We start from the raw sequence: 72,089 nt of genomic DNA on the forward strand, positions 1-72,089 counted from the left end.
CAACCATAGCTTTACCTTCTGAATGGAACATAACCTTTTTTTTCTTTTTGATCACTTGGGCTAAGATAGAGACGCAAATAAATGTAAGTGCTTATTTCTGGCTTTTAGCCAAAGTTTCTGTTTAAGGTGGTTTAGAGTAGGTCATCACTGGCAGACATTTTTGGCTGAGATTGTTTCTAGAAGAATAAAGTAAAATTAATAATGGTCTAAAATTTATTTCTGAGCTCTTGTAATGGTTTAATTCTCATTTCTATGTATTATTAGGTAGTTAATCATTAATAATTATAAGTAATACATTATGATTTTGCCCATCTGTAAATATAGTTGGAAATACCAAATTAATATTTGGAAGCAATATAATAATAGCTATTGATAAAGTATAAAAGTCTACCTTGGTGAACAGTCTGACAGTCAAAACTGAGTTCTAAAATACAATTTGAATATTATTTTTTTGAACAAAAACAATGAAACTAAGGTATTCTTAGAATGACAGATTTTCAGGATTATATTTTAAATTCTTCCAATAACCAAACCACACTGTTTATACACAAGAAATAATAAACACATTATTTTCTTCAACTTAAATAGAATAGAACTAAATCTGGAAATCTAGCTCATCAAATTTTACCCATAGGTAGCTCTAGAGTAATTTCAGTTAGGTTATTTAGATATTGTTTAAAATTTATTTTGTTCTTCTTCTCATTTATTTATGTCATGGGACCTGTAGGGTGTTGCTTCACCAGCCAGATACCTCTGTGGTGGGTGGCACCTTTGCCTGGGTTTTGCTCAGGCTTGCTGTACTTGTTCCACCCACTTGGCCTGACAGGCTGCACTCAGCTGTCATTACCAGCCCAGATCCCATGACTGCCAAGGGGAAGCAAGGCACAGAACAGCAAGGGGGTACATGAGTGAGTGAACACAGTGTCAGGTCACTGTGCACAGCCAGGCACACTGCCTATGGTGGGGCAGTCAGCTCCAAGCACTGGCACAAGTGCCAGTTCCCTGCTGCAGCTGGATCAGGCCTACCACAAGCAGCTTCCACTGTAGGCACTGGGGAACATGGTGACTGCCGGAAGCTTGTAGAAACCAGGAACCACACCAGCCCCAAAGAGGGTGCCATAGTCCTGGCTCAGGGGGCTCCTAGGTCTGGACTCCACAAAAGGCCACAGCTATTCTTTCTTTCTCATTCCCCGCAACATGGTGAGGAGGGGACATGTTTCAGCCCTGTTGTGTTGTAGATTTGTCAGTCTCACCATTTGGCAGGTCCCAACTTCTTGTCCCACAACCAGGAAGAATGAGGTATGTAAACAACTAGAGGGTGAGCAAGGTGAAGAGGTACTTTATTGAGCAATGGTACATCTCTCAGGAGACCTGGACTGGCTACTTCCTAACCACAGTCAGGTCATCACAATAAATGTATAACTCTCAGTGGAGAGGAGATCCATAGTGGGTAGCTCCTCTCCACAGGAAGGTCATCCCATTGAGTCTGCAGCCTGCAGCCTTCAGCAGAGAGGAGACCCAGAAGGGGTAGCTCCTATCCACAGGCAGGTCATCCTGACATTTCTGCAACCCTCAGCAGAGAAGAGACCTGGAGTGCATAGCACTTATCCACAATCAGGTTGCTGCAATGAGTGTATAGCTCTCAGCAGAGAGGAGACCCACAGTGGGTAGATCCCCTTCATAGGCATGTTGTCCTATTATCTGCCTGAGGCTGAGTGTGGGGTTTTTATGGCCTTCAGAGTGGAGGAAGTGCATGCTGATTGGTCCATGGGCAGCCATAAGAGAGCCCAACAAGGGCACCATAGGTTCTCACTCTTATGCACAAAACTGGCAGCCTGGCACCCAGTCTTCAGACTGTTATTTACTTGAAGGTGGAGTATCACCAGATACCTGCCCCTTTCCTCCTAGAAATCTGTCTGGCTCCTGCTGCCATTCCTAGCACCTAGGCTGTCCATGCCAAGGGGTGCCTGCAGGCCTATGTGAGCCACCACTCAGCCTCTATCTTGTGCTCGTTTGCATTTAGAGTCTGGAGGGGGCTGAGGCAGCAGGGGTCTGGCATGTCACTGCCACCCCAAGCATATGCACACCTGGCCAGGTCATGACAGTGCCTGGGTTTGGCCACAACTGTGCTCCAAAATTGAAGTGGGCACTGGGCAGTGGGAAAAGGTCAGGCAGTGGGAAAGGGCTAGGCAGCAGGAGCAGGCACTTCCAAGCCTGTAGGGGCAGAAGGGTTCCTTGGGCCCTCAAGAGCACAGGGATATCCAAGTCCACAGCCACAGCTGGGCAGCTACAGCTATGCCCAAGAGTGTGGGGCTCCTGTCCTGCCAACTCAGAAAAGGGTAGTACTACCACCTGTTCCCAGATCCTGCTGACTCCATGGAGCAAGCAGTCCCAGCCACACCTCCCTCGCTGCAGCTAGCATCTTTGCAGCAGTCACTCGGGACAGGCCACTGCTGCCATCAATTCCCCCTCTGGTACATCTATCTGATGTTAAGATAGGGACAAATGACTGCTCTTAACAGCTTCATGCTGACAGGGGGTGTTGTTTTGAGGAAAATGGCAATCAGATCTCTCTCAGAGGCCTATCTAAAGGTCTCTGGTAAAAACAGAGCCATCATCCAAGTCTCCAGTGTATCACTGCTTGGAGTTTGATGGCCTCTAGGTTAGAAAAAAAATGACAAGGAGGTTAAATATGTGAAGGAAAAAAAATCTAGTGTCAAACATAACAGAAATATGTAGTAAAATAGACTTATTATTCTGAAAACACTGTTGTGGGTAGAGCTGTTTCACTTTGTTAGAATAAATTATATCCTGTATGGAGGCAATTAAACTTTAAAAGAGAAATAACTCTTTAGGGGAGTAGAAAATCCCTTGAGAGTTCAGGATTAAAAGGTCCTTGACAATTATGTCTTATGGTAAGAAACAGAAAAAAAGTTAGAACACTAAGCATAGGATATCCACGGAGAGTTATTAGCACTTATCCTTTGTGATTTTTAACTTGAGTTCCCTGATTTCTTCATTTTTGTATATTGGGTACTCTCCTAGGTCAACGGAGGTAATTTCATCAGTTTCCCAGGCCTTCACTCAAGTATAATGAATCCCAGAATCTATACCAGTGACCTATACCACTGTAGGAATAGAAAGTACAGTGCAAATTTCCTCCCATTCTGGGCCTAGAGAGAGAGAAAGGGAAGGAAGTGTCTTTACTAGTACTAAGTCTGCTGGGTTGACTAGAGGTGGCCCTCGTTCATGGGATTAGGCCTCTGACAGTTGTTTCAGTTCATGTTGGAAATGGGCCAAATAAGTTATATGTTTAATTAAATCAGAGATTTCTTGGTCTAGCAAGAAATCTTTGGTGAGGAAAGGCCATCCATACATTATTTCAAAGAGACTTAAACTCAGCTTAAAAGGAGAATTTCTAAGACATAGTAGGGTTATGGGGAGAACAGTAATCCAGGGGACATGAGTATCTTGAAACAATGTTCTGAGGTGCCTTTTGATAATATCATTTGTCTTTTCTACCTTTCCCGAGGATTGTGGTCTCCAAGCACAATGAAGCTGGTATTGTATACCTAAAGTCTTTGAAATCCCCCTGGGTGAAAGCTGCCTTGAACAAGGGACCATTATCACTCTGGAGGTAATTAGGAAGCCCAAAGTGAGAAATTATTTCATTAATTAGTGCTTTCATCACCTCAGAAGTTTCTCTCATCTACATGGTAATGATTCTACACAGTTAGTGAAGGTATCTACCCATACTAGGAGGTACTGGATGCCCCTTGTCTTTGGCATATGGGCGAAATCCATCTGCCACTCTTCCCATTGGTGGCCTCCCATACTTTGGGTTCCAGGAGCAGAAGCTGTAAATTGAGGGGATTATTTTTGAAACAAGTCTCACAAGCATTAATGAACTGTTTGACCATTCTTAGCAGGTTTTTATCTGAGACCAAACTTTGGGTCACTTGATAGGCTTTATTGTTCCCTAGGTGGAAGGCTAAGTGGAGGATTTTAAAAACTTCTGATTGACTGGAAGCTGGTAGATGAAGCTTGCTGTCCTCTGACTGATGTCCTCTGATTCCTCCATGGAGGTTTTCTTTCTTTTATGGAACTGTCCCAGATCAGAGGGGCCTCAATTAGATCAGAAATCCTGGGCCTTCTCACTGCTGACTTAGCAGTTACTGATTTAGTGTTACTGCCACTTTCTGTGGAAAGAAGACGAAGGATAATAGTATGGTATTTAATGGGAGGCCCACTGGCTGTGAGGAAGTCCCCCTTTTTATAGGTAGTGGTATGGGCATGGAGCACTAGGAAAGCCTACTTAGAATCAGTATAGATGTTAATTGCTTTCTCCTTGCTTAATTCAAATCCCCTCCTGATGGTAATCAGCTCAGCTAGTTGAGCACTTGCGCCTGATAGGAGAGACAACGTTTTCAGTAACATCATTCAGGGTGACTATTGTATACCCTGCTGTACTGATCCCTTGCTCTACAGAGGAGCATCCATCCATAGTGAGAGTCCAGTCTGGGTTCTCTAAGGGGATTTCTTTGAGGTCCTCTCTGGCCACATAGGTTTGCATTACTATCTGTTTGCAATCATGTTCAAGCTCCCCAGATTCCTCTGGGAGGAAGTTGACTGGGCTTAGGGAGGAACAGGTTCTTAACTGGACTGCAGATCTCTCTAATAGCAGAGCTTCATATTTGAGGAGGCAGTTGTTCATTAGCCAGAGACTCCCCTTAGAAGACAGCAGTCCTGCCACATTATGTGGGGTATAAATGGTTAAGTTATTCCCCATGGTTAACTTTGTGGCTTCTGGTACTAGCAAAGTTACCACTACAACTGCCCAGAGGCAGACCGGCCATTCTTTAGCTACCAAATCAAGCTCTTTGCTTAGGTAGCCTACAGGGTGCTGGGCTGGACCTTGGGCGTGGGTTAGAACACCCAGTGCCATTCCCTTCCCTACTTTCTGAGAAATAAAGATTGAACATCTCCCTAATAGGAAGACTAAGGTCTGCTGCCTCAAGCATGTTGGTTTTAATTGGTCAAAGGCCCCTTTAGCTTCTGTTTAAGTTAGGGAACATGTCTTAGCTGTCTGAGTTTCCTTCATAGGGTGATATAAGGGACAAGATATTTCACCATACACAGATGTCCATAGCCTGCAGAATCCTCTAATGCCAAAGTCTCCTCAGTTGCTTGAGAGTTTTGGGAGGGAAAAGGAGAAGGTGGGCTTACATTTTTATTTGCCTGATGCCCTTATCCCCTCTGACAAGACTAGACCTGGGTACATCACTGAAGTCTGACAGAGCTGAGCCATAGATTTTGAGACCTTATATCCTCTGTTAGCCAGAAAATTAAGAGCTTTATTTCCCTCCTGAAAGATTATCTCAGTTGGGGCAGAGGAGAATGTTATCTACATATTGTAAAACTTTAACCCAAGGATAAAGGAACAAAGAAAGGTCTTTGGACAATGTCTGCCCCAACAGGTGAGGGCTGTCTCAGAATCCCTGAGGTAAAACCATCCAATAGCTCTTTGGTCCAGTAGGAGGGATCCTCAAATGCAAACAAATACTGGGAATCAGGGTATAACAATGATATGGTTTGGATTTGTCCCCACCCAAATTCATCTTGAATTGTAGCTATCATAATTCCCATGGGTTGTGAAAGGGACATAATGAAAGACAATTAAATAATGGGGCAGTTTCCCTCATATTGTTCTTATGGTAGTGAATAAGTCCCATGAGATCTGATGAGTTTATAAGGGGAAACCTCTTTTGCTTGGTTCCATTCTTGAGTAACAGGAAGAGATTGGAAGAGTTTGGAGGGTTCAGAAGAAGACAGGAAAGTGTAGAAAATGTTAGGACTTCCTAGAGACTTGTAGAATGGCTTGACTAAAATGCTAATTAATACTATGCACAATAAATCCACACTGAGGTGGTCTCAGAAGGAGGTGAGACACTTGTTGGTAACTAGAGTAAAGTTAAATCTTGCTATGTTTCAGCAAACAGACTGGTAGCATTTTGCCCCTGCCGTAGAGATTTGTGGAACTCTGAACTTGAAGGAGATAATTTAGGGTATGTAGTGGAAGAAATTTCTCAGTAGCAGTGCATTCAAGAGTTGACTTAGGAACTATTAAAAGCATTCAGTTTTTAAAAGGAAAAAGAGCATAAAATTTCAGAAAATTTGCAGCCTGACGATGCAACAGAAAACAAAACAAATTTTCTGAGGAGAAATTTTTGCCAGTTGCAGAAATTTGCATAAGTAATGAGGAGCTAAATATTAATTTCCAAGACAATAAGGAAAATGTGTCCAGGGCATTTCAGAGACCTTTGTGGCAGCCCCTCCCATCACAGGCCCAGAGGTCTAAGATAAATAAATGGTTTCCTGGGTCAGGCCTAGGGCCCCCTGCTGTGTGCAGCCTAGGGACTTAGTGCCCTTCATCCCAGACACTCTAACTATGGCTAAAAGAGGCCAATATACAGCTGAGGTCATGGCTTCTGAGGGTGCAAGCTCCAAGCCTTGGCAGCTTCCATGTGGTATTGAGCCTGCAGGTGCACAGAAGCCAAGAACTGAGGTTTGGAAACCTCTGCTTAGATTTCAGAGGATGTATGAAAGTTCCTGGATGTCCAAGAAGAAGTCTGTTGCAGGGGCAGGCCCTCATGGAGAACCTCTGCTAGGGCAATGCAGAAGGGAAATGTGGGGTTGAAGCATCCACACAGAGTTCCCAATGGGGCACTCCCTAGTGGAGCTGTGAGAAGAGGGCCACTGTCCTTCAGACTCCAGAATGGTAGATCCAATGACAGCTTGCACCATGCACCCAGAAAAGCTGTAGACACTTAACGTCAGCCTGTGAAAGCAGCCAAGAAGGAGGCTGTGTCCTGCAAAGCCACAGGGGTAGAGCTGCCCAAGATCATGGGAAACAACCTCTTGCATCAGCATTACCTGAATGTGAGATATGGAGTCAAAGGAGATCATGTCAGAGTTATCTAGGAAGTAACTAACTTGCTTTTGATTTTATAGGCTCATAGGTGGAAAGCAGTTTCCTTGTCTCAGATAAGACTTTGGACTGTGAATTTTCAAGTTAATGCTGAAATGAGTTAAGACTTTTGGGGACTTTGGGAAGGTATGATTGGTTTTGAAATGTGAGGTCATGAGATTTGGGACTGGTCAGGGGTGGAATGATATGGTTTGGTTGTGTCCCCACTCAAACCTCATCTTGTATTGTAGTTCCCATAATTCCCATGTGTTTTGGGAGGGAGCTGGTGGGAGATAATAGAATCATGGGGGCAATTTCCCGCATACTGCCATTATGGTAGTGAATTAGTCTCACAAGATCTGCTGGTTTTATAAGAAGAAACCTCTTTCACTTGGTTCTCATTCTTCCTCGTCTGCCTCCATGTATAAAGTGGCTTTCATCTTCGGCCATGATTGTGTGGCCTTACCAGTCATGTGAAACTGTGAGTCCATTAAACTCATTTTTCTTTATAAATTACCCAGTCCCAGGTGTGCCTTTATAAGCAGCATGAAAACAGACTAATACAAATGGTATGCAGTAAAAGGCAGCCTTTATGTCCTGGACTGTGAAGCATTTAGTTCCCTCAGGTATTAGGGTTAGCAGAGTATAGGGATGGGAAACCACTGGGTGAATTGGAACCACAGCTTTATTAATGAGGTGGAAGTCCTGAACCAGTCTCTTTTCCCCATTGGGTTTTTGTACCCCCCAAATCACCCATTGAGCAATAAACTTATCCTTTAGGATTAGCTGTTCTACTGAATCAGGAGATACAGTGGTGTGCTTTAGGGCCTTCTTAGCCTTTTGAGGAAGGCAGTGGGATTCTCATCTAATCCCTATTCTATCATGGATAGCTTGAAGTAATTGAGAGGTTTACTTCTAGTCCTTTTTAAGCCTCTAATATGCACACCTGAAAGTGTTTCCTCTTCCAATTTCCCATTTTATCATTGGGATCCCATTTATAATCCTACAGTGGTACTGCTATTCTTCCAATTGGATAAGGGTCCACCCATTTCCTGGCACTACATGAGAGAAAAAGCTCATTCCCCAAATTCTCTGCCATTTGCAGGGTGGCCTGCTTTTCAGTGGTAGTCAGCGTCTGATTCAAAAGTAACATAATGTGCTTCCAGAAGAGTTCAAATACTTAGGTTAAATTCTTGAAAGCCTCTATATCCTGTCAGCATCATCTGAAAACATGCCAAGATCTCCTTTAATTTGCCTCAAGTCCTGTAGAAAAAAAGGGACTTGGACCTTACTGGCCATATTCATGAAGCATCTGTTGCAGGGGCAGGAGTGAGACTGGGACATGCTTAAACCAGGATTTCTAGGATGGGGAAAGCTTGAGAGAGAACTTGGATATAAAGAATCTGTATAGGGAGAAGCAGAGGGAGTTGACTCCCTGATGGAGGTACCTCTGGGGTTTGCTTCTCTAGTTCCCTGGGATTTTCCCTTGCAGCCTCTCCTGAGATGGCCACCAGAGGGCTGAATCAATCCTACAATGTTGGCAAAGGCCCAGAGTACCTTGCAAGGCAAAGAAAGCCTGCACATATGAGACTTTGGATCATTTGCCCTCATGTTTCCGGAAAAGGTCCAGCTGCACAGTGGTTTTGAAATTAATGCTTTTTTCCTGAGGAGATGCTTCTCCTTCTTGTAGAACATAATTTGGCCACACCATTGTCCAAAGGAATATGAGGTGCATTTTTTCCAGAGTCTGAGGGTCAAAGGAGTCCCAGTGATTCAGGATACACTCTAGAGGAGTATAGGCTGAAAATGTTTGGTTACCCATCTGGAAGAGAGGAGAGGAGGAAAAATGCATCATTTTTTCCTTTCTCCAGTATCTGAGGCTGAAATGGGTCCCAGCAATTCAGGATGCACTTGAGAGGAGTGCAGGTGGAAGTTAGTTGGTCATCCATCTGGAGAAAGGGGAAAAAGGCATCCCTTTGTTCATTTGTCTTTCTAGTGAATACCTGGGGTACATGAGGGAGAGAAAAAAAAAAAAAACATCCCTTTTTTCATTCTGATCTTATATCCCCAAATCAGGTGACCTTTGCAGTCTAACGGGTGCAAGTGCCACCTTGACCCATGAAGCAGGGAGGCATAGCCAGCAGGAATATTTGCACTCACCTACTCAGTGCTTAAACCTCCCACTGTCTGTAACCTTTGAATTCCCTAGACTTTATCTATGGCATGAATGGGAGAATGACCTCCATCTATGAAGTCGGAGGACATAATTGGTAGGAATTAGTCATGCTCACCTGTACTGTGCCCATAGACTTCCATGGTTATCTGCCTCTGGATTCCTCAGATGTAGTTTTCCTTTCTAGGGCCTCAAACCAATGATTGGAATTGCCTCAGGAGGGTGTAGGGACTCAATAAATTAAGTCCCAGGTGGCCCTCATCAAATTGCAGAGCGCAACCAATGGGGCAGCCCCTCTATTGCTTCCCTATGATAAGCAGGTGAAACTATGGGAGCCAGTCCTCGTCAAACAAGGGAGAGAAAGGGAGTTCAGGGAATTGAGGACTTGGCCTAAAAATATGCCTCTCAAAAGGAAAAACAGATCAGTCTGTCACATAGAAAAATTCCCTATATTTGCAGGACTATGTTAACTCCTGACAGTGAAGAAAAGAGAAGAAAACAACTTACATGCAAGGAAGGGGAAGGTACCTGGGGGAAACAGCTTCTTGCCCTACACAATGGGTTCTTCAACAGGAGAAAGAAAACTCAATTATCACATATGCTCCATACTCCTATGAATTGGTAGATACCACAGTGCTCTCATTTACAATATACACTCCTGACGACTAAGCCAAATTCCAAATGCTCATTCTACTCAGGAATATTTATGTGGTTTGCAGCAACACCCATAACATTGTACATAAAGAAGAGACAGGAGCCATGACAGCCAAGAAAGAAAAGAAAAGAAAAGAGAGAGAAAGAAAGAGAGAAAGAAAGAAAGAAAGAGAGAAAGAAAGAGAGAAAGAAAGAAAGAAAGAGAGAAAGAAAGAGAAAGAAAGAAAGAAAGAAAAAGCAGGCAGAGAGAGAACAGAGATGGAGAACAGAGAGGAAGATGGAGGGAGGGAGGGAAAGAAAGAAAAAGAAAAAAGAAAAGAATGAGAAGGAAAGGAAAGGAAAGGAAAGGAAAGAAAAGGAAAAGAAAGGAAAGGAAAGGAAAGGAAAGGAAAAGAAAGGAAAGGAAAGGAAAGGAAAGGAAAGGAAAGGAAAGGAAAGGAAAGGAAAGGAAAGGAAAGGAAAGGAAAGGAAAGGAAAGGAAAGGAAAGGAAAGGAAAGGAAAGGAAAAAGAAAGGAAGGAAGGAAGGACTGGGTGTTCTAGTGCCAACACTCTCAAGTGGTTGGGGATTAAAGTTAGTCCAGGGGCCTTTGGATAAAACTGAGGTGTAGCCTCAGCCAGCTACCCTCAGTTGCCCCAGGACCTCCTTTGGATTCCATGCGATGTCTAGACCTCTGTGAAGGGAAATTGGATTGGAACAAATCCAACATTCACAACACTGGAAGGTAATTGATGATTAACAATTTCTTCTCGAGCAAACCTGTCCTCCATGTCTTAAGTCCCATAGCTGCACTCGTCACTTTTCACTGGCTAACAGCAGTTCAGTGTTTTTCTTTCATTTTGGCTATTGTGGAGTTTAGAGACTCTGAAAACAGGAGAGAGATCAGCAAATCCACTTTTTGTTTTTCTTTTTGTTTTTGAGACAGAGTCTCTCTCTGTCTCCAAGCTGGAGTGCAGATGTGTAATCTCAGCTCACTGCAACCTCCACCTCCCGGGTTCAAGCAATTCTTCTGCCTCAGTCTGCCAAGTAGTTGAGACTATAGGTGTGCACCACCATACCCAGCTAATTTTTGTATTTTTAGTAGAGACAGGGTTTCACCATATTGGTCAGGCTTATCTCGAACTCCTCATGATCCACCCACCTCAGCCTCCCAAAATGTTGGGATTACAGGCATAAGCCACTATGCCCAATCACAAGTCCACTTTTATTCAACATTCTACAGATCACAGAAAAGCCCCCCAGAATGTCACAGGATCCTTAATGTGTTACTCCCTCAGCCAGAAAACCCTGTGACCAGTGGCACCTTTGCCTGAGTTTTGCTTGAGCCCACGGGGCTCAGTTTGTTCAATTGGCCAGGTAGGGTGTACTTGGCTTTTGCTACCAGCCTGGATGCCATGCATGCCAAGGCATGGAGTGGTGAGGAGACTGTGAGCGAGTGAGCATGGAATCTGGACACTGTACAGCCAAGCACGCCAGCTTCGGTGGGGTGGGCAACTATAGAGACTGGCTCAGCCACTGGCTTCCTGCTGCAACAGAAACAGGCATACCACAAGCTTCTTCCACTGAGGGCACTGGGGAATATGGTGGCACCCAGAAGCTTGGAGATACCAGGAACTGCAGAGCTCCAAAGAGGTTTTCACATCCCTGGCCTAGGGAGCTCCTAGGTCTGGGATCCCTGAAGGGCCACAGCTCTTCTCTTCTCTCCTTCTCGTCCACAACGTGGTGAGGAGGGGGTATGTTTCAGCTCTATTTTAATTGTGGCTCTTTCAGTCCTGCCAGATTCAAGTTCTTGTCTTGTATCCAGGAAAAATGAGGTACCCAGGCAACTGGAGCAAGGCGAACAGGTCCTTTACTGAGTGACAGTTCAGGTCTCAGGAAACCTGGAATGGGTAGCTTCTATCCACAGGCAGTTCATCCTGACGTGTGTACGGATGTCAGTGGAGAGGAGACACACAGTGGGTACCTATTCTCTGCAGGCAGGTCGTCCGAACATCTCTGCAGCCCTCAGCAGAGAGGAGACCTGGAGCAGATAGCTCCTACCCACAGGGAAGTGATCCTGACGAGTGTATAGCTCTCAGCAGAGAGGAGACCCAGAACAGGTAGGTCCTATCCACAGTCAGGACTTCCCGTCGTCTGCCCAAGTCTGGCTGAATCCAGGGTTTTGTGGGGTTCAGAAGGGAAGAAATACCTGCTGATTGGTCCATGGGCAGCCATGGGCTGGCCTGGAAAAAGCACCTTAAGTTCTCACTCTGGTTCTTGGAAGTGGCAGCCTGGCCCCCACCCTTCAGGCCATCTCTGGCTTGAAGATGGGGTATCACCAGGGACCTGTCCCTTTCCATTCAGGAGCCTGTCTCCTGCTACAGTTCATGGTGCCCAGGCTGTTCATGCCAAAGGGTGCCCATTCAAGCCACCCTCAGACCCCCCTTGGCCTTCTTCCTGTGTCGGTCAGCACCCGAAGTCTGGAGGGGACCAAGTTGGAAGGAGGTTGGGATGTCAGCACCACCCTGAGTGTGTGCACACCCAGCCAGGTTGTGACAGTGCCTGGGCTTGGCCACAACTTTACTCTGAAATCAGAGTGGGCATGAGGGACACGGAGAGGCCAGGGAAGAGGAGCAAGCACTTCTAAGCCTGCAGGGGCAGTGGGGCTTCCCAGGTCCCTAAGAGGACAGGGGTGCCTGGGTTCGTGGCTGCCACTGGATGGCTACAGCTGTGCCTGAGAGCGCTGGGCTCTTGTCCCATCAACTCGGAAGGGGTGGGTGGGGGGCTCCCGCATGTTACCAGCTCTGGGGTGTCAGCAGCCCTGGCTGCACCTACCCCACTGCAGCTGGTGTCTTTGCAGCAGTGGCTACAGACTGGCCGCCTCTGTCATCAGTTATGAATTTCAATCGCTGAATGTAACTAGCCAATGTAAAGAAATCATAAATAATTATCAGCTGGAGATAATGCTATAGTTTTGTTTTAATGGAAAAAAATCAAACATTAACTTGTTTTTGCTTGAAGCTGGGTTTTATAAATTTGTAAAACATGCAAAAATCTAAGGCTTACATGTACAGAATTTCATGCACAATGATTGTTAAATGCTGAGACACCTAGTACATTGGAAATAAACAGTAGAAATAAAATCTGGCACCTTTAAACGTCCCAGTTGCGTCAACACCAACACCATTTATTTGTAATGTTTTATGGAAAGACAAACAAGTCCCAGTCAGAGGGCTCAGAACATCATTAGCCACAGGGCAGTCCACGACTAAAAATAAAGATTTCTACCAAAACAGTATACTACTTTAGTGCCTTTTAAATATTAAAATGATGAAGGGCATGAATTGTAACTAAGTTTTCTATAGATAAATAACATATAAAAGTCTACATGTTAAACATCTGCTTAGATTTCTATTGTAAAGATAAAGCATTTTCCCTTGATTAAAACTATTTATATATGCCATATATTTATATATATATATATATATATATATATATATTTCAAATGCCATGTATATTTGGCATTTGAACCAGACATCAAATACATTTTTCCTTTCTGGAGGTGTCTTTGTTTGATATCACCTACTGAAGATGATCTGATCATTAGCATTAAATTTGAATCACAAGCTTACTATATTTATATTTTCCCTTAATTCCTCATGCACTTTATAAGTTTTGGAAAGTGAGGATGGTCATGGCCAAGTGGAGGAAAAACTTAAAGAAAAGTGTCTGTTACTATTTAGTTAAATTTCAAAACCTGTCCTCTCAGTCAATATTTCAGGAATTCAGATTAAGAGATCTTAAAAGGAAGGAGGTCTAGCAAAAAAAGAATGAAATAATTGAAAGGGTTGTAATAAATGAACGTGTTTAAATTAACCACAAACCTCCATTGTTCATTCATTCATCTGTTCATTAATTCATTTGACTAATGCTTATTTATTACCTATAGAATTTCATAATCTATTATAGGAAGTGAAAATAAGTGAATGAAAGAGAAAAAAGACTCTAATATTATACAAAGCTTATATTGAAAGAAGTCAAATCAAGAGGTAATAAAATTCATGAATAGTATTCAAATGATCATGAGTGTTCGGGGAAAACTATAAAGCAGGGAAGGAGGATAGGTTGTATGTGTTAGGAGGGCCCAGCGGAGACAGAGAGGAATCATACATGTATTAAAACAAAGGCAATGAGGAATGATGTGGGAATTCTCATTTCTTTATGAAACAAAGAAATAGGGTAGAATGTGAATCTTATAGAAACAGAAAGATAAATAGGGCAGAGAATGTAATGCTAGGCCTGGTGGCCTCAAGGCTGATAATGCTAGTAATCTTCAACACATAAGGAAAACCCTTGGTAAACATTTGCCTTTCTTTTGTCTCTCAGCTTTTCCCAGTGACTTGAGGGAACTTCCCCCCACCCCCTTTCAACTCTGCTTTAGTAAAATTTTTATTTCAGCTCTTGGTTAGCACAGGTCCTATCATACCACTTACTTATCGGGTATCATACTTACAGTTTTTGACATTTTGTATATCACATACTGCTGTAGAACCTGTAGAAAGGTCTGCTTTTTTACTCTACTAGTAAGCTAACAATTTAGCCTACCACAATTTTATGGATACTAGCAGGAGACAGGAACTCCTGGGCCAGAGACGAAGGAGTACAGCACAGCAGGCAACAAGATGTGATTAGGATTGGTTAGGAAATCGTCAACTTTATAAGGGGGATACTGTAAGACCTGCCCTATCTTTCCCCTTGAAGGAGACATTATCTTTATTAACCTGGTAAAGAAATTAATCTACCCTCTGCACTTGAAGGAAACACTATTTCTCTTACCAAAGGCTGTTTGCGATACAAAAATCCTTGAAAAATTAGTTCAGAACAAAACTGTCAATGGCTCTTTACAAGATGTGTAAAATCACCAGAATCTCATGGAGAACTGTCTCCCAATGGCTACACGATTGAGCTCTCAACAATCTTACACAAATTACCAAAATTTTCATGCTTATCATTGAGATTTGCAATTCTGAGTCTCTTCCCTCCTGGTCAAACTGTGTTGACTCCCAAATCCAATTTCCTAATTCTATGGTTTGTCCAAATACAGTCTCCTATATATCATATTCCTATTATAAAATTTAATTACATTTATATTAACATAACAGATAATCTGAATCTTACAGAAATTGTGAAGTAGTCAAAATTTTTATTTCAATATCCTCAAATTTTTCTACCATATATTTTGTCTTTACATCTTGACAATATTTGTTTTATTATCTGCTTTCTTGCCTTAAGGAAAATGATGTAAAAATAATTTATTCTAGTGTTAATAAAATAATAGACTGATTTAATCACCCCTTCAAGAACATTTGCATTTCAACAAGTATATAGTCATAACCAAAGTAATTGTTATTATTTGTACAAGTAATAAAGGTTAGTTGAAAAGTTGTTTAGGCAGAACTTTTGTGTCTCTTTCTAATTCAGAAAAAGATTCCATTCTGTATGTGGCCTCAGGTGCATGAAGCAGACCCAAGAGACCAGGACCTGTTTCATCCTGAGCAGCTCTGCTTTCATCTGTGTTATATATTGGACCAGCACCAGAGATTTCACTGAATTAAAAGCTTTGTAGCTAAAGATAGAAAAAACCATCATCAACAAAACAAACCTGAAGGTCATTGGTCTAATTTATTTATGACTTAGAACTCACCATACCTTGAGTTCTTTCATTTTTACTCCTGTCATTTGTTTAAACATTATTAATTAAGGCAGCACCATTTGGTACAGATTTTCTATCTATGATTTATCTTAACCAAGGAGCTGTTTTCTAATCTGAACTTGCCTTGGTAAACTCTGGGAAAATATTAGTTCATGGTGATTAATTATTCCATATTCTAGAAACAAATGCTGTTGCTGTGTAAATAGAGTATGCAAATATATTTTAAGATATTCAGATTACCTGAGGAAAATATTTCTTTCAACTTGCTTAAGGGGCATTTACTTCTAATTTCCATATAATTAAAGAAGATGCATTTTCTATTTGTTGTCACAAAATATAGTGTCTGTGAGTACTTAAAACTTCTGACAATCTAAGAGTGTGACTTTTGATTTGTAGAATAGTGTCAAGTATCATGGGCATTATTGGTGGGCATTATTGGTGGGTATTTGCATTATGATTTTCCAGAAAAAAAATGATTCTTGTTTCTATGACTGTATTCCCAGAATACCCAATTATTTCAGCTCAACAAGAAATACCAAACACTTCTTTCGATCTTAGTGACTCAATCATTAAAACTGCATGACAGAAACTTTCTTATAATATGCACTAGGGAATTAATATTCCTCACAATTAAAATATTGCTTGTCTTTTCTTTAGGGTTTTATTTTTCTTTTCTAAAAATTGCATTAAAAACAGGTATTTTTCCCAAGTAATTATGTTATTAAAATTCAAAGCTAATTTAATTTGATTGCTATTCTTAAGGAGAAGAAACTTTAAAAAAATTATTAAAACTATGTCAATGTTTTTGATGTTCACAGAAATTTAAGTATGCACAGTCTACAGTAAATTCTCCCCGGTCGGGCTTGCAGCACTGTCCCTCACCTCGAGGGCATGTTTGGCTTTAGTCGGCATGATCATTTGCTAAACACATTGTGGTGATCTGTATACCTTGGTTGACAGCCTTGAGTCCTGTCTAAGGCTAGGCTGCATTCCTCCAGGAGTTTCAGAAATAAATCACTGCCACTTCTTCTACTGCCTATAAAACCTGGGAAATCAATATGCTTCTCTCTATGTGTGGGCTTCCAGGAAGATTTCTTATAAAAATTGTCAAATAAGTACTGCTTGATAACTGAACTAGGTCTAATTTCAAGCCTGTGAAGCTGCGATTCTGGAACATACTGGAAAGTAGATGCTAATGTAAATTTAATCAGTACATTTAGAAAATGCCATATGTTCTTCATAGAAATTTCCTTCTAGTAAGGCCTCTATGCCTTAAAAAGTATATAGCCTTCTAACTTTTGTCTCATGAGTTTTCTGACACTTATTCTGTGTATGTCTAAGATTTCTCTTCAAAAATTTTAGCAAATGTTTGTGTATTTATTTGCTTATAGTTCATTTGTCTATTTCATCTTTATTATATGGTACTGAAATAATCTGTTTTGTGATTCTTTAATCTTTAATTAAAATATAATTTCAGAAATGTATATATTTATTTGTATATTTTATATCTATAGCTTAAAAATTTACCAGTATACATTTTATTTATAAAACTATGTTAATTTTTCAAGTGAATTTTCTCTAGTTTATGTCTATCAATTTTATTATGAATTTGCTGAAGACGAGAACATTTAACCATTCTTTTAATAGTGATTACACTTGACTACATTTTTTTCTGGCTTATTAATTTGTGTTGTATTTCTATTTTTAAAAATTTGAGCTGAAAACTAATAAATTTTAAAACTTGTGAAATGCAGCTATGCTTAAAAGGAAATTCATAACTTTAAGCTTGTATATTAGAAGAAAGTACATGCTGAAAATACGTAATTATCTAACTCGAAAAAAGGAAACTAAATAAAAATGTAAAATAAAAAATTAAAGAAATAGATAACAATTAATGATATTTTAAAATATACAAACAATGGACAAGATCAATTAAACAGTTGATTCTTTAAAATTACTAACAAAACTGATGAGGAAAATAAAACTACTAAAAAGATTGAAAGTATCAAGAACTTTAAAAGATGTAATTGCTGTTTACAGTCTGCATTACTGTAAAAATTAGAAAAAGGTATAAATTTATGCCATAACTATAAAAATATGCCATGTAAAAATTTCTAGAAAAAATGCATTTTACCAAAACTAACTCAAGAAGATTTGAAATCTCATATTATTATAACTATTAAAACATGTAATGCATAATATCAAACCTTCTCTCAAAGGAACTGTTGACTCAGGTGGCATCACTGGTGAATAAATAATGTTAATCCTACAAATACTACTGCAGAGAATAAAGCTTTGACAAGAACAGCATAAACTTGTTATCTAAACACAACTCAATTTATACAAGTGTAAATACTCCTCAAGATACACTGTAGATTCAATGTAGTCGTAATGATTCAAACTTTTTTGCCTTTTTATGGGCAACTTGACAAATGATTTTACATTTATATGAAATTTCAAAGTCCAAGAGTAGAGATTTTTAAAATCGAAGAATAATGAGGGAAAAGTGCTTTACTGGACATCTAAGGTTTGTAAATCAGTCATTAATCCTGGGTCTTATTGGTTATAAATGTGTGTGTGTAAGAGAGAGAGAGAGAGAAAGAGACAGAGAGAGAGAGAAAGAGAGAGAGAAGAGAAATAGATTAGAGAAACTGGAAATGGAGTGGAAAACAGATCTAGGACCTGATTCAGAAAAAAGTTAGCAACAAAAGCATTGGGAAAGAATGATCCTTTTTAGTAAATGGTGCTAGATCACTTGGATAACTTTGTGGAGGAAAAATAAAACCTGATGGACACCACACCACATAAACAAAAATAAATTGTGAAAGTGTTGTAGATCAATTTATAACATGCAAAATAATATATTTTCAGAAATTAATATTGCAGAATATCTTTATGGCCTTGTGGTAGACAAAGATTTATTGAATAAGACATTAAAAATGTGCTGAACATAAAGGTATAGACTGATAAATAGATCTACCTCACAGGTAAGAACTTCTGTACATCAAAAGAAACTATTAAGGGAATGAAAGTACTAGGCACCAAATTAAAAAATAAACAAATGCATTTGCAACCCTTCTGAAACTTTGTGCCTAGAATATCTAATGAATCACAAAGTAATATATGACTAATAATGAACTGAAATATATTAAAAATAGGTGCAAAAGACTTGAAAAGCATTTCACAAAGAGATATTCAAGTGGTTATTTAATATTTGAAAATTGCTGAACTCAGTTATTAAGGCAATAAAAATTAAAACTGCAATGAGATACAAATGCAAGACACACCAGAATGGCTAAAATTAGAAATCTGAACACACCAGATGTTGGCAAATATGTGGAGTAAGGGAAACTCTCAGACATTACTGTGGAGTGAGTACATGGATTCAAATTCTTTGGAAAAAGTCCTTTTCCTGCTAAAATTGAACTTAACACCCAGTCATTTCACTCATGGTTTTGTATCCAACAGAGTCATGTGCAAAAGACAAGCTCCAACTTATACATAACTGCCTTCTGTAATAATAAAAATTAGAAACAACCCAACTTCCTTTGAAAAGAAGGATGAATAAATAACCCATGTTTAATTTATAGAATGGGGTACTACGCATAATTAAAAAACAGGAATTGCAGTTATATGCAACAACACAGATTAATCTTTAAAATAATGAGTTTGAAATAAAGAAACCTGACCAAAAATATACATCCTGTATGATTTCACTTATATAAAATAAAGGGCAAAGCTAAAGAATGTTATTTAGAGACTAGAAAGTAACTGTTACAAACCTCAATGTAAGGTGTAAAATTGAATGGGATAATGATAAAAATTGACTGAGGGTTTTAGAAGAATGATGGTGCACTAGACATATTCTGTTTCTTGATCTAAGTGCCTTAGTTACCCACATATTTACCTTGTGATATATCATTAAGATGTAAAACTCTCTTTTGTCCTCATTTTAGTTTATTGTATGCAATACACAATAGGTTAAGAGGGAAAAGATGCAATGGGAGAGAGGAGAAATACAGAGAGAGAGAGAGAGAGAGAGAGAGAACTAGGATATATAGATGGTGTTTCTTTTTAATTTTCTTAAAATATGTGTGATTTATTACTTCTCATATGGTTAAATTAGATTTTTCAGATTCTAATTTAATCCAGGTTCACCTGTAACAATATTCAGAAAACTCTAAAATATGGCTTATTAATGTTATCTCTTAATAACATATATTTATTAAAAAGAAAACTGCAAAACTGATGATCAGCACCAAATGTATACTATTTATAGTTTTGGCCAGTTACTATCATTTTTTACTTCATAAATGTCCATGTTTCTTTTTGGTTTCCCAAGAGAATCCTGAAGATATGAGTTAAAATATGTTATCAAGGGGCACTTTGTAATTTTTATCAAGTGTAGTGTTAAAAAGAGAAAACATCTTCATGTCTTAGTTATTGGGTCCTGCCTCTGAACCCAAATGAAACAATGACCAACAATTGATACTATTGTAAGTCCTGATGTTTTCGTTTATAAGATTTTTACATTATTAAAGCCAAAATAAGTTATGCCAAATAAAATTCGACAGCTAAATAACGATTTTCCAATTCTAATTAGATATTATTAGATATGTAACAATATTTTAGATTTAAAATCTTTCAAATATCATTTTAGATTAAAAGTACTTCTTTGACAGAAAGAACACCTATGCATGTACCAGCACAATGGTGGGCATTTGTAGTCCCTGAAGAAGTTAAGCCCAGACTTCGAGTCCAGCCTAGATAACATAGTGAGGGCCCATCTTTAAAAAAAAATTAAAAACAAGTAAATAAATACAAAAGAAAGAACACTTACACAGAAGCCTAATATGTAGAATGGATTAAAATAATGAAAGTAATGATGTTTTTCATTCTGGAGTCAATGAGCAATAGAACCTCAACTTTGCTATCTATGATGCAGGTGCACAGTTTGAAAACAATTTCATTAATGCATTTTCTAAATGGTAGAAGTTCCAAAATGTAAAATTTCAATATAATCTTAGAATCAGTACAGGTGAAGCGAGAAGTGTAGAGAAAAAAAGAGTAAAAAGAAATGAACAAAGCCTCCAAGAAATATGGGATTATGTGAAAAGACCAAATCTACATCTGATTGGTGTGCCTGAAAGTGACGGGGAGAATGGAACCAAGTTGGAAAACACTCTTCAGGATATCATCCAGGAGAACTTCCCCAACCTAGCAAGGCAGGCCAACATTCAAATTCAGGAAATACAAAAAACGCCACAAAGATACTCCTCCAGAAGAGCAACTCCAAGACACATAATTGTCAGAATCACCAAAGTAGAAACGAAGGAAAAAATGTTAAGGGCAGCCAGAGAGAAAGGTCGGGTTACCCACAAAGGGAAACCCATCAGACTAACAGCAGATCTCTTGGCAGAAACTCTACAAGCCAGAAGAGAGTGGGGGCCAATATTCAACATTCTTAAAGAAAAGAATTTTCAACCCAGAATTTCATATCCAGCCAAACTAAGTTTCATAAGTGAAAGAGAAATAAAATATTTACAGACAAACAAATGCTTAGAGATTTTGTCACCACCAGGCCCGCCCTACAAGAGATCCTGAAGGAAGCACTAAATATGGAAAGGAACAACAGGTACCAGCCATTGCAAAAACATGAAAAAATGTAAAGTCTATCGATGCTAGGAAGAAACTGCATCAACTAACAAGCAAAATAACCAGCTAATATCATAATGACAGGATCAAGTTCACACATAACAATATTAACCTTAAATGTAAATGGACTAAATGCTCCAATTAAAAGACACAGACTGGCAAATTGGATAAAGAGTCAAGACCCATCAGTTTGCTGTATTTAGGAGTCCCATCTCACATGCAGAGACATACATAGGTTCAAAATAAAGGGATGGAGGAAGATCTACCAGGCAAATGGAAAACAAAAAAAAGCAGTGCTTGCAATCCTGTCTCTGATAAAAAAGACTTTAAACCATCAAAGATCAAAAGAGACAAAGAAGGCCATTACATAATGGTAAAGGGATCAATTCATCAGGAAGAGCTAACTATCCTAAATATATATGCACCCAATACAGGAGCAACCAGATTCATGAAGCAAGGCTTTAGAGATTTACAAAGAGACTTAGACTCCCATACAATAATAATGGGAGCCTATAACACCCCATTGTCAACATTAGACAGATCAACGAGACAAAAAGTTAACAAGAATATCCAGGAATTGAACTCAACTCTGCACCAAGCGGACCTAATAAACATCTACAGAATTCTCCACCCCAAATCAACAGAATGTACATTCTTCTCAGCAACAAATCGCACTTATTCCAAAATTGACCACATAGGTGGAAGTGAAACACTCCTCAGCAAATACAAAAGAACAGAAATTAAGACAAACTGTCCCTCAGACCACAGTGCAATCAAACTAGAACTCAGGACTAAGAAACTCAATCAAAACCGCTCAACTACATGGAAACTGGACAACCTGCTCCTGAATGTCTACTGGGTACATAACGAAATGAAGGCAGAAATAAAGATGTTCTTTGAAACCAATGAGAACAAAGATACAACATACCGGAATCTCTGGGACACATTTAAAGCAGTGTGTAGAGGGAAATTTATAGCACTAAATGCCCACAAGAGAAAGCAGGAAAGATCTAAAATTGAAGCTCTAACATCACAATTAAAAGAACTAGAGAAGCAAGAGCAAACACATTCAAAAGCTAGTGGAAGGCAAGAAATAACTAAGATCAGAGCAGAAGTGAAGGAGATAGAGGCACAAAAAACCCTCCAAAAAATCAATGAATCCAGGAGCTTGTTTTTGGAAAAGATCAACAAAATTCATAGACCACTAGCAAGACTAATAAAGAAGAAAAGAGAGAAAAATCAAATAGACCCAATAAAAAATTATAAAGGGGATATCACCCCTGACCCACAGAAATACAAACTACCATCAGAGAATACTATAAACACCTCTATGCAAATAAACTAGACAACCTAGAAGAAATGAATAATTTCCTGGACACTTACACTTTCCCAAGACTAAACCAGGAAGAACTTGAATCTCTGAACAGACCAATAGCAGGCTCTGAAACTGAGGCAATAATTAATAGCCTACAAACCAAAAAGAGTCCAGGACCAGACGGATTCATAACGGAATTCTACCAGAGGTACAAGGAGGAGCTGGTACTATTCCTTCTGAAACTATTCTAATCAATAGAAAAAGAGGGAATCCTCCCTAACTCATTTTACGAGGCCAACATCACCTTTATACCAAAGCCTGGCAGAGACACAACAAAAAAAGAGAATTTTAGACCAATATACCTGATGAACATCGATGCAAAAATCCTCAATGAAACACTGGCAAACTAAATCCAGCAGCACATCAAAAAGCTTATCCACCATGATCAAGTGGGCTTCATTCCTGGGATGCAAGGCTGGTTCAACATTCGCAAATCAATAAACATAATCCAGCATATAAACAGAACCAAAGAAAAACACCACATGAGTATCTCAATAGATGGAGAAAAGGCCTTTGACAAAATGTGACAGCCCTTCATGCTAAAAACTCTTAATAAATTCGGCATTGATGGAACATATCTCAAAATAATAAGAGCTATTTATGACAAACCCACAGCCAATATCATACTGAATGGGCAAAAACTGGAAACATTCCCTTTGAAAACTGGCACAAGACAGGGATGCCCTCTCTCACCACTCCTATTCAACATAGTGTTGGAAGTTCTGTCTAGGGCAATCAGGCAAGAGAAAGAAATAAAGCATATTCAATTAGGAAAAGAAGAAGTCAAATTGTCCCTGTTTGCAGATGACATGACTGTATATTTAGAAAACCCCATTGTCTCAGCCCAAAATCTCCTTAAGCTGATAAGCAACTTCAGCAAAGTCTCAGGATACAAAATCAATGTGCAAAATCGCAAGCATTCTTATACACCAGTAACAGACAAACAGAGAGCAAAATCATGAATGAACTCCCATTCACAATAGCTTCAAAGAGAATAAAATACCTAGGAATCCAACTTACAAAGGATGTGAAGGACCTCTTCAAGGAGAACTACAAACCACTGCTCAAGAAAATAAAAGAGGACACAAACAAATGGAAGAACATACCATGCTCATGGATAGGAAGAATCAATATCATGAAAATGGCCATACTGTCCAAGGTAATTTATAGGTTCAATGCCATCCCCATCAAGCTACCAATGACTTTCTTCACAGAAATGGAAAAAACTACTTTAAAGTTCATATGAAACCAAAAAAGAGCCCTCATTGCTACGACAATCCTAAACCAAAAGAACATAGCTGGAGGCATCACGCTACCTGACTTCAAACTATACTACAAGGCTACAGTAACCAAAACAGCTTGGTACTGGTACCAAAACAGATATATAGAACAATGGAACAGAACGGAGCCCTCAGAAATAATGCCACACATCTACAGCCATCTGATCTTTGACATACCTGACAAAAACAAGAAATAGGGAAAGGATTCCCTATTTAATAAATGGTTTTGGGAAAACTGGCTAGCCATAAGTAGAAAGCTGAAACTGATCCCATCCTTACACCTTATACAAAAATTAATTCAAGATGGATTAGAGACTTCTATGTTAGACCTAAAACCATAAAAACCCTAGAAGAAAACCTAGGTAGTACCATTCAGGACGTAGGTATGGACAACTACTTCATGTCTAAAACACTAAAAGCAATGGCAACAAAAGCCAAAATTGACAAATGGGATCTAATTAAATTAAAGAGCTTCTGCACAGCTAAAGAAGCTACCATCAAAGTGAACAGGCAACCTGAAGAATGGGAGAAAATTTTTGCAATCTACTCATCTGACAAAGGACTAATATCCAGAACCTACAAAGAACTCAAACAAATTTACAAGAAAAAAAGAACCCCATCAAAAAGTGGGCTAAGGATATGAACAGACACTTCTCAAAAGAAGACATTTGAGGCCGGGCGCGGTGGCTCAAGTCTGTAATCCCAGCACTTTGGGAGGCCAAGACGGGCGGATCACGAGGTCAGGAAATCGAGACCATCCTGGCTAACCCGGTGAAACCCCGTCTCTACTAAAAAAAAAAAAAAAAAAAAAAAAAAAAAAAAACTAACCGGGCGAGGTGGTGGGCGCCTGTAGTCCCAGCTACCCGGGAGGCTGAGGCAGGAGTATGGCGTGAACCCGGGAGGCGGAGCTTGCAGTGAGCCGTGATCCGGCCACCACTGCACTCCAGCCCGGGCGACAGAGCGAGACTCCATCTCAAAAAAAAAAAAAAAAAAAAAAAGAAGAAGAAGACATGCATGCAGCCAACAGACACATGAAAAAATGCTCATCATCACTAGCCATTGGAGAAATGAAAATGAAAACCACAATGAGATACCATCTCACACCAGTTAGAATGGTGATCATTAAAAAATCAGGAAACAACAGGTGCTGGAGAGGATGTGGAGAAATATGAACACTTTTACACTGTTGGTGGGACTGTAAACTAGTTCAACCATTGTGGAAGACAGTGTGGCAATTCCTCAAGGATCTAGAACGAGAATACCATTTGACCCAGCCATCCCATTACGGGGGATATACCCAAAGGATTGCGAGTCATGCTGCTATAAAGACACATGCACACGTATGTTTATTGTGGCACTATTCACAATAGCAAAGACTTGGAATCAACCCAAATGTCCATCAATGACAGACTGGATTGAGAAAATATGGCACATATACACCATGGAATACTATGCACCCATAAAAAGGATGAGTTCGTGTCCTTTGTGGGGACATGGATGAAGCTGGAAACCATCATTCTCAGCATACCATCACAAGAGCAAAAAACCAAACACTGCATGTTCTCACTCATAGGTGGGAATCGAACACTGAGATCACTTGGACACAGGAAGGCAACATCACACACCAGGGCCTGTTGTGGGGTGAGGGGAGGGGGGAGGGATAGCATTAGGAGATAAACCTAATGTAAATGATGAGTTAATGAGTGAAGCACACCAACATGGCACATGCATACATATGTAACAAACCTGCATGTTGTGCATATGTACCCTAGAACAGAAAGTATAAAGAAAAAGAAATGGTACAATTTATACAACAGTTTCTGTGATGAGCACAATGTTTGTTCCCCATTATTTCATTTTCATATACTTCCTTAATATTTCCAGAAGAATCCCTAGAAAATGTCCAAACTTGAAAGAGATGATAGTCATGTAATTTATTTTTCCACTTTGGCATGTACTGAAAGCAGGTTTGTCACTTCCTATCTTAGAGTGAGCATTTTAATATTTTTTGTAATTCTATACATTATTTTTCCTGCTCTTAAAGCTCAGACATTACACAAATAATTCTCCAAAGTATCACAAATATTATAAATATGTATTTATTCCCACATGATCGTTTTCTTCTTTTTCTTACATTTCCAGAATTCTTTCAAAACACTAGTCATTGAACTCAAATTCTGAAATTACAAAAGGTATCAAGTTCTGTATCTAAAAATAAGAACACCTGATGGGCGTAATCTTTAAAACAAATTACTGAGAAATTCAGCAAACAAACGTCTGCAATTAAATTGTATGGTAATACTCTGGAAATGAGGTCTCAAGTGAAGATGAAACACTGAACAAGATTCAGCCCTTAGAGTTATATTCATCCAGCAGATGATTCTTGAGAGATGTAGACACTTCAATTTATGGCTCTTTTAAAAAATTATAGTTAAGTGCATATATCACTATTTTTTTTTTTTTTTTTTTTTTTTTTTTTTGCAGTAGGAATAATATGAAGCAACATAAAAAGGAAACAACCACCCTTCATTCATTATTTCTGTCTTTGGAAATCCTGTAGTAAATAAAACACCTTAAAATTACGTAGATTGAGGAAGTTTTGATCTGTACATTGAAGTTTAAGCTCTGTATCACCTACATATTTTTCTTTTCCTTTATTTTATGAATTCCAATATGCTTCTCTGACATTTATGGGCCAATAAACAGGTTCCCTATTGGCTAATTTAACACCTGCACATTGGGCTTAGTATAAACATAAAATCTGAATAACTTAGATGGCTAAAATTTCTTATGCTGTTTTAGAAGATTCTACCTAGCTCTTAAGAACCCAGTCCAATGAGGAGCTCACATAGTAAATTCCGAAATGAACAAAAGAGACAAAGTAATTATCACCATGTGATGGTTTTAAGGGACAACTGTCCCTTCCATATTTCTGGATATTTTATGTAAGGGGTTCCTCTATTATCCTGCTTTAATCCATGTCATTCAATGTATATTCACTAACTGCTATTAGTGAACACTTAGGAAAGTCTGTGTTGATGGAAACTCAAAAGGTATTGCGAGATGTAAAGTGAGCAGAATATCCCCAAAAGTTAGTAATCTAATATATGTGATAAAATGCTAACACAAAACCACCATTAAAAAGTAATATGTAAGCAAGTGCAACACATCCTAATATTGTACAATTAAGCAGGCCCAAGCTAAAGGGATCGTTAAAAGGAAACCATCAAATAAGTTGAAATCACTTTGTTACCACCTGTTTTTCCCAATGAATCATCAAAAACACAGCAAGATTTCAATTATAATATATAGACCCTACAAATAAATTGAATTTAAATAAAGTAGGTGAACAATAACAGCAGACAAGACGTTGAAGAATATTGAGTTATTCTTTCTCATAGAAGAATAGAGAAAATATTGTTCATACTCTGAATGATAATTTTACAAATCAAGTCATTCTTGTCATACTCAATTAATCATAATCTAAAGTCACTTAGGGCATATAGCACTGCTCCAAAAACTGATTTCTCTCCCAGCTGCTGAAATGGTCTGCTGCAACCTTAAGACCACTTTCACCTAGTAGTGGGTTAAGCCATCTGCCATGACTCTAAAATTAGTATCACCTATCACCATCACTCACTAATCAGAGTTTACTGGCTCCCAAAAGATTCTTTAGTGCCCATAAGCTTTCTTTCAAAATCATAGGCAATATTTATCTTCCTAATAAAACCCTAACCTTTTCTTCGTTCTTCAGACATATCAAAGACCACCTGATCTACGTGTATGCTCTGAACTGAAATTTTGCTTCCACAAATAAAATGTTAAATTTAGATATTCATCCCTATGCTGTATGTTGACTTTGACAATACTATTTCTACATACTTAAATTTATTTATTTCAATTCTTTTACAAGAATATCAAACATGTTTTATTAGCATAAGAAAGTAGCTGTAACAAGGCACATCAAGCAGAAACATACATTACTAGTCAAAGGGTTAGTGTTGCATACAAATACAGTTTTGCTTTTTTTGTAGCCTTGGCAATCGCCATAGGGATGTAAAATCACATTTTGTAGCAGCTAGTGTAGAAACTATGGAGTGCTCACCAGTAGTATAGAGCACAGTCACAAAAAGATATAAAAATGGATGTGGCTGTTTTACTGCCAAATATCTAGAACTGTAAATTCAGTTCTGTTACTTAGAAGTGAACACTAGAACTTGAAATAACTTCAAGAACAGCTCACTCCAGTACTGATACATACTACTCAAAATGATGAAAAGGAGCTAAGCTATTTATGGATACAATGGTTATCCAGTACCTTTTAAATCTAAATTTTAGATTTCAGATTTTCCATTAAGAATAACTGCACTGAAATTCTATAAATTATACTTAATTCAGCCATGAGAATTTACAACAAAGAGATAAGTACTGCTATCCAAATTATTAATTATAGTTTAACAATAATCCCAACATCTCCAACCACTAAAGTTCTTATTTTCTGACTTGTTCAGTAATCTTCCAGTTTCATGTTCTTCATGGTTCACAAACTCATTATGGGCATAGAAAAATATCCAGCTTTTATGAAACAACAATTAGACTGCATATCAACTTTAAAAAATCACATGGAAGAATACATTGTAGCAGCTATTCCAAATACTTGTTTTAAATTAAAGCATTCATTAAAAATATCGGTACTTAGGGCCTTTAAATAAAATTCTACTACTAATTTTGTAAGTCTGAAACTTTAAGAATGACTATTCAGAAAAGCTGGTTTACTTACCAGTACCTTTTGCAGAGAAGAAAAGGAGTGTAACTATAAACTGCATCAACACTTAATTGAACTGCACTATGCCCTTGTGACCAGAAACTTGCATTTTTTTTCTTAAAAGGAAAGCAGTCATTTATTTATTTATTTATTTATTTATTTATTTATTTATTTATTTATTTTGCACTCCCAAAGCTTGAATTATAGCAACTACAAACATCATTACTTCTGGAAGATTATAGAAAAACATAGACAAAATAATTTCAAACAGTCACAATGCTGAAATACTCATCCAATATTAAGCATTTGTCCTTCAGAAAGAAATAGAATTCTTCATAACAAATGCCCCAGTGTTGCCTCACTGAATTACTACAGCCATTAAAAACTGTTAGCTAAATCACCAAAATGTTTTTGTAGTCTTACTGAATACCTGTAGTTCTATCCTGTTGTTTCAATAGACACCACATTTATCTGAATAAGTAACAGCAGATTGCATCTGACAGATACTAACACTAAGCTTACATACTGTATGAGAAAACCCACCACTCATACGTTTGTTGCTATAGGTGTGCTATCTCATCCACATGAAAGCAGATCTAGTTAATACCCTTTGAGGACAGGAGAGTTTACTTTGGCTTGACTGGTCCTCATTTTAACTTGTGAATCCTAACTTTTTGTTTGTAACGATACTTTTAAAAATTCCTGTAACATTGATGGTAAAGGGAGTTAATCAATCCATCATAGGTAGTGCACCTGCAGATTACTGCATGGCAGATGTGTTGCAGGCTAAAAGGAGAAGTTCCATCTAGAGATATAGTAAGCAACAGTTCAAAACACATGCAAGACATGGGATCTTTATAATGTTCTAAAAGTTATCTGCTTCATTTTAGAAGTGAAATCCACAAGGGTCATGGGCATCAAAACTAAAGTTGTGAATCCACTGCTCAGGTTGTATATGCAGGATTTTTTGTCATTGCAAAAGCTTAGAGAAGAGGTTGTCCTTGTGCTCAGAGTTCATGAGCAAAATTTGCCTTTAGGTTTCCCTTGGGAAAGGTGCATCACTGCACAGTAACAGGGATTTCCTGTAATCTGAAGCAAATAGGACAGGAGACAGTGTATGTAATCAGTGTGTGGACTTTCCAAGTTCCCTATCTGGTCACATGGGCATGGCCGTCTCCAGATACCTGACGCTGCTTCTCCTTCCATGACTGCAAACACAAGGTGGTCCTCTTCTCTTCCAAGTCACAATTACCTTGCAGAATTGCAGAACTGTTTCCTCTTACTTCAGTCATTCCAGGAGTTAACTTTGGTCTCAGCTTATATAATGGGTTAGTCTGTACAGTAGTTTCAAATGTGTGTATTTGTGCATTAGGAGGGGGAATCAACTTCTTATTCAATACTAACCCATCTTCTCTATCTTCTTTGTCTTCTGTAGAAACTAAAGATGGATCAAATGTATCAAAAATGTTGAATGTGGACTCACAGGAGCTGTATGCTGTTGAATCAAATGTCTTTTTTGGGCTAAATGTGAACCAGTAGGAAAAGGACATTTCTCAAGTATTAATTCAGAAAGACAGATTTTTCTTTTATTAGAGAAAAGAGGCTTGACTGCAATAATTTAAATAATTTTGTACATGAAAGAAATTTTGTGTACATCAATCCATCAGAGAGCAAAGGTGTCAGATGTGGAATGTTCCACTTGTGGTGTCATGTCAGTTCTCAAAGAGTTTCTATTTAGGAGAAATTTGGATTTTGGATTTTTGGAATAGCAGTATTGCTATTCTCAATCTGTATATCATCCATCTGTATATCATGGTGGTTTTAACCCATATTGATGATTGATGATGCTATCCATCAATCTGTATATCATGGTGGTTTTAACCCATATTTACCATACGATTAGATAAATTTGTTGTATTTTCTATTGTGTTGTGTTTCTAGGTATAGTCTGAATATCCTGTGGATGAGTATTATGGCAAATATATTATTGAAAACATATTTCTCCACTTTGCCTATTGACTTATGTGCTCTTGGTTTAGTTTATAAACAAAAATAATTATGTTTACTATAATTCTCTACTGATTAATACTTTTTGCATGATGTACCTAAAACTTGGTCAACCCTAGTGTCACAAAGATGTTAAGTTTTCCTATGAAAATTATATTTATTTACAGATACATAGATAAAAACAAAATTGGATGTTTTTATCTTTCTATATATGTGACTTTATATTGTGACACCACTCTAAGTTCATGGTGTCATCTTATTGTGACTTGGCACACAGTTAAGAAATTTACAGAGTTATGGGCATATTTATTCTTCTGTCACTTTAAAAACTGTTGTTTTGAAAGAATTTGTCCAAGTCATTCTAATTTTCAAATTTATTAGCAAATATAGAAGTTGAGGCAGGACATGGTGGCTCACACCAGTAATCCCAGCACTTTGGGAGGCCGAGGTGGGCAGAACATGAGGTCAGGAGATAGATACCATCCTGGCCAACAGGGTGAAACCCAGTCTATACTAAAAATACAAAAGTTAACTGGGCTTAGTGGCGTGTGCCTATAATCCCAGCTACTCAGGAGGCTGAGGTGGGACAATCTCTTGAACCTGGGTGGCAGAGGTTGCAGTGAGCTGAGATCATGCCACACTGCACTCCAGTCTGGCAACAGAGCTAGATTCTGTCTCAAAAAAAAAAAAAAAAAAAAAAAAAAAAAAAAAAAAAAAAAAAAAAAAAAAAAAAAAGTTGAAAACTACTTCATATTATCTCCTCTTTAAATCTATCATGATGTTCCCCACTCAATCCTAATAATTATAGCCTCTGTAATTTTTCTCTCCCTGTTATTTCTTTTTGTACAGATTATCAAAACTCTCTTATCAAATATATTATAACTTTAAAAAAACAAACTTTGGACACCGTTGAATTTTTCTATTGCACATTGCTTTTGATTTAATTAATTTAAAATGCAGAGCATTTTCAAGTGAAAACACAAAAAACATTTAAACATATTTGCCTTAAAATAAATGTGCTTATTTATTTTTGTGTTTCTTCCAGTTTTTCATTCACAAATGTAATTTTCTTTCACTATTTTTTTTCTGAAGGAATCTCATCTCATTTTTTGAGATTCTCATTTGGAAATAGCAAACTACAGGATTTACCTGCTTTGTGAGCATGCATCTAAGTCATACTTTTATTGTGTATAGGAATGTTTTTCTATTATTTATTTCTTCTCTCTTAAAATAATTTTAGATGAGTTTGACCTAAACATTTTCTGGTTTACAATTTTATATTAAATCACTTTTCCTAAAACACTAAGAATGAGACAGAGTTCATAATAATTTTTCAAACTTAAAAAAAGTTATTGGAATAAAGGTGCTCGTAAATTTTTAAGTACTTTATACTTTTACGTTTGAAATGGTAGCCCCTCCTTTATTCTCATAATTTTAAATTGCCACCCTTTCTCTTTCTCTTTCTGTATTTTTTAAATCACTCCTGCTACAGGTTTGTCAATTGTGTTAATAGTTTAAAAGAACAAACATTTTTATGTATTAATATACTGTTTGTCCATTTCCTGTGTCATGGATTGCTTTTCTTATCTTTATTAGTTGTCTTCTTCTACATACTTTGCATTCGATTTACTTGTTCTTTTCTAGCTTTGTAAGTGAAACATTCAGATAATTGGTTTTAGGCCATTCTTCCTTTCTATTATATATAAAAAAAATCTATACAGTTTTATCTAAGCATAATTTTAGTTCCCTCCCACAAACATTGATGTTTAATATATTCATTCTGATTTATTCAAAATATTTTCAAATTTTACCTATGATGTCTCCTTTGATGCAAGGGTTATTTAAAAGTGAGGTGCTTTTTTGTTTTGTTTTGTTTTTGTTTTTGTTTTTGTTTTTGTTTTTTCCCCAGTAGCAGGGGCTCTACATTTCTCTTAGGTGGAGCTCCCAGAGGCAACCAACGACTTCATTGCCACTACCACTGCATTGGTACTGTCCTTGCTGGCCTCAGACTGGGAAAAGAACAAAGACCCCGAGTGCTTTAATAACACCTCAAGCAAGTCACAGCTGCCCTAAGGAGAAGAGGTCACTCTGCTCCCCAACCAGCTCCCCATGCCCCTGGTCATCACCAGGCAGGGCCCCTCAGTTTGGGCCCACTTCACAGCCACCCTACTCTAGACTGATCACACCAAGCAGCTCTGCATTCTTCTGGGGTAGAACCCCAAGATAGTAGTGGAAGACCCTCTGCCACAGCCACTGCCAGAGTCCCTGCCCCTGCTGCCTCTAACCTGATGAAGAAACAAAGCCTGAGTTCACCCAAGGACTGTGGTGTACAGTCTGGGAGTGCCAAGTTGAAATCTGCAGTTAGCACTTCAGCAGGGGAGGAGCCCACACTTTCAGAGCACTGAGAGGGAGCATGGTTGCAAACATGATGAAATAGAGAGAAGCCACATGGCTGAGCAAGAGCCTATCTACTAGCCATTATGCTTAAAGGCAATTTATTGGATCACAGCCCAAACTTCCACACCAAAAAATACTTTACTAATATAGCACCCTGTGAAATCATGGTTCAAAACTCAGATATAAATAGAGACCCTGCACAAAGTATTAGCCCACTGGAAACAACCAGAAAAGAATTCAACTGATGGTACTCAAATTATATCACATTAAAGGAACATCAACCCACACAGATGAGAAGGAATCAGCTCAAGAACTCTGGCAACTCAAGTGGTCAGCATGTCCCCTGTTGTCCAAACAGCCACGTTAGTTCCCCAGCAAGAGTTCTTAACCAGGTTGAAATGGTTGAAATGAGAGAAATAGAATTCAGAATATAGATAAGAATGAAGATCATTGAGATTCAGCAGAAAGTTGAAACTCAATTCAAGGAATCTTCAGAAAATAATTATATATGAGCTGATAGATGAAATAGCCATTATAAGAAAGAACCAAACTGATCTGATAGAACTGCAAAACACACAAGTATTTCATGAGACAACTGCAAGTGTTAAGAGCAAAATAAACTAAGCTAAGGAAAGAATTTCAGAGCCTGAAGACTGGTTCAATGAAGTCACTCAGCCAGACAAAAATAAAGGAAATAACCAAAATGAACAAAGAAAACCTTCAGGAAATATTGGATTATGTAAAGAGACCAAATCTATGATCTATTTGTGTCCCTGAAGAAGATGGAGAGAAAGCAACCAACTTGAATAACATATTTCAGGATATCATCTGTAAAAATTTCTCTAACCTCATTGGAGAGGTCAACATTCAAATTCATGAAATGCAGAGAACCCCTATAAGATACTACACAAAAAGGCCATCGCTAAGACACAGAGTCATCAGATTATCCAAGATCAAAAATGAAAGAAAAAAATGTTAAAGGCAGCTAGAGGGAAAGGGTAGGTCACCTACAAAGGGAAACCCGTCAAGCTGACAGTGGACCTTTCAACAGAAACCAGAAGAGGTTCAGTATTCTTGAAGAAAAGAAACTCCAATCAAGAATTTATATCCAGCCAAACTATGCTTTATAAGCAAAGGAGAAGTAGATCCTTTTCAGATAAACAAATGCTAAAGGAATTCATTGCCACCAGACCTGCCTTACAAGAGGTCCTGAAGGAAACACTAAAAAGTATCACTAGAAAAAAAGCACACTGAAGAACACAGACCAGTGACCCTATAAAACAACCACACAAACAGGTCTTCATAATAACCAGCTAACAACAGGATGGCAGGATCAAATCCACACATGTCAATATTAACCTTGAATGTAAACAGGCTGTATGTCCCAATCAGAAGGCAAAGAGTGACAAGTTGGATAAAAAGGCAAGACCTAATGGTATGCAGTCTTCAAAAGACCAATCTCACAAGCAATAATAGTTATAAAGTCAAAGTAAAGGGATGGAGATAAATCTAAAAAGCACATGGAAAACAGAAAAAAGCAGGGATTACCATCTGGATTTTCAGACAAAACAGAGAACAGCATGGGAAAGACCCAGCCCATGATTCAATACTTCCCACCAGTTTCCTCCCACAATATATGGGAATTGTGGGAGTTACAATGGAAGATGAGATTTGGGTGGGAAGATAGCCAAACCACATCATTCTGACCTTGAACCCTCCCAAATATCATGGCCTCATATTTCAAAACCAATCAGGCTTTCCAACAGTCCCTCAAAGTCCTCACTCATTTCAGCATTAAATCAAAAGTCCTCAATCCAAAGTTTCATCAAAAACAAGGCAAGTCCCTTCCACCTATGAGCCTGTAAAATAAAAAAGCAAGTTAGTTACTTCCCAGATACAATGAGGATACAGGCATTGGGTAAATTCTGCCATTCCAAATGGGAGAAATTGGCCAAAACAAAGGGGCTATGTGCCCCATGCAAGTAAAAAAATCAAGCAGGGCTGTCAAATCTTAAAGCTCCAAAATGATCTCTTTGACTCCATGTCTCACAGCCAGGTCAAGCTCATGCAAGAGGTGGGTTCCCATTGTCTTGAGAAGCTCTGTCCCTGTGGCTCTGCAGGGTACAGCCTCCCTCTCAGCTGCTTTCACAGGCTCATGTTGAGTGCCTGTGGCTTTTCCAGGTGCACGGTGCAAGCTGTCACTGAATCTAATATTTTGGAGTCTGGAGGAGTGTGGCCCTCTTTTCACAGCTTCAGTAGGCAGTACCCCAATGTGGAATATGTTTGGGGGCTTCAATCCTATACTTCCCTTCTTCACTGCCCTAGAAGAGGTTCTCCATGAGGGCCCTGCCCCTGGGGCAAATTTCTGCCTGAACATCCAGGTGTTTCCATATATCCTCTGAAATATAGGCAGAGGTTCCCAAACCTCAATTCTTGACTTCTGTGAACCCAGAGGCTCAACACAACATGGAAGCTGCCAAGGCTTGGGACTTGTACCCTCTGAAGCCATGGCCTGAGCTGCACTTTGGCCCCTTTTAGCCATGGCTAGAGTCACTGGGATGCAGGGAACCAAGTCCCTAGACTGCACACAGTTGGGGTCCCTGGGCCTGGTACACAAAACCATTTTTTCCTCCTAAGCCTCTACCTTGTGATGGGAGGAGCTTCTGTAAAGATCTATGAAAAATACTGGAGACGGTTTCCCCATTGTCTTGGTGATTCATATTTGGCTTCTCATTACTTATGCAAATTTCTACAGCCAACTTGAATTTCTCCTCAGAAAATGAGTTTTTCTTTTCCAACACACCATCAGGCTACACATTTTCTGAACTTTTATGCTCTGTTTTCCTTTTAAAACCAAATGCTTTTAACAGCACCCAAGTCACCTCTTGAATGCTTCGCTTCTTAGAAATTTCTTCTGCCTTATACCTTAAATCACTTCCTTCAAGTTCAAAATTCCACAAATCCCTAGGGCAGATGAAAAATGTCACCAGTCTCTTTGCTAAAACATAGCAAGAGACAACTTTACTCCAGTTCCCAACAAGTTCCTCATCTCCATGTGAGACCACCTCAACCTGAATTTTATTCTGCATATTATTATCAGCATTTTGATCAAATTTGTTCAACAAGTCTCTAGGAAGTTCCAAACTTTCCCATATTTTCCTGTTTTTTTCTGAGCCCTCCAAACTGTTCCAACCTCTGCTTGTTAACTAGTTCCAAAGTTGATTCCATATGTTTTAGTATCTTTACAGCAGTGACCCACTTATTGGTAGCAATTTACTGTATTAGTCTGTTTTCATGGTCCATAGACATACACAATACTGAGTAATTTTTTTAAAAAAGAAGTTTAATTGACTCACAGTTCCACATGCCTGGGGAGGGCTCACAATCATGGCAGAAGGCAAAAGGCACATATTACATGGCAGCAGGCAAGAGAAAATTAAAACCAAGCAAACGGGAAAACCCCCTATACAAACCATCAGATCTCATGAGACTGATTCACTACTATGAGAACAGTATGGGGGAAACCACTCCCCTGATTCAATTATCTCCCACCGGGTCCCTCTCACAACACGTGGAAATTATGAGAGCTATAATTCAGCATAAGATTTGGGTAGGATCTAATTTAATTAATTTCTAATTTGTGGTCTCTGTTGTGGTCAGAGAACATACTGTGTAAGAGTTCTCTTTGAGCTTGAATGTCACTTGTTTTATGGCACAGTACAAGATATATCAGTAAATGTTCCATGTTTAATTCAGAAGAATTTGTATTCTCCAGGTGTTTGAAATAGTGTTCTATAAATATTATGGGATATAGTGATCAATAGTGACATTCAGGTGTTCCATATTCTTTAATAAGGTTTTGTCTAGTTGATCTGACAGTGGTGTTAAAGATTCCAATTTATACCTATGGATTTTCCCCTGTAGCTTGCTAGATCATATTTCACTTATTTTGTGGTTCTATTATTATTTATATATCTAGGGAATTCACATATACAAATATTATGTTTTCCTGGTATATTGACACTGTAATTACTATGAAATGTCATTTGCCTCTGGCAATATTCCTTGTCTAAAATTCCATTTGTTTTTATATTAGTCACTTTAGTCTCTCCATCTTTATTTACTATTATTCATGTGTACCTGTACAGAACATGTATACAGTATCATATAGAATAGTTTCACCACCCTAAAAATCCTGTGCTTTACATATTTCTCCCAAACTACCTCCTCCTAATTTTCTAGCAACCACTGATTCTTTACAGTCTCCATAGATTTGCAAATCTGAAAACAAATATTATTTATGTCCTTTTTACTCCTGTGCTTTGAAGGCTCCAGGATTATTGTTTCTGTTGTATCAGTGGGTGCAGTTAGTAATTAAAACTTCATTATCTTTTCCCTTTTTAATCATCTCCTATTTTCATTTAGACCTTTTGTCTGGAAGAATTGTATGCAAGAGAGACTAAAGTATTTTAACCAAAAAATATTTGTATATAGCTTAACCAGGAAGATATACTATGTTTAAAAATTATTCAGCACAGAATTTGAAAATTTTTAAATGGGCTTACATAATCTCCACCCCTTGCTCGTTAATAGTCATTTTCTTCTCCCATCTCTTTGAGTGTTGAGAAAAATAGTCAAAGAGCATCAGGATCCTTAGGGTGTCACTTTTCCAGCTGGAAGCCTCTTTGGCAGGTGACTCCCTTGCCTGTGTTTTGCTTGGGTCCACTGGACTTGCTCCACCCACTCAACCTAGCAGACTGTGCTTGGCTCATGCTACTGGCCTAAATCTTATGCCTGCCAAGGGTGAGCCTGGTTTGGAACAGTGAGATGTGCATGAACAAGCAACTGTGGGATCTGGCCACTGCACACAGCCAGGCACACTAGTTGCTGCAGCATGGTAGGCAGCTCTAGGTGCCAGCACAGGTACTAGCTCTGTGGGAGGCTGTATCTGGACAAGGCATACCTCAAGCAGCTTCAACTGAAGGCTCTGGAGAACACAGTGGTGCCCAGAAGCTTGGAGATGCCAGGAACTGCAGAGCCCCAAAGAGGGTGCCACAGCCTTGGATCAGGGAGGCCTTAGGTCTGGGCATCCCGAAGGACCGCAGCTCTTCTCTCCTTCTCATCACTTGTAACATGGTGAGCATGGGGCTGGGGGGCAGGGGACATGTTTCAGTCCTGTTTGTGTTACAGTTCTTTCAGTTCCATCATTCAGTGGGTCCCAAGATCTTGTTCTACATCCAGGAAGAATGAGGAATGTGGACAACTGAAGGGTGAGCAAGCCAAAGAGGTGTTTTATTGAGCAACAGTACAGCCCTGAGGAGATCCAATTTGAGTAGCTTCTTTCCACAGGCAGGATCTGTCCTGTCGAGCCTGCAGCCCTCAACGGAGAAGATACCTATTTGCAGACAAGTTGTCCTGATGTCTGCAACCCTCAGTGGAGGGGAGACCTGGAATGGGAGGCTCCTCTCTACAGGTGGGTTGTCCTGATATCTGTGGCCCTCAGCAGAGAGGAGACCTGGAGTGGGTAGCTCCTATCTTCAGGGAGGTCATGCTGACATCTCTGTGAGTCTGACTGAGTCTGGGGTTTTTACTGGCTTCAGAAGGGAGAAAGTGCATGTTGATTGGTCCATAGGCAGCCATGGGCAGTACCAGGAAAAGCACCATGAATTCTCACTCTGGACCATGGACTCCATCCTGAATTAACAGCCCTGCCCTCATGCTTTAGGCAATCCCTGGCTTGAAGGTGGAGCTTCACTGGGGCTGCCCCTTTCCACCCAGGAGCCTGTCTGCCTCCTGCCACCATCTACATGTCATCTACAGTGCCCAGGCTGTCCATGCCAAGAGTCGTCTGCAGACTCATGCCAAACTGCCCTCAGCCCTTCCCTCAGCCTCACTCCCGTGCTGCATGCATACTCCTGGCTGGGCCATGACAGCAACCCGGCCTGGCCACAACTTTGCTCCAAAATTGGAGTGGCTCCAAAATGAGTGAGGAGATGCCCGGCAGTGGGAGTAGGCACTTCTGAGCCTGCAGACGCATGGGAACTTCCAAGCGTCCAAGAGTGTAGGGATACCTGGGTCCACAGCCACGTCTGGGCAGCTGATGCTATGCCCAAGAGTGGGAGGCTCCCACTCTGCCAACTCGAAAGGGAGCTGGGCTCCAATCTGTTCCCAGCTCCAATCGGCTCCAAGGAATGCACAGCCTTGGGCACACCTGCCCTGCTGCAGCTAGCATCTTCATAGTGGCCACTCCAGATGGGCTGCCACTGCCATTAAGAGGATAGAAGATAATTAGGAGTTTCCCTGTGGAGACTGAATGTCAAAAACTGCCAAAGATGAACATACAATTGAAAAAAGAGAGGAGACAGATTGATCAGCTTTGCAAATAAGAAGTTCCTTTTCAAGGAATCACTGCTTTGAGGCTCCAAGCAGCTCACCTGAGATGAATATCCAGGCTAGGATAATCTTGTCACCACAAATCAGCAGTTTAAGTATGTTTAATTGTCCATTAGAATGCTCAATCACCAGTGTAACTTGTGCTGATGTGGAGTACAGAGAATCCAGCTTATTCATGATTTGTCCTACCAACATATAGCTTAGGTCACAAACTTGGGGCCTTATAACATGCAATACGCTCATAAATCCTAAACAGAAAATAAATGTGATCTTATCTGGTCTGAGCATTGAGGCATAACCTACAGGGACGTCTAGGCTAAACCCAGAGAAAGTGTTCCCTGCAGTCAGAACCCAGACAACCCCTCCGGATAGAGTGAGAGGCCCCAAGAACCTTTTGACTCATGGACTCAGATCTGTCCTTGGCAAGGTTCTGGCAAGAAAGGTAGCTTTTGCATGGTGTCTCAAAATCTTCTGACAACAGTAGCAGTCTATACCAGCAGGCCCAACCTAGGATGATGTTTGTGTATCATTGGGCCACCATATGGCAAATCCAGGAGGCAATCAATCACACATCTACTTGTTCTAGGGCAGAAACAGACTGTTCATTCAGTCTCCACACTTATCTGACAAGTGCAATCTGCTCATTGGTTATATTTCCCCTAGTCAGCATTGAGGATGTTTTAAATAATAAATCCACATAGGTAACAAAGAGCTTTATAGAAGGAGAATAGATTTGTATCAAAAAATTTTCTCCCCACATGGTAGTTTGTTTTATATGTCAGTTTTAGGCTTGCCAGTGGCCTGATCTGATGGCCGGGTAGCTATAGCCCATGGCTATAGGGAAGTATCTGATGTGACTTACAGGGTAAGTGCCTGTTAGATAAGCTTTGTTCAACCTACCTGTGAGTCGGGTAGGTTCATTGGTTTCCATATGTCCCACGAAGACATCACTAACTACAGCAATTCCCACTAGGGCTTAGACAGAATGGCTATCAGGAGTGCAAATAAACTATAGATCAATACTAATAATGTATTCAGCAGTGGGGAACAAAATATCTTGCTGACGTTGAAGTATAGATATCTTAAATGGAAACAGATATTAATCATAGAAGAAAACAACGCTAAACTAGATTCTATTAAAATTTAAAATATAATTTCCTCAACATTAGGAAAGTGTCAAGGCAAACCACAGTGTTCCCAATGCAAATATGAGACAAAGGTCTAATATCCACATATTAAAAATTTCACAAATTGATAAGATTAAGATATGCTACCTACCCAACTATGAAAAAGACACACAAAATCCTGAAATAGAGGCCTTAACATTATACATATTTAAGGGGCAAATATGCATATGAAAAGATGTTCAACATAATTATTCACCAGGGAATTATAAGTTGAATCTAGAATTAGGTACTACTACAGAATGAGGTATTTAATAAAATGGTTAAAAGGAGAAAGATAAAATAGCAAAGGAGTTAAAATAACCGAAACTCTTGTATGTTGCTTTTGGGAGTGTAAATTAACATAATCACTTAAAAATGTATGCCATTATATAGATGACAATGTGTATGCCGTATGACTCTTAAATTTGACTCTCATGTTTACACTCAACAGAATATAAATATATATTAACAGCAAAATTATAATCAATAGTCCTAAACTGAAAACAAAGGAAATGTTATCAAAAACTATAATTCTATACAGTAATAGAATGAATAAATGATCAGTACATGTAACAATAGGAATGAATGTCATAAATAAAATGTCAATAAACAGAAATGAGACATAGGTCAACATACACACTATGATTTGATTCGTATAATACAAACACAGGCAATATTAATCTATACTGTTCACAAACAGATTGAGTAAAGACTTTTCTGTTGAGAAGTGGAATGGGATGTTCATGACTGTAAATAAAAAAGATAAAATGAACTCATAGTTGCAGAAAATGAGCTATTTCTTGATCTGAAAGTTAGTTATATATTTTCCATTTGTAAAAAAGTCACGAAGATGTCATAATATTAACACTTTTCTCAATATACAATTATATTTCAATAATAAAAAATGAGAATGGGTAAAATGATGATATCAAAAGGCATATTTCCCATGAGGGGGTAGTGATGATAAATGGTAGCAATGAGTTATGATGCACTGGTTACAATCTGTTTTTTGGTCGTGATGCTGAGTTCACTGATTTTTGCACTCTTGGGAGTGATAAATGCATTTATTTCCTTATTTGTGGTGGCGATTTCACTGACATTGATAAACCAAAAGGAAAAGACTGGTAGCATCAAATTTGGTGACAATTTGGAGAATAAAATGGGAAAATGCTATTGAAAAGTAATTGGAAGTTTTTATTTTAATAAGGTTAAACATATACCTACTCCTATGATATCTATTCAAAATATATAAAATATATTTCTACAAAAATATCTTGTACCAGTCTTCCCTTTCTCTCTTCCTATATTTTTCCATCTGCCCTTTCTTTGCCTTCCATTCCTCTTTTTCCTCTCCTAAGCAGAGTCATCTATGTTCAAGAAAGCAGGTAGAAAGAGGGAGGAGGTTCCTCCAAGAATCTAAGTTCAGGTACCCAAGGAAACTGGACTTTGAAGTGGAGTGTTACATGTTCCAGTGAGTATGACACTGATAGGGAGCAGGAGGCCAAAGAAGGAGCCACAGCACGGCCTGACATCCTAGGCAGTAAGGTGGTAAAAAAAATCAGACAGACAAGGCACAATGATTGAAAATTTAGTTAGATTGACCAAATCAATTTTTTGATTAAGCAAATAAGTCAAGACATCAAGAATAATTACATTTAAGATTCTTTTACCTGCGGAGAAATGATTTTCAAATGTGGAAAGAGAGAAGGTTAGTTAGAACCATGAGGTATTATATTAGAATTGTAAGTATTGGTATGATTTTTTTTCATATACTGTCAATCTTCATTATTCATGTGTTCTGTATCTGTGAGTTCATCTACTTACCAAAATGTATTTGTAATTCCAAAATTAGTAGAGCACATTCATGGGCATGTTTAGGCATTGGGAAAAGCATCAAAAAAATTGTAGTTACCAAGTATACATTTTTCCAACTAAGGTCAAACAAGGGAGTGTTCTGCTTTTTTGTTTCAACACTTCTTGTATAAATAAATGTTATTTTCTTGGTCTATTGAGGGCCACAGTTCATTCTTGGGCTTTTAGTTAATGCATTTGCTGTTTTAAATGGTCCCTAAGGATAGTGCTGAAGTGTTGTCCACTTTTCCTAAGTGTGAGAAGTATCTGATGTGCCTTACAGGGAAAGTGTCTGTTAGATAAGCTTTGTTCAAGGAAGAGTTACAGTGTTATTGGCTGTGAGTTCAATGTTAACCAAAATTATTTATCAAATAAGGTGTTTTTACACAGAAACACATATATAACATTATGTGTTAATTAATTGATAAAAATATTATGACTGGAGGAATACTGTATTACCAGAAAGTGAGGGCATGATCAAAGAATAGAGATATGTCCAGAAAAACTAGTAAGAGCCTGCTTGAACGTTTTTTTCATTGAGAAAATCTAGGGCAGTTTGAGCATCAAAATAAATAATGGGAGTATCACACTATAGGCTATTTAATAAAAGAGAAGATAATGAGTTTATACATATATAAATAAATAAGGAAGAAAGGAAAACTCTGTTTCCTATTAATTAAAAATAAAGAAGTATTGACTGATATTCATAATTAGAAAATTGTAACAGTGAATGAAATTTTGCCAAGAAAGGGTATACTGATATAATATTGGAATATCTCTCTACACAATGATAACTCTCACACTGAAAGACCTGGGCCTAGGGATGAGAAAATGGGCTCCAGACCTAGGTAGATGGTCATTTTACAGAATGAAAAGCCTGCAAACCTTCAAGACTACTGAGAACAACAACAAAAGACTATTAAAGACATAAGAGACAAGGAGAGATAAAGTAACTGCTCCAGATTGAATGAGACTAATAAAGCATATAAATTAAAAGCAACAGTTTTCCTGGATAGGTATCTGGATGTGAAATGAAATGTATACATTGATGCAATGATTAATACGACTAAAATGGAGTGTGTGGATTGGAAAACAACATTTCCTAAATGGAAGGTGGTATGTAGGAAAGTATTCTTGTTTTTAGAAGGTGCACACTAGAGTATTTTAGAGGTGATGGGGCATCATATCAGACAAAGACAATTTTCATCTATCTTTCTGTCTTTTTGTATATCTGTATATTTATCTATGTAATCTATAAGATAGAACATTATTTATCATTTTTGTTTTACCCTGCAGGAACCTTTGAAATAATTTGTAAGTTTCCCACACAAAAAATTATATCCATAGGTGTAACTTAATGAGGTCCATAAATTTAGATATATTACAATAATAACTTTCAATGCCATTTTAAGTTGAGAATGTTTTTGTTTTTGTTTTTGGTGAATGTGCTTACTAGGACATATCATTAGCTAACTCTCTTTGTGTAGTTCCCCTTCTCCACAAAGTATATCACTTTGAATATAAGTCAGTAAGGCAGGTAAAGGAAATGAGAGTTTTTATATTTTTTAATAAATCTGTTTTGTTGTTGTTTTTTGGTAGGTATTGTATTCCTACCCCAAATGTTCACTACACAAAATGCTAATAAAGGAAGTATATGTTAAATGACTTAAGTGCGGTTTCAATGCCTCCTTCCATTAAAACTAGATTCAACCATTCTTGAAAAAAAGATAAACACAGCATACCTTTCTTAAATTTAATTTCTTTGTATAAATTTTAAAAACACAAAAGGCAAACAATGTTTTTATTACATTACTCTCATAAGGTAAAATGAGATTTAATAATTTAAAGGAAAGCTAAATATATTTAATTTAAATAAAGGATATATGTTGATTGTCATTAATGTTATTGATTGTGTTGAGTAGTACATTTACTTAACCATAATCTAAAACAATGCAAACACAAATTGGTCTAAGACACAAATTTATACAAGACTTTGAAAAAATATATATATATTTTTACTGAGTGACGGTATATAAACTGTAAAAGAAATTCACTTCTTGCTTAGGAAGGAACAGTAAACCTCAACTGAAGCATAATCATAACACAGCTTACTTATCCTCTTCTCTCAAAGTCACGTCCTCTAGCTGAGCAGAAGATTCAAAAAAAGGGTCACAGTTACGAAGTCTTGAAATTGAGTGAATGCCATTCAGTTTTGTTCTGCAGTTCTTCCAGGTAGTTTTCAAAGAGACTTAAAACTTACTGATTTCTTTTCTCACATTCAAACCCAAGTAGCAGTGGAAAATATCACATACAACCCCACCATCACCCCCATGTGACTTTTTTTTTTTTTTTTTTTTTTTTTTTTTTGTAACATGATTTCCCCAAAGATTTAGCTTCTTTTTAAATCCTAGGATCTTTTCACTTAATGTCAAAATATTTTCTCTAGGGCCTTGCAGAGATTAGTTCAACTGGTTTATGTGGTGAAAAATAGCTCTTAAGTAGACTAGTTTTTTAACTCATTCTTAATCTTCAAAGCACTGAGCGAAATCTGGCCTACTATTTCCTTGAAAAAAATTCCTGCAGTAAGATGAATAAGTTCTGGGGATCTAATGTACAGCAGCATGAATACAGTAAATAATACTGTATTGTTTACTTAACGTTTGCTAAGAGAATAGATCTTAAGTATCCTTACCACTCGCCTGCCCACAGACACACACACACAATGGTAACTGTGTGTGGTGATGAACATATTAATTTGATTGTAGTATCATTACACCATATATGTATATGGATACACATGTCAAATCATCACAATGTATACCTGGAATATATATGATTTTTAATTTGTCAATTATACCTCAAAATGCTGAAAAAAGTAAAAAAAAAAAAAAAAAAAAGTTCCTGCAATTCTTATTTCACCTAAATCATGCTGCTTTGAAATATTCCTTTATTAAACCATCATATTTATTTGCTTGGCAGGGGATTTATGTCCTGTTTGTTCAAACTTGTCCTTGAGTGATAAAATAATAAAGTTACCTATTTTTGTAGTATTATTCAGAATTTATTTTCATTTTATTATTAAAAATTGTTGACACAATATTTGCAACACAATGTCTTATTAAAGAAACACAGTTCTGCATTATAACACAAGGGTTTTCTTTACTTTTTTTTTTCTTAAAGAGTGGAAACCTCTTCTGAAGCTTACTATTGATGGGACACCATAAATACACATATCAGCAGTCTTTATAAAACAACCTTGTTGTTTAAATGTATAAAGACAAAACTACTAAGTATATCTGGCTTTGCTTGCCTCTAACAGTTTTTTGAGTAGCTTCCATTACAATGACAAACTGCTTTTGTGTCTTTTATTGTAATAGTGCATGGCCATGCTTGAGAAGATTGTAACTTTTCACCCTAACCTTCTCTTCCTCCATATCAAAACTCATATTTTAAAAACTCTATATTGAACTGTAAATGTCATGTAAATTCATAAACTCATAAAATATAAAGCAAAAGAACATAACATGAGAAAAAAATAAATAAATCACAATAAAATTCACGTCTGACCTAACAATCCTTGTTTTGCAATGATTTTAAAAAGCAGCTAACTATGGTGGTAATGGGGATGGCAAGTGAGTTGTGGCATGTGAAAATGCATTATGTAGAATCAAACTCCTATTTCTCATTAACCTGTAAAGGTTGTTCCCACCCACAAGCCAATCTGATGGATTAAGGAGAAATTGAGAACGGTAACTCTAGAGGGAAAGAGTGACATTATTGGCCCCTCCATGCAATACACAGCTTACAAACTGTCTCTCTGGGAATCTCACCTCATATCAAACACTGAGAATGGATATGACTACATGAACACAGTTTTAGTGTACATTTCCATGCCTGCTAAATGACTTCCATTAACTTGCTACCCGGGCTGCTTGGTCAATCTCCATCAGTACAAACTTTAACATCACACGGAACTCCAAACTAAAAAAGAAACAAAAAGCCAATAAACAAAAAGACAACTATCACTATCTCTCACAGAAATTACAGGGACATTTCATGGTGCCTTAGATTTCTTGTAAATCCCATTTGAATACCTTTCTCCCTCTCTAAATATGTACGTACATATTACTACATGTACTATATAGTAATATATACTATATATTATTTTAGCTATTACTATATATGTATATAATACCATCTTTGTATTGTGTAACACATCTATATATATATAGAAAGAAAAAGGGAGAGAGAAAACTATAGATTAAATGATAGTACTTCATCATTGTCAAGTTTTGTGATTTATATAATTGTACAGTGGTTAGGTAATGATATAAGAGAATGTCTGGAATTTGGGGGACAACTGGGCATGATATTTCTAAAATTACTCTCCAATGACTCAAGAGAGAGAAAGAATGCTAAATCCAATGAGCAAAATGTAAACAGTTAAGAAATCTGAGGAAATGTATATTGGTGTTCTTTATAAGAGTACTGGAACTTTTCTATAAGATTTTTTTTTTTTTTTTTTTTTTTTGAGATGGAATCTCACTCGGTTGCCCAGGCTGGAGTGCAGTAGCATGATCTTGGCTGACTACAACCTCTGCCTCCCAGGTTTAAGCAATTCTCCTGCTTCAGCCTCCTGACTAGCTGGGATTACAGGTGTGTACCACCACACCCGGCTAACTTTTATATTTTTTTTTAGTACAGATGAGGTTTTACCATGTTGGTCAGGCTAATCTCGAACTCCTGACCTCGTGATCCACCTGCCTTGGCCTCCCAAAGTGCTGGGATTACAGGCATGAGCCACTGTGCCTGGTCCTGTATAAGTTTTTATTTAAATCAAAATATAAGTCGTAAGGAATGAAAAGTCCACACATACATGAAGCCTTTAATAGTTCCCTTACATTTGTAGTATGTTACGTCTAACCACATTACTTTCTAAATTAACTACATACTTAATTTAGGAAGTGACTAAAGATATAAAAAGTTACTGCAAATTTTCATGCTAGTATTTAACAATAAGTATTTTTGAATTAATAAATTGAGGGTTACTTCCAGTCTAAAAAATACTTAGAATTAAACATTCCCTTTATTATTCCTTGGTGCTCAAGACATGTATTTGTCATAGCTTACATAATATTTTATAACAGTTTTATAGGTCTTAAGTCAGGCATTGTCATTATATATCATTCTTAAGAACTGAGTCAGATTCAGAGTGAATGTATAATACTTATTTAATCAATAAATGCATCAATGGATTTGTGTTTTTCTTTCATCATTTCATATCTAAAGAGAAAGTAATTAAAATTGATTCAATTATTTATTAAAATTTTCAGAGATTATTTAGACTTCCATAATGAATTAAACTGTGATAAATCTGGACAATGTTTGTGTTCTCATGAAGTGAAATGTAATTAAAAGTGAAGAGACCTAAGTTTTAGAATAATCATTAATGTCTTTAGAATTGGAATAGTCATCTTATCGAATATTCACCATTCCTTTATCACTAGTATAAGGACATAAAGCTAAACAATTATGAAGACTCCTTCCAGCTTTAAAATATTAATTAATATCATCAGAAGAACCATAAGCATGGGATATCCTAAGCATGTGGGCACACACACACACACACACAAGCAAACATACCTTAACTTTTTAAATAAAGAGCCTATTGTATTTCAGTTCCAGTCATATTTAACGATTATGCTGTTTAATAGTCCTCTAAGAACTCAAGCACATTTTGAGAAGTAAAAATAATTTAGGCAATTGTAATGTTAGATCTGAAAAGTCATAAATATACATTGTTTGCAGCATCAAGCTTTGTACTATTTGCAAAGTGATAGGTTTCAAAATTCTTGTTTGAAAAATAAACTGATCACTTTCTTTCTGAAGACACAAAGTGAAATTAAATAAAAGGGTATAATTCCACAAGAAACAAAATAAAAGCATTGTCATCAGGAGGAAAAACATTTCAACCAATTCTAAGTCCCAGACTGCAGATTAATGAATGTTAACCCAATATTGGGGACAAAGGAAAATGCAGCTTAAGTTCCTATAGAGGAGAATGGAGCCCAAAGCAAGGCATTCTCCCAATAACCTCAGAGATCAGGATTCAAAAATACCAGAAATAAGTCAGAAAGAATGTGAGACAGGACAGAAAACATAAATATGAATGAAATGGTATTTGGAATAGTAGACCCCTCACCCCCAACACTGATGCAAACCTCTCACGCAGAAAACTAAAATCTTCCCTCCAGGTAAAGTGAAACACAGTGAATAGCCCCTGAGTTGGGGAGAAGGCAAAGAGTTATTCATGTACTGTCATTTAGACATCCCTTACACAAAAGCTAGATTCATCTTCAAACTTGGAAGCATCAGTTTCCTGATCAGTAAGTCACACTAAAGTACACAGTGTTCTGAGACCTTTATTTTCTCGTTAAATATAAACAGAAAGTCACAATCACCATACATTTAAGGAAAGCCTGAAACATAGCATAGAAAGACAAGGTTACATGCACAAATACAATCTTCCTCAAACAAATATCTTTAGAGAGATTTGAAAAGACCTATTATTCATGAAGTGTGATGCTATTTAAAAGAGAAGAAGTGAGAGAGAGAAAAAACAAAGAGGGCAGGAGAGAGAGAGAAAAGAGGGAGGAGAGAGGCAGACAGCAGTAGGTGTCAGAAAATGAAAATGCTGAAGACCAATTAGTGAAAGGGGAAAATCTACAATATTCCCAAAAAAAGCATAAATGGATAACAGATTTTTTTGAGCATACAAGCATAAATGGATATATATAAGGGAAGACATAAAGGACATAAAAATCAGTTTAAGGTATCCAGCATATGTTTAATAAAGGTTCAAAAAGGGCAAATGAATGATCATGCCTCCATATTGAAAGGACACTCCAAAGTTCATGAAAAAAATGTATCAACCCTGAAACTATAACATGTTGTGAAATAGCATAAACCAAAAATAACAAAATTTTTAAAGTTTTTTTTTCTTTAACAGGAGGAAGAAAAATAAAGAGATATAATTGTTGAGGAAATAGCGACCTGCAATGTTATAAGAATTGAATTCACATCAGTATACTCATCAGCAACACTAGATTTCAGGTGCCAATGCAGTGATGTTTGTTACATTCTGAGACATTATTTTAGCCAAGTGTTCAGTACTCGATACCTTCAATTAAGTTTTAGCCAGAATGAAAATATTTTCAACACAAGAAGAATCAGAAAACTTCCTTCTATACATTCTGGCCTAGGAAATTACTTACGGTTATGCTTAGCAGTATAAGGATATAAATTATGTGAGAGAAGATCAGAAAGGAAGTGATATCACAGTTCCAGTTTCTATAACAGACCTGAATAAGATGGCAATCAGTCTACATTGAATATTAACACAGGTGTGTTACAATCTCCAGGTCAGAGGTAGGTGTTTGGTAAAAAAGAAAGAGAAGGGTATTCAAAATATTTCACTTTTTTTTTTAAAGTTTTTGGAACAACTTAGGACAGTCAATGCAAGGTAAAAAAGAGAAAGGAAGAAACCACAGGGATAAGAAGCTATATAGGAGATTAATGAAAGTTATAGAAGACTGTGTACATTGGCAGATAAACGACTTACATTGTTATACGAAGTAAACATTTTGTTCTGGTTTAACTAGAAATGATAACAATTTAGGCATGAAGGAGTTGAGGATCTTTGAGAAAGATCTCTCACAGGAGAGAAAATTAAGAAATCAAAAATTAGTTATTTAAGCATTTAGTTTTTAAATATAGAATTCAAAGGGGAATGAAGCAGGAAACTTTACTTTTTATTAAAAGTCTTTCTGCTTAAGCATTTGTAAATATTACTTTGATTATTCTTCAAATGAATTTTTCATGTGAAATAATCATTATCAATTTGCATTTTCTTATTTCATAACAAATTTGTTGACATTTGTACAGTGTCAAAAAGTGGCAAATATCATATATAATTGTAATATAAACAAATAAAACACATGAAATGGGTTTCTGAGTCACTTCTTGTACTCTTCTCAAAACACAATCACATTGCTTCGCTTTATCTAAAATCTTATTTTCCTGCATGGTTCTTTATAATTGCCAGCTGTTGTGATGTTTTGTTTTTTTTTTTAATTCATTATAAAACATTTTATATAATTCCAACACAAGCTAGAAGGCATTAATAGTCCTCAAGGTACAGAGACATAGCATTTCCTTCTGGAATATTCAAACTTTCCTTGAAAAATTAGGACAATTACTTGTTTAAAATATTTTCAGAAGATACTCCCACAAAAGCAATGATACATCATTTGCTTTAGCCTCACAAACTTTCTGGCATCATATTACAGTGTATTTATCAAATTCAGACATCCACTTTTATATCAATATCAAATTTAAAAACTAAATTCTCATAATCAGAAACCGAGGTCAGCCTGCCGGAATTAGCATTGAAGCTCACTTATAACCTGTGTTACCTTAAGCAAGTACTTGTTCTGTCCATTTCTGATTTCCTTTGTGAGGAACAGCATTAGTCACTTCTATTTCTGTGTACACTGTGAAGATTAGATGTAAATTGTTTGCACTGTGCCTGGCTCCGATTATGTCTGTAATTCATGGGAGGAGTGTTGTTGTCAATGTTGCTGCTGGTGGTACTGACAAAATTTATCTTCATCATTGAAAACCCCAACCTTTCAACAAAGCTTTTTGTATGTCCTAAGTGATAATTGATGGATATCACCAATTCTCCCTTCAAGCCAAAAATACCCATTACTGCAGAAACTAGTAGATAGTTATTCTAAAACAGATAACGTTATAGGAAATGCAGGGTATGGCCACAGAGCCATATAACTATGGTCCTTATGGCACCTATAAAATGCCTTCATAGCTAATTCCAAGTGAGTTGCTAATCAAGAGCTATCAGTCACTGAGAACAAGTATCAGGTAGCTGATGTCTTATAAAGGCAATGTACAGTTGATTATGTAAGTTCTGATGTATCTTAGAAAATGTTTCTTTTAGGCCGGGCGCGGTGGCTCAAGCCTGTAATCCCAGCACTTTGGGAGGCCGAGACGGGCGAATCACGAGGTCAGGAGATCGAGACCATCCTGGCTAACACGGTGAAACCCCGTCTCTACTAAAAATACAAAAAACTAGCTGGGCGAGGTGGCGGGCGCCTGTAGTCCCAGCTACTCGGGAGGCTGAGGCAGGAGAATGGCGTAAACCCGGGAGGCGGAGCTTGCAGTGAGCTGAGATCTGGCCACCGCACTCCAGTCCGGGCGACAGAGCGAGACTCCGCCTCAAAAAAAAAAAAAAAAAAAAAAAAAAAAAAAAAAAAAAAAAAAAGAAAATGTTTCTTTTATACTCATTTTACTGATGTCCACACAGTACAGAGACTCTCATATATTAAAGAGAAAATATATACTAATAGCAAAGTTTCCAGTTTACTCACAATACTCCTTATACATATGCAGAAAGTTTAATTTTCATTTTCCATAAAAGATATAAACATACTCATAGTTTCCTACCTTGCTAGGTTTTAAGGGGAGATATTAATATAAAATAGTTTAATCTGCCAACATATGATTTCATAGTTTTCACAATTATAAATTTCTATTTTCAATGAGTTAGTCACTTTCAAGGATGTATTCTGCCATTCAAATGCCTCATTCTGTTGTAATTTTCATCAAGATATGTCAGGACATACTGAGTCCTTCAACATTCTCATAGTAGCAGGGGATAAGAGGACCTTCAATCTTCTTTTGTTTTTTTAGCTCCCCTCCCATCGATACTGTGCTGTAGCTGGTGGAGTCTGGATCCCACGATGGTGATATTAAAATGTGATTTTCTGATTAGTCTTTGAAGGACAATATTCTGATGTCTACTTTTAGAGGCCATGGTGCAAAAACTATTTGTCCCTGGTCATGATGTACTCTGTCAAACTCGTGTTAGACTGTCTACAGGGCATGTGAGTTCTCCAGTTCCACGTCGACATGTCTAGATTCCCCATTTTCTTCTCTGTAAACAATTTTCTGGGATTCAGGACAAAGACCTTAGGTTTAACTGTTATGCCACCTCCATCAGCATACTGCACTTTTGCTTTGCATCATGCTCATGCTGAATATCAAGCTAAATAAGCTATATTTGCTAAAACTTGGGAAAGTAAATTTCCTAAAGGAAGTCACCATGTTTACAGAAACGTTTGTTTCTGCCTCAAATTCTTCAAATCCCAGCAACCTAGTACAGTATCTAGTACAGTATCTATCAGCAATAATTAATTAATAATAATTGACTGAATTGGTAGGTGGATCATTCAAGGCCAGAAATTCAAGAACAGCCTGCCCAACATGGCAAAAACCCGTCTCTAGTAAAAATACACAAATTATCCCAGTGTTGGGGGTGTGCACCTGTAATGCCAGCTACTCAGGAGGCTGAAGCAAGAGAATCACTTGAACCTGGTAGGTGGAAGTTGCATTGAGCAGAGATCTCGTGACTGCACTCCAGCCTGGGCAACAGAGCAAGACTCTATCTCAAAAAACAAACAAACAAACAAAAATGACGGAATCAATCACCCAATCAATAAGATCATGTGGCACCAAGCTAATTAATTGAGTAATGGAAAGAAACAGGATTATAAGTCACAATGAAAGTAAATAATAGTTTCAATATATACACAATTTCGCTTTGCTGCAACTATGAGCTCATTGAGATGGATCATTTCCAACCATGATGAAAAGCACAGCCCATTCATAATAGAGGGCAAATTAAGTGGTGTAAAAATGACATTAATATATGTAGAATTGAGTGAGGAAGTCTGACCTTAGGTACCACAGGGGAAATGGTTGCTGATATTGAAGTTGCCAAGAATTTTGGCAAGATAGAGATGACCATGGGAGTTATGAACTTGCTGATGAAGTCATTAAGGAGAAGGGATTTTATTTTGAGTGTTTGTTGCTAAAACACTAAATACAAAGATGCTGGTTTTAAGGATATGGTAAGTATTTTCAAAAAGTCACTGCTGATTGGCAGTGGCCAAAGTGTAGCCTATAATTAGCATGGGAGTCTACAGCAAAGAGGGCTAGAAAAGAAAGCAAAATTTCAATTAAAGTAAATAAGTTGAATTTGTTGTTTATAGAAATATTTGATGGTACAAGAAAATATATCTTAATAGTATACTGTTACTTTGAAGTTCATTGGAAAAATCCAGGAGTGGTTGTGAAGATGGGGAATAGAGTGAGATAAGCAGCGTAATAGAATAATGCTACAAATATTGAATAAATTATTTGAGAAGTAGAGTTTCTCTATGGTAAATAAGATGAAGAAAGCACAGGTAAAGGAAGAAATTAATAGTGGCAGGGGAAATAAAACAAACGCTAAGCAGAAGCTATATTAGTGGAGAATATTGGAGAAGTGACCAAACCCAGACAGTAAAGGTCTCACTTGTGAGCAAAATTGCTCATAACCCTTGTAATAAACTATCTCAAATAACTCATGAAATTTTGCATATATTGAACCATCGTCTTAGGAAGAGTCACAAACGCCTATGCTGTGATTAATGCTGCAACATTCATTAATTTGCTTTTGTAAATTAAGGGCTAATGAATTAAATGAAGGCAGCTGTCAGTTTTATTGTTTCAAACCCCAAATATGTGACAATACTCAATAAACATTTTTAATTAATGTTGAATAACTAAATCACTGAAGTATGTCTTTAATTAACAAATATAAGTAAATTCAAAATTAATGTATTTGTAAATGGACTCACAACTTAAATGCTGGTAAAATAGGGATACAACAATTTGCAATACAATTAAAATTATGAAATGTATCATATACACAAAAGAGTCAGGAAAGATCTACATCTTATTGTAATGATTTTCTAGACTGTAAAGTGCTAAGATGAAATTTTGATTTCCAAATTTTCTAAACTGAATCCCCAAGTAAAAGTCAACTTTTAAGATTTTTAACAGAAATCTTATTTTCCATTTTACTTTTTAGTCCACATAAAGTGCTATTTATCTCTGCCCTATCCTTCATTTAAACTCTTCTTGACACTTTAACATTTATTGTTTGCATAATACATTCTATTTCAAAACAGTTCCAAGAGTTTTCTTTATGATTTCCATAATTTCCCTGTGAGATAGGTAAGAATGTCATCCTCCTATGGGATTTTACAGATAAAAATATTATCTGATCAATTTACATGGCTTGTTCACATAGATAATGTACTCAAACTTCATTAACCTAGAAACTAAGTTTCCTATTCCAAATCATGACATTATATATTAACTTTTTACTACTCTTCATTTCCTCTATCCCATAGTCTCAATCTGGCATCATCTTCAAACTGTAATCACTCTCTGTCTCAAGTGTAAAATACTTTCCTTCTTTTTTTTTTTATTATTATTATACTTTAAGTTCTAGGGTACATGTGCATAACATGCAGGTTTGTTACATATGTATACTTGTGCCATGTTGGTGTGCTGCACCCATCAACTCGTCAGCACCCATCAATTCATCATTTACATCAGGTATAACTCCCAATGCAATCCCTCCCCTCCCCCCCGTCCCCATGATAGGCCCCAGTGTGTGATGTTCCCCTTCCCGAGTCCAAGGGATCTCATTGTTCAGTTCCCACCTATGAGTGAGAACATGCGGTGTTTGGTTTTCTCTTCTTGTGATAGTTTGCTGAGAATGATGGTTTCCAGCTGCATCCATGTCCCTACAAAGGACACAAACTCATCCTTTTTTATGGCTGCATAGCATTCCATGGTGTATATGTGCCACATTTTCTTAATCCAGTCTGTCACAGATGGACATTTGGGTTGATTCCAAGTCTTTGCTATTGTGAATAGTGCCGCAATAAACATACGTGTGCATGTGTCTTTATAGCAGCATGATTTATAATCCTTTGGGTATATACCCAGTAATGGGATAGCTGGGTCATATGGTACTTCTAGTTCTAGATCCTTGAAGAATCGCCATACTGTTTTCCATAATGGTTGAACTAGTTTACGATCCCACCAACAGTGTAAAAGTGTTCCTATTTCTCCATATCCTCTCCAGCACCTGTTGTTTCCTGACTTTTTAATGATTGCCATTCTAACTGGTGTGAGATGGTATCTCATTGTGGTTTTGATTTGCATTTCTCTGATGGCAAGTGATGATGAGCATTTTTTCATGTGTCTGCTTCCATGCCGACTTGTTATTGACTTTCTCAGTGTGACTTTAACTGGCACCTTTTCCTCTCTGCAAATTGCTAGTACCTAAAATGAAATTATTTTGCAGCCTTAATTTTATACAAAATGCTGTATAACTACTTCATCCTAGAACAAGATCAATTGTAAATTACAGGTTATGCTTAGAGAATAAATATCTTTCCCAATTCAAGGACTGGTCATGAATTTGTCCTTCATACTACCTTACGATACAATAAAATATTGTCAGTTAACACATTTAAACTCCTATAGAGTAGAATATAAGACAGTTTTTCAAGAGAGACTTCAATACAGTTCCTCCATTTTTTTCTTTTTGTAGTCCCAGTAAATTGCAATCAATTTTGTCATGACTTCACTGGCAAACAGAGAATTTAAAAACACTAGGATAATTTCTTTATCGTTCTCTGAAAGGTAAGTGCGGAGAAGACCACATGACACAATAACTTGACCAAAATTTAAGAAATCAAGATTTTAATGTTAATTACCATTCTAACACTTCCTTGTGATGTATCAACCTCAGTTTCTGCAACAGTGAAAAAATGTAATTGTAACTCCATCACCTATTTCAGCGGTGTTACAGAAGATCAAAGGAGATGACCTATTTGATAGATCTTTGAAACATATAGAGTAGTTTAGAAGTGCAATGCATGAATAAATAGCCACATCTCTGCTATCTTTTTCTATTGCAGCTCTCATTATTCTGTGACAGAAAAAACCCTCACATTTTAAGAAAAATGCAATAAGAATTTTAAATTAAAAACAGAAATCTGGACAAACAAACAAACAAAACCCCTCAAGTTTGAATTGTTTCAAATCTTTAGATTCTTCACTAGCCCCTGGGCTATCTTATTCACCATACTGTTATCCAGGAGACTTTCCCAGTAAGTGTTGTGCTTTATGTCACTTTCAGTAAGTCATCATCTCCTGGAAGCCTCTCTGTCTATTCCCCTTTGCCTACTCCAGTTTGGCTTAGTTTCCATTTCTCTGTACTTTACTTTCTCCTCTGCACTTTTCTATCCTGAACAATTAAAACTGTGTAATGTAATCATATATTCACCTTTCTATATTCCTCAATAGACTGAAAGCTCTGGACAAGCTGCTAAGTTATCTATTATATCCATCATTGTTTTCCCAGAGTCCAGCATATAAAGGTTTTTATAAGTGCATAAATCAAGTCTTTAATTCCAACCAGAGCATGAGTCGATAACTCTTTATTACCTTCAAGTAGTATCCAAATAAATTTAGAACATGGAGTTTACATGAGTGATGCTTCTCTAAATTTTGCTGTAGCATGTATTTTGAATAGAGATTTACTCTTAAATGAAGAATAGGATAAAATAACTGACCAAGAAAGATCTCAAATATGTCACAGGTATCTTACTCCATATATAATGACTGAACAACGTTATCAAACTTATTTCTGATACTAATAACCCACAGTAAGGACTCCATTTTAATAATTTTATCATGTAATCTATTCATAGGAAGCCCAACGAGTTCAATACATGCCTCTTGGTAAGTCTACATTTTATTAGACCACCTTTCCAAACACATTACCTGAGGTTCCATATTCTATATAAAATTGATTTGTTGAATGGAAAAGAGTTATCACTTTTGATTAATCTTTCATCAGAAGAACTTAGTTTTCTAGGTTCAGATATCATAAAAGATGACCATGTTTAAGAATAAGAACTCAAAATTTCTTCTCCCCAATAACATATCAATATCTCTTTAGCCTAAGTTCAACTGACAATGGTCTTCATGTCTTACATGGAACATACTAATCTGTACAAACTCTTTATCATCTTTCCTATTTCCTGAGCCACAGTGGTATTTCTGCCTGCTGGGCATATGCATTTTTAATCATGTTTTCGTTGTCCTATTTTCTGCTATTCTCTAAATTATCATTTGTATTTAATCCTTTGCTGCTTTATTCCCTGGAGTCTGTTTGGTTGTACAAAGTCTCTTGGCCTAGGTTTTGTTTGTTAACCTCGCGCCAAGTACTTCACCATCTGACCTTCTCTCGCTATTATCTACCAATCACACTAAGGTTCAAAATATATTTTCATTCTTAAGAATGTGCCATTTTTTACTATAGAAAGTAACAGGCAAGGCACAACAATTAACACATATTTTCCTGGTTCATGACCATTGAAATTTCAGATTTGCTTCCTTTCATGAATATTAAATAGTTCTGGTTACTAGTGGGTTTTTTCTTGGAGTACTGTAGTGTTAAATATTTCATGGTGAAAAGGCAAAAATAAGATGTACCAGTAAATACAGGGCTGACTGTATTAGCACCAACTAGCTCCTCTTCATAATGGTTACATGTGTTATTTCGCAATGCATGGAAATGAAAAATCTTTCGTTGTGTAATTCTGTGTGAGCAATGGCAACATTCCAATCTTTGCCATATTTATCCACTCAATTACACAGTTTTCATCCACTCATGGCTTGACAGAAAATCAGGTATACTTTTTCTTCAGCCTTTTAATAAAGCTATATCATAATATTGGCATTATTAAAAGTAAAATAAATTTAAATATATGGAAATATAAAATCTATATATAGTCAATGTTCACATATTATACATTTTTTACTGAAATGATAGAAAAGTATATTTTCATGTTTTTTTCTAGTTCCCTTTCCTGTAACACATACACACATACACACACACACACACACACATCCCTAAGCTCTCTTTGCAGCTTTTACTTTTCAGCACCTATAGACTGTGTACTCCAGCAGTTTAAAATTCTTCTCTTTGCACAGCAGATACAAACCACATTGAAGCTTTTAACCTTATAAATCCCAAAGCATTTAGTGTAAGGTATGTGGACATAGCTTTTGACAGGAATAGAATTTCAACAATGCAACCCAGTGATATGAGGTATTCTCACAAAATCTACCTGCAAGGCCAAATCATTCTGTCATCAAATATTACATTTAATATACAAAATGAATCAGTGTGGTTGTCAGTTGGCTATGACATTTTTTAAAGGTACACAATGGCCCACATAGCTTGGGTTCTTTAGGGTGGACAGCACTTAGCTTTTCAAGTTTTAGGAAAACATGCCCAATCCCTTAGAGTGTGCCGGGTCTCTATGGTTCACTGCACTCTGCTTTGGTGAGGCAGAGCTATTTTTCTGCATCATCAATTATATTTCCTATGCTATCACCACCTGGAAGTGAAGAAAGAGAAGGTAAGCATATCTATAATTTCTTTGTCTCATGTCATATTTGTACCATGTCCACAAAATCATAAAACATTAAGGTACAAGTATACCTAAAGATTAGGAAGCCTGTACTCTTACTCGTGTGTTAGGCTGGAATCTGCTCTGACAATTTTCACAATTGGTGAATTTATTAATCTATGGTTTCAGTGAAACAAGACTCAAAAAGTTCACTTATTTATTTAATCATTCATTGAACATTTATTCAATGATATACTCCAAAGGCAGAACAGGGAAGTGAAAAGTTAAAATCCTTGCTCTTATTACCTTTGGATTATCATGGAAGGAGAAGAACAAAATAAAAAACAATTAAGTAAAAAGACATGAGGTTAGATTGGTAAGGACTATGAATGAAAACAAAGCAAGCAACAGAGAAGGGCATTGTTAAATAGAATGGAGAGCTCAATTTTCAATAAGATAATGGTAAAGGCTTCACTGAGGAAGTTTCTGGGGCACAGAGCATAAGGAAGTGAGAGCAAACCATGATTGTTAATAAGAAGAACTCTCTAGTCAATAACAAAAGAAACACCTGAAGATGTAAAAACATTTAGACCGTATGATCTGGTAAGACTAGAGAAGAATAAATAAGAAGGATTGCAATAGGACATGAAGTTAGAGAGGCAATGTTGTTGGAAGGGAAAGGTATAGATTTTGAAAGACATTCTGGGCTATTTCAATAATTTTTGCTTCTTTGAGTGATACGGGAAGATGTTAACGTCCTTTGGAGCATAAAACTGACATTATTGGATAGATATTCCCACTAGACTGTGGCCTCCTTTGAGGGCAGAGACTAATTTGTTTATCATTATCTTAGCACCTAGCACAATACTTGAAACATAATAAGTATTCCATAGTATTTGATAAATGCATGAATATATTTAATATTATATTTGAGAAAATGTGATGTATCATATACCACGTAATAAATTAATTTTTGCTGTTTTCTTGTAATTTTCTTTTAAACTATTTTGACTTTTGCTTAATCTTTTCCAAAGGAAAAAAATTATACTTGTCATTTTTTTTAATTGTACATGCTTTGAAAGGCATGATAACTGTTTTAAAAGTTAACCTTATAAATTTACACTATTTCTCATGAAAAAAATATAGATAGATAGACAGAATCAAAATACATTGAAAAATGACAGCTATATATGTAGATAAATAGAAAGTATTTTCATCCATGCCGGGTAAAAAGTATATAATGAGGGTCATAATTGTAAGTACAAGACAAAATTATGCCATTTATCTACAGTAGGAATGATGTTGGCTTAAAATCATCTTGCTCTTTTGGAGGTAGTAAACTGTTAGTTAAATTTTTATTTTATTTTATTTTATTTTTCAGTGAAGAATTCTTTATCTTCATTTAATGAATTTTGACCACATTTTAAAAGTAAATATGATATGATTTGGCACCAAATTGAAAATTGGTTACAAAGAAGAAGAAATGATGATAAAAAGACTTCCAGCCTAAGCAGCTAGAAGGATGGCTTAGCTGTAATCAAGAATGAAAATATCTCAATAAAAGAAGTTCTTGGTGGAGATAAGTCTTATTTGAGGAAAAGTAAGTGGAAGATGCATTTTGACTATTCAGGTAGATAATGAGTCGGTGGTATTGTGGAATTTAGGGATTCAGGAGAAAAGACCAAGCTGCAGAAATACTTCTTTTTTTTTTTTTTTTTTTTTTTTTTTTTTTTTTTGAGGCGGAGTCTCGCTCTGTCGCCCGGACTGGAGTGCAGTGGCCAGATCTCAGCTCACTGCAAGCTCCGCCTCCCGGGTTTACGCCATGCTCCTGCCTCAGCCTCCTGAGTAGCTGGGACTACAGGCGCCCGCCACCTCGCCCGGCTAGTTTTTGTATTTTTAGTAGAGACGGGGTTTCACCGTGTTAGCCAGGATGGTCTCGATCTCCTGACCTCGTGATCCGCCCGTCTCGGCCTCCCAAAGTGCTGGGATTACAGGCTTGAGCCACCGCGCCCGGCAGAAATACTTCTATAGGTAATTGACATGTATATAATATTTAAAGCCATGATTGTCAAGGAGTGGATTTATATGAGGACATAAATCATCCTCTGTGTCCAGAGATCCTACAATATTGAGGTGTCAGAAAGCTAAAACACCATTTTTAGCTTTCTAAAAAGGGTAGCCATTGACAAAAAAGGAAAACCACCATGAGAGTGAAGTGTCCTGCAAAATAATTAAAGAAGTACTTTGAGGAAGTAGGAATGATTACTGCATAAAAATCATGGTGATATATAAAGGTTGATGAAAACTGAGGATTGCTATTGGATTTAGAATTGTAAAAAATTACTGGTGATTTTGACAGAAGTAGTTGGCAGTGAAATTCTCATTGTAATATTTTCAAGGAGAATAGGAAAAGAAATGCAAATAGGTCATTTAAAAAAACTGTTTTCAGCTATTTCCTGTTGAATAGGGTAAAGAAAAAGGGTAATAGCTGGGAAGAAAAGGGAAAGGGACCAAAAGTTATGTGTGTATATGTGTGTGTGTGTGTGTTTATTTTAGGACAGAAAATGTCAGGGATAGAAAGAGCCAGATGATGGAATAAGATTCTCTGGAGTTATCCAGCTACAGAAACATCAATTTGAACAACTTGAATGAAGAATGAAGGTATCCACACATACTTTCACAAGAGGTAAGGATACCAGACAAAAGGTCATTGTACCTGGTTGCAGTAAAATTATAAGAAAAGATGCATTGAAGAGTGTAGGAAGGGCAGTTTTGCATTACCTGTGTCACCTTTACCCCAGACTCAGGAAGCACAGTGCAGGGAGATCCTGTCCACTTGGAGGAACAAAAGGCAAGTGAGAATAGGACTTTACCTGTTACCTACCACTGGGCCCACCACCACCAGGAATATTCCCATGTCTCATATGATTTAAGCAACTGCTTTCTGCTTTCTGAGCTTCTATATCCACCCTGGTACCAGGCAGAACCACACCGCTTCAGGTTTCAGGGTTGCATTATAAAGTTGATCTCAAGCTCATACTTCTGGCCCATTGTAAGCAGCACCAAGCTCCAGAAAGCCCTTAGCGGGAGGCAGGTTTCAGTGGTCCCTGACTTCAGGCATGCCCCAGCACTGCACTGGCCACATTTGACATGGGCTTCTGGCCCACCCCAGCACCCTGTCTCCCACAAGGCTTTCTCAGACAAAGCCAATCTGCAAAAACTGGAATAAGTAACTAACTTCTTCAAATGTATAGATGTTGACACATGAATACAGGGATCAATAATGCTTGTGGAAGCACAACGTAACAGAAAGGACAAAATAAGGGGCCACTGGTTGACCCTAAAAAACTGGAAATGCATAAACTGCATGACAAAAATTCAAAACAACTGTTTATGGAAGCTCAGCAAATGTAAAGAAAATAAGGAGAAACAATTCAACAAAATAAGGAAAATAGTAAGTGACCAGAATGAGAAATATGATACAGAGATTGAAATATAAAATAAATCAAAAAGAAATCCTGGAGGTAAAATTACAATGAATAAAATAAAAACTGCAATAGAAATCATCAACAGTAGACATAATCAGGTAAGGGAAAGAACTATAAACTCAAAGACAGGTTATTTGAAAATATATGGGCAGAAGAGGAAAAAGGAAAAAAAAAATAATAATAAAGAATGCTTACAGAAATGATGAAATAGCAACAAAAAAAACAAAATTTTCAAGTCATGAAGGTTTGATTAAAAAAAGAGATAAAGGAGTAGAAAGCTTATTTAAAGAAATAGTAGCAGAAAACTTTCTAAACCTGGTGAAAGGTATAAATATCTATGTATATGAAGGGCAAAGATTGCCAATCAGATTTAATAGAAATAATACTATTCAAAGACATATTCAGACTGTCCAAAGTTAAAGACAAGAGAGAATCCTTAAAGAAACAAAATAAATAAAGCAAATTATATATTAAGAAGTTCCAATATACCTAGCAGCACACCTCACAGCAGAAACCTTAGAGGCCAGGAGGAAGAAAAGTTGAAAGCTTCTTTTCAAAGATACAGAACAAAACAAGAATGTCCACTCCCACCACTTCTATTCAATATAGTAGTAGAGTCCAAATCAGGCAGTTAGGCAAGAGAAAAAAATAAAAGGCATCCAACTGGAAGAAAGGAAGTTAAATTGTCCCTATTAAATTGTCAAATACGGAGAAAAACAAACAAACAAACAAACAAAAAAAAAAAAAAAAAAAAAAAAAAAAAAAAAAAAAAAAAAACACTTTAAACCAAGAATGCTGCACCCAGCCAAACAGTTCTTAATAAATGAAGAAGAGATAAAGACTTTTCCAGGCAAACCAAAACTGAGGGAGTTTATTACTACAAACCTGATTGACATGAAATTCTGAAGGGAGTTCTTCACATTGAAAGAAAGGATGTAAATGAGTAACATGAAAACATGTGAAAGTATTAAACTTAAATTGACTATTTAAACTCAGAATACTTGAGTACTGTAATGGTGGTGTGTAAATCACATATGTCTACAGTATAAAGGTTAAAGACAAAACCACTATAAAAATGATAGCTACAATAATTTGCCAAGGGATATATAACATAAAAGGCAGTAAATTATACTATCAAAAATTTCAAAATGTGGGGGAAAGATTAGAGTAAAAATATATACAGTTTTTTACTTGTTTCTTTGTTTCTTTATGATCAAAGGTATCATCAACTTAAAATAACCTGTCATAACTATAAGGTATTTTTGTAAACTTCATGTTAAGCACAAAGCAAAACTTATAGTACATACACGAAAAAACCAGCTAAGAATCAAATCATATCACCAGAGAAAATTATTTAACTCGAAGAAAGATATTAAGAGAAGAAAATAGCAAAACATCTACAAAACATCTAAACACAATAAATAAAATGGCAGAAGTATGTCCTTACCTACCAATCATTACTCTGAACATAAATGGATTAAATACTCCAGACAAAAGACATAGAATCAAATAGCATGGAAGAGACAAATTTCTGGACAAAAACAATATATCAATATTGAATTATGATTAAAATTAAAAACCTGAATACATTAATAAGGAGATTGAATCAGTAATAAAATGTCTACTATCAAGGAAGTGCAGAACCTAATGGTTTGACTGCTACCAAACATTTTAAAATATATATATTAATTACTCTCAAGCTGATACAAAAATTGAAGACAAAGAAATACTTCCAAACTCATTTTTACAATGGCAAGATTACTCTGATACCAAAACCAGATGAGGACACAACATAAAAAGAAAACTGAAGGCCAATATCTCTGATGAATATAGATGCAAAAAATTGCAACAAAATACTAGCTGATGGAATTCAACAGCCTATTAGAAAATTACTTATTGCTTCTTGGTCTTTGTCTATGGTCTAATGTAGTAAAAGTTAATTAATCAAGATCAAGTGGAATTTATCCCAGGGATGTAAGAATTATTGAGCGTACATAAGTCAATAAACATAATATATTACATTCACATAACAAAGGACACAACAATACAATTATCTGGACAGACAAAGAAAAGTATTTTACAAAATTCAACATTCATGACAAAAACTCTCAACAAATTAGGTATAGAAGAAATGTACCTGAACATAATTAAAGTCATATATTACAAACCAAAAGCTATCATCATTCCTAATGGGGGAAAAGTTGAAAGCTTTTCTTCTAAGATCTGGAACAAGAAAAGAATGCCCACTCTCATCACCTATATTCAACCTAGTACTAGAGTCCAAGTCAGGCAATTAGGCAAGAGAAAAAATAAAAGGCATCCAGTTTGGAAAAAAAAAAAAAAAAAAGAAGTTAAACTGTACCTGTTTGCAGACAGCATGATTTTATACATAGAAACCCCCTTACTAACTTGGAGAAACCCCATCTCTACTGAAAATACAAAATTAGTCGGGCATGGTGGTGCACGCCTGTAATCCCAGCTACTTGGGAGGCTGAGGCAGAAAAATCGCTTGAACCCTGGAGGCAGAGGTTGTGGTGAGCCGAGATCATGCCATTGCACTCCAGCCTGCGCAACAAAAGTAAAACTCTGTCTCAAAATGAAAACAAAAACAGCTAAAGATTTAACCAAAAAAACCTATTAGAACTAATAAACAAATTCAGTAAAGTTTCAGGACACAAATACCAAAATAAAAATCAATAGTGTTTCTAAACACTAACCTCAAGTTATCTTTAAAAAATCAAGAAAACAATCACATTTACAATAAGTACAAAAACACTTAGGAATAAATTTAACCAAGGAAGTGATTTCTACACAGAAAACTATAAACTGTTGATGAAAGACATTGAAGAAAACACAAAAAATGGGAAGACATCTGTGTTCATGGACTGAACAAATTAATATTGTTAAACTGTCTGTGCTAGCCACAGCAATCTACAGATTCAACACAATTCCTATCAAAACACTAGTGACCTTCTTCACAGAAATAGAAACAAAAATCCTAAAATTACTATGGAAACACAAAAGCCTCTAAATAATCAAAGCAATTTTGAGTTAAATAAACAAAGATGAAAGTGTCACACTACCTGGCTTCAAAATATATTACAAAGCTGTTGTAAAAAAGCAGCAAACTACTGGCATGGAAACAGACACATAGACCAACCGAACTGAATAGAGAGCCCAGAAATAAATCTCTAACTTTAAAGTCAGCTGTTTTATGACAAAGGTGTTAAGAATACATAATATGGAAAGAACAGTCTCTTCAATAACTGGTATTGGGAGAACTGGATATCTACATGCAGAGGAATGAAATTAGGTCCCTTTCCCACACTATATAAAAATTTCAACTCAACATAAAGACTGAAATGTAAGACCTGAAACTATGAAACTACTACAAGAAAACTTAGGGGATAAGTTCTATGACATTGGAGTAGGGAATTAATTTTTTTTTTTTTTTTTTTTTATTATACTTTAAGTTCTAGGGTACATGTGCATAACGTGCAGGTTTGTTACATATGTATACTTATGCCATGTTGGTGTGCTGCACCCATCAACTCGTCAGCACCCATCAATTCATCATTTATATCATGTATAACTCCCCAATGCAATCCCTCCGTCCTTCCCCTCCCCCCTCCCCATGATAGACCCCAGTGTGTGATGTTCCCCTTCCCGAGTCCAAGTGATCTCATTGTTCAGTTCCCACCTATGAGTGAGAACATGCGGTGTTTGGTTTTCTCTTCTTGTGATAGTTTGCTAAGAATGATGGTTTCCAGCTGCATCCATGTCCCTACAAAGGACGCAAACTCATCCTTTTTTATGGCTGCATAGTATTCCATGGTGTATATGTGCCACATTTTCTTAATCCAGTCTGTCACAGATGGACATTTGGGTTGATTCCAAGTCTTTGCTATTGTGAATAGTGCCGCAATAAACATACGTGTGCATGTGTCTTTGTAGTAGACTAATTTATAATCCTTTGGGTATATACCCAGTAGTGGGATGGCTGGGTCATATGGTACATCTAGTTCTAGATCCTTGAGGAATTGCCATACTGTTTTCCATAATGGTTGAACTAGTTTACAATCCCACCAACAGTGTAAAAGTGTTCCTATTTCTCCACATCCTCTCCAACACCTGTTGTTTCCTGACTTCTTAATGATTGCCATTCTAACTGGTGTGAGATGGTATCTCATTGTGGTTTTGATTTGCATTTCTCTGATGGCCAGTGATGATGAGCATTTTTTCATGTGTCTGTTGGCTGTATGAATATCTTCTTTTGAGAAATGTCTGTTCATATCCTTTCCCCACTTCTTGATGGGGTTGTTTGTTTTTTTCTCGTATATTTGTTTGAGTTCTTTGTAGATTCTGGATATTAGCCCTTTGTCAGATGAGTAGGTTGCAAAAATTTTCTCCCATTCTGTAGGTTGCCTGTTCACTCTGATGGTAGTTTCTTTTGCTGTGCAAAAGCTCTTTAGTTTAATTAGATCCCATTTGTCAATTTTTGCTTTTGCTGCCGTTGCTTTTGGTGTTTTAGACATGAAGTCCTTGCCCATGCCTATGTCCTGAATGGTACTACCTAGATTTTCTTCTAGGGTTTTTATGGTATTAGGTCTAACATTTAAGTCTCTAATCCATCTTGAATTAATCTTCGTATAAGGGGTAAGGAAAGGATCCAGTTTCAGCTTTCTACTTATGGCTAGCCAATTTTCCCAGCACCATTTATTAAATAGGGAATCCTTTCCCCATTTCTTGTTTCTCTCAGGTTTGTCAAAGATCAGATGGCTGTAGATGTGCGGTATTATTTCTGAGGACTCTGTTCTGTTCCATTGGTCTATATCTCTGTTTTGGTACCAGTACCATGCTGTTTTGGTTACTGTAGCCTTGTAGTATAGTTTGAAGTCAGGTAGCGTGACGCCTCCAGCTTTGTCCTTTTGACTTAGGATTGTCTTGGCAATGCGGGCTCTTTTTTGGTTCCATATGAACTTTAAAGCAGTTTTTTCCAATTCTGTGAAGAAAGTCATTGGTAGCTTGATGGGGATGGCATTGAATCTATAAATAACCTTGGGGAGTATGGCCATTTTCACGATATTGATTCTTCCTATCCATGAGCATGGTATGTTCTTCCATTTGTTTGTGTCCTCTTTGATTTCACTGAGCAGTGGTTTGTAGTTCTCCTTGAAGAGGTCCTTTACATCCCTTGTAAGCTGGATTCCTAGGTATTTTATTCTCTTTGAGGCAATTGTGAATGGAAGTTCATTCCTGATTTGGCTCTCTGCTTGTCTGTTGCTGGTGTATAAGAATGCTTGTGATTTTTGCACATTAATTTTGTATCCTGAGACTTTGCTGAAGTTGCTTATCAGCTTAAGGAGATTTTGGGCTGAGACGATGGGGTTTTCTAAATATACAATCATGTCATCTGCAAACAGGGACAATTTGACTTCTTCTTTTCCTAACTGGATACCCTTGATTTCTTTCTCTTGCCTGATTGCCCTAGCCAGAACTTCCAACACTATGTTGAATAGGAGTGGTGAGAGAGGGCATCCCTGTCTTGTGCCAGTTTTCAAAGGGAATTTTTCCAGTTTTTGCCCATTCAGTATGATATTAGCTGTGGGTTTGTCATAAATAGCTCTTATTATTTTGAGGTACGTTCCATCAATACCGAATTTATTGAGCGTTTTTAGCATGAAGGGCTGTTGAATTTTGTCAAAAGCCTTTTCTGCATCTATTGAGACAATCATGTGGTTCTTGTCTTTGGTTCTGTTTATATGCTGGATTACGTTTATTGATTTGCGAATGTTGAACCAGCCTTGCATCCCAGGGATGAAGCCCACTTGATCATGGTGGATAAGCTTTTTTATGTGCTGCTGAATCCGGTTTGCCAGTATTTTATTGAGGATTTTTGCATCAATGTTCATCAGGGATATTGGTCTAAAATTCTCTTTTTTTGTTGTGTCTCTGCCAGGCTTTGGTATCAGGATGATGTTGGCCTCATAAAATGAGTTAGGGAGGATTCCCTCTTTTTCTATTGATTGGAATAGTTTCAGAAGGAATGGTACCAGCTCCTCCTTGTACCTCTGGTAGAATTCAGCTGTGAATCCATCTGGTCCTGGACTTTTTTTGGTGGGTAGGCTATTAATTGTTGCCTCAATTTCAGAGCCTGCTATTGGTCTATTCAGGGATACAACTTCTTCCTGGTTTAGTCTTGGGAGAGTGTAAGTGTCCAGGAAATTATCCATTTCTTCTAGATTTTCTAGTTGATTTGCGTAGAGGCGTTTATAGTATTCTCTGATGGTAGTTTGTATTTCTGTGGGGTCAGTGGTGATATCCCCTTTATCATTTTTTATTGCATCTATTTGATTCCTCTCTCTTTTTTTCTTTATTAGCCTTGCTAGCGGTCTGTCAATTTTGTTGATCTTTTCAAAAAAAACCAACTCCTGGATTCATTGATTTTTTGGAGGGTTTTTTGTGTCTCTATCTCCTTCAGTTCTGCTCTGATCTTAGTTATTTCTTGCCTTCTGCTAGCTTTTGAATGTGATTGCTCTTGCCTCTCTAGTTCTTTTAATTGTGATGTTAGAGTGTCAATTTTAGATCTTTCCTGCTTTCTCTTGTGGGCATTTAGTGCTATAAATTTCCCTCTACACACTGCTTTAAATGTGTCCCAGAGATTCTGGTATGTTGTATCTTTGTTCTCATTGGTTTCAAAGAACATCTTTATTTCCGCTTTCATTTCGTTATGTACCCAGTAGTCATTCAGGAGCAGGTTGTTCAGTTTCCATGTAGTTGAGCGGTTTTGATTGAGTTTCTTAGTCCTGAGTTCTAGTTTGATTGCACTGTGGTCTGAGAGACAGTTTGTTATAATTTCTGTTCTTTTACATTTGCTGAGGAGTACTTTACTTCCAATTATGTGGTCAATTTTGGAATAAGTGCGATGTGGTGCTGAGAAGAATGTATATTCTGTTGATTTGGGGTGGAGAGTTCTATAGATGTCTATTAGGTCCGCTTGGTGCAGAGATGAGTTCAATTCCTGGATATCCTTGTTAACTTTCTGTCTCGTTGATCTGTCTAATGTTGACAGTGGAGTGTTGAAGTCTCCCATTATTATTGTATGGGAGTCTAAGTCTCTTTGTAAGTCTCTAAGGACTTGCTTTATGAATCTGGGTGCTCCTGTATTGGGTGCATATATATTTAGGAGAGTTAGCTCTTCCTGTTGAATTGATCCCTTTACCATTATGTAATGGCCTTCTTTGTCTCTTTTGATCTTTGATGGTTTAAAGTCTGTTTTATCAGAGACTAGGATTGCAACACCTGCTTTTTTTTGTTCTCCATTTGCTTGGTAGATCTTCCTCCATCCCTTTATTTTGAGCCTATGTATGTCTCTGCATGTGAGATGGGTCTCCTGAATACAGCAGACTGATGGGTCTTGACTCTTTATCCAGTTTGCCAGTCTGTGTCTTTTAATTGGAGCATTTAGTCCATTAACATTTAAGGTTAATATTGTTATGTGTGAACTTGATCCTGCCATTATGATATTAACTGGTTATTTTGCTCGTTAGTTGATGCAGTTTCTTCCTAGCCTCGATGGTCTTTACATTTTGCCAAGTTTTTGCGATGGCTGGTACCGGTTGTTCCTTTCCATGTTTAGGGCTTCCTTCAGGGTCTCTTGTAAGGCAGGCCTGGTGGTGACAAAATCTCTAAGCATTTGCTTATCTGTAAAGGATTTTATTTCTCCTTCACTTATGAAACTTAGTTTGGCTGGATATGAAATTCTGGGTTTAAAATTCTTTTCTTTAAGAACGTTGAATATTGGCCCCACTCTCTTCTGGCTTGTAGAGTTTCTGCCGAGAGATCTGCTGTTAGTCTGATGGGCTTCCCTTTGTGGGTGACCCGACCTTTCTCTCTGGCTGCCCTTAAGATTTTTTCCTTCATTTCAACTTTGGTGAATCTGGCAATTATGTGTCTTGGAGTTGCTCTTCTGGAGGAGTATCTTTGTGGCGTTCTCTGTATTTCCTGAATTTGAATGTTGGCCTGCCCTACTAGGTTGGGGAAGTTCTCCTGGATGATATTCTGAAGAGTGTTTTCCAACTTGGTTCCATTTTCCCCCTCACTTTCAGGCACCCCAATCAGACGTAGATTTGGTCTTTTTACATAATCCCATACTTCTTGCAGGCTTTGCTCATTTCTTTTTCTTCTTTTTTCTTTTGGTTTCTCTTCTCGCTTCATTTCATTCATTTGATCTTCAATCGCTGATACTCTTTCTTCCAGTTGATCGAGTCGGTTACTGAAGCTTGTGCATTTGTCACGTATTTCTCGTGTCATGGTTTTCATCTCTGTCATTTCGTTTATGATCTTCTCTGCATTAATGAGTCTAGCTGTCAATTCTTCCACTCTTTTTTCAAGATTTTTAGTTTCTTTGCGCTGGGTACGTAATTCCTCCTTTAGCTCTGAGAAGTTTGATGGACTGAAGCCTTCTTCTCTCCTCTCGTCCAAGTCATTCTCTGACCAGCTTTGATCCGTTGCTGGTGATGGGCTGCGCTCCTTTGCAGGGGGAGATGCGCTCTTATTTTTTGAATTTCCAGCTTTTCTGCCCTGCTTCTTCCCCATCTTTGTGGTTTTATCTGTCTCTGGTCTTTGATGGTGGTGACGAACTGATGGGGTTTTGGTATAGGTGTCCTTCCTGTTTGATAGTTTTCCTTCTGACAGTCAGAAGGACTCTCTGTTGGTCTGTTGGAGATTGCTTAAGGTCCACTCCAGACCCTGTTTGCCTGGGTATCAGCAGCAGAGGTTGCCGAAGACAGAATATTGCTGAACAGCGAGTGTACCTGTCTGATTCTTCCTTTGGAAGTGTCCTCTCAGGGGTGTACTCCACCCTGTGAGGTGTGGGGTGTCAGACTGCCCCTAGTGGGGGATTTCTCCCAGCTAGGCTACTCAGGGGTCAGGGACACACCTGAGCAGGCAGTCTGTCCGTTCTCAGATCTCAACCTCCGCGTTGGGAGATCCGCGGCTCTCCCCAAAGCTGTCAGACAGAGTCGTTCGCATCTGCACCGGCTCCCGCTACTTCCCCTGTTGGTCTTCAGCTGTGCGCTGTCCCCAGAGGTGGAGACTACAGAGACAGGCAGGCTTCCTTGAGCTGCTGTGAGCTCCACCCAGTTCGAGCTTCCCAGCGGCTTTGTTTACCTACTTAAGCCTCAGCAATGGCTGGCGCCCCTCCCCCAGCCTCGCTGCTGCCTTGCGGATAGATCGCGGCAGACTGCTGTGTTAGCAGTGAGGGAGGCTTCGTGGGCGTGGGACCCTCCCGGCCAGGCGTGGGATATATTCTCCTGGAATGCCTGTATGCTTACAGCGCAGTATTGGGGTGGGAGTTACCCGATTTTCCAGGTGTTGTGTGTCTCAGTTCCCCTGGCTAGGAAAACGGATCCCCTTCCCCCTTGCGCTTCCAGGTGAGGCGATGCCTCGCCCTGCTTCAGCTCTCGCTGGTCAGGCTGCAGCAGCTGACCAGCACCGATTGTCCGGCACTCCCTAGTGAGATGACCCCAGTACCTCAGTTGAAAATGCGGAAATCACCGGTCTTCTGTGTCGCTCGCGCTGGGAGTTGGAGACTGGAGTTGTTCCTATTCGGCCATCTTGCTGGGAATTAATTTTTTGATAAGATCCCCAAAACACAGGCAATAAGAGCCAAAATATACAAATAGTATTACATCAAACTAAAACATTTCTATACAGCAATAAATAAATAATACATAAATAGCAGAGTACAGAGATAATCTACAGAATGGGAGAAGATAGTTATAAACTATACATTTGGCAAGGGGTTAGTATCCAAAATA

General features: G+C 37.5%; 1 pseudogene; it reads right to left on the bottom strand.

The window, feature by feature from the left end:
- Window positions 1-29,186: 29,186 nt before the first annotated feature.
- On the bottom strand, window positions 29,187-40,288 carry LOC104670399 (annotated as a pseudogene).
- Between the last annotated feature and the right edge of the window lie 31,801 nt (window positions 40,289-72,089).

Source organism: Rhinopithecus roxellana, chromosome 6 (assembly GCF_007565055.1).
Source record: "Rhinopithecus roxellana isolate Shanxi Qingling chromosome 6, ASM756505v1, whole genome shotgun sequence".
NCBI classification, from domain to species: Eukaryota; Metazoa; Chordata; class Mammalia; order Primates; family Cercopithecidae; genus Rhinopithecus; species Rhinopithecus roxellana.